The 71,754-nt window shown below is 45.4% G+C and overlaps 4 protein-coding genes across 11 annotated transcripts; 1 reads left to right on the top strand and 3 right to left on the bottom strand.

Annotated features, from left to right (window-relative positions):
- Positions 1–29,054: 29,054 nt before the first annotated feature.
- LOC123497826 (uncharacterized) lies at positions 29,055–31,958 on the bottom strand. The gene is made up of 2 exons (XM_045234706.1): positions 31,630–31,958; positions 29,055–29,536 (listed from the first exon to the last, which is right to left on the bottom strand). The coding sequence occupies exons 1-2, from the start codon at positions 31,810–31,812 to the stop codon at positions 29,276–29,278; spliced, it is 444 nt and encodes a 147-aa protein (XP_045090641.1). The 5' UTR covers positions 31,813–31,958; the 3' UTR covers positions 29,055–29,275.
- A 4,452-nt stretch (positions 31,959–36,410) lies between these two features.
- On the bottom strand, positions 36,411–39,314 carry LOC141042298 (uncharacterized). The gene is made up of 2 exons (XM_073510115.1): positions 38,986–39,314; positions 36,411–36,892 (listed from the first exon to the last, which is right to left on the bottom strand). Exons 1-2 carry the CDS (start codon positions 39,166–39,168, stop codon positions 36,632–36,634), a joined length of 444 nt encoding a protein of 147 aa, XP_073366216.1. The 5' UTR covers positions 39,169–39,314; the 3' UTR covers positions 36,411–36,631.
- Positions 39,315–43,766: 4,452 nt separating this feature from the next.
- Positions 43,767–46,670, bottom strand: LOC109763976 (uncharacterized). The gene is made up of 2 exons (XM_020322854.3): positions 46,342–46,670; positions 43,767–44,248 (listed from the first exon to the last, which is right to left on the bottom strand). Exons 1-2 carry the CDS (start codon positions 46,522–46,524, stop codon positions 43,988–43,990), a joined length of 444 nt encoding a protein of 147 aa, XP_020178443.1. The 5' UTR covers positions 46,525–46,670; the 3' UTR covers positions 43,767–43,987.
- A 17,540-nt stretch (positions 46,671–64,210) lies between these two features.
- Positions 64,211–70,145, top strand: LOC109763974 (uncharacterized). 8 transcript variants are annotated; one of them, XM_020322848.4, is made up of 9 exons: positions 64,211–64,515; positions 66,033–66,103; positions 66,509–66,673; positions 66,797–66,902; positions 67,275–67,457; positions 67,962–68,127; positions 68,840–69,132; positions 69,533–69,640; positions 69,767–70,145. In XM_020322848.4, the coding sequence occupies exons 2-9, from the start codon at positions 66,089–66,091 to the stop codon at positions 69,820–69,822; spliced, it is 1,092 nt and encodes a 363-aa protein (XP_020178437.1). In that variant the 5' UTR covers positions 64,211–64,515; positions 66,033–66,088; the 3' UTR covers positions 69,823–70,145. The 8 variants fall into 8 exon arrangements, with proteins under 8 accessions (XP_020178437.1, XP_045090640.1, XP_045090639.1 ...); XM_045234704.2 differs by having other exon boundaries at positions 64,256–64,515; positions 69,533–69,622; XM_073510111.1 differs by having other exon boundaries at positions 64,300–64,515; positions 66,472–66,673.
- Positions 70,146–71,754: the final 1,609 nt, after the last annotated feature.

The following is a 71,754-nucleotide window of genomic DNA, read 5'->3' as shown; positions in this document are numbered from 1 at the left end:
TTATCACACCCTATCATCACGTGGTGTCTCGGCACGACGAACTGTAGCAATGGTGCATACTCAGGGAGAACACTTATACCTTGAAATTTAGTGAGAGATCATCTTATAATGCTACCGTCGAACTAAGCAAAATAAGATGCATAAAGGATAAACATCACATGCAATCAATATAAGTGATATGATATGGCCATCATCATCTTGTGCCTTTGATCTCCACGACGCCGTGATGATGGTGTTGAGGAAGTTACCGACGCAGGGCTTCGCCTAAGCACTACAACGATATGACCGAGGTGGAAATCTGTGGAGGGGGGCACCGCACACGACTAAACAATCAACTTGTGTGTCTATGGGGTGCCCCCTCCCCCGTATATAAAGGAGGGGAGGGCCAGCCCTCTCTATGGCGCGCCCAAGGGGGGGAGTCCTACTCCCAGTAGGAGTAGGTTTCCCCCCTTCCCTAGTTGGAGTAGGAGAAGAAGGAAGAGGGAGAGGGAGAGAAGAAAAGGGGGGCCGGCCCCCCTCCCAATTCGGATTGGGCTTGGGGGGGCGCCCCCACCTTGGCCGCCTCCTCCTCTCTTCCACCATGGCCCATTAAGGCCCATTAACTCCCCGGGGGGTTCCGGTAACCTCCCGGTACTCCGGAAAATGCCCAAACTCATCCGAAACCTTTCCGGTGTCCAAACATAGCCTTCCAATATATCGATCTTTATGTCTCGACTATTTCGAGACTCCTCGTCATGTTCGTGATCACATCCGGGACTCCGAACAACCTTCGGTACATCAAAACACATAAACTCATAATACCGATCGTCATCGAACGTTAAGCGTGCGGACCCTACGGGTTCGAGAACTATGTAGACATGACCGAGACTCACTTCCGGTCAATAACCAATAGCGGAACCTGGATGCTCATATTGGTTCCTACATATTCTACGAAGATCTTTATCGGTCAAACCGCATAACAACATACGTTGTTCCCTTTGTCATCGGTATGTTACTTGCCCGAGATTCGATCGTGGTATCTCAATACCTAGTTCAATCTCATTACCGGCAAGTCTCTTTACTCGTTCTGTAATGCATCATCCCACAACTAACTAATTAGTCACAATTCTTGCAAGGCTTATAGTGATGTGCATTACCGAGAGGGCCCAGAGATACCTCTCCGAAACACGGAGTGACAAATCCTAATCTCGATCTATGCCAACCCAACAAACACCATCGGAGACACCTGTAGAGCATCTTTATAATCACCTAGTTACGTTGTGACGTTTGATAGAACACTAAGTGTTCCTCCGGTATTCGGGAGTTGCATAATCTCATAGTGTCGGTGTACAAAAAGAGGGGTGCATTTTTGTACCCCTATACCTGTGCACGGGCAGTCGGAGCCGCGCCTACGGTCACGCCAAGCAGAGCAGGGGAGGTGAGCCAAGGTAAGACCGAAGCTCAAGATAATCAGAGCAATGCCAAGGCCAAGACCACAAAGAGCAGAGGGACAAAGCAGGTTCCCCCGGCAAGACCCTTGCCAGGGAAGCCTCAGCAGCCCCGGCAAGATCCTTGCCGGGACAGCTCGCCCCACACCAACAGAGCGAGCCACCCTTGAGCCCACGGTCCCCAACGCCATCATCCACGTGGGGCCAGGGCTCGGCAAGGCACCTCTGTGGTGGCAAGCAGATCTTTGCGAAGACATATTCAAGATCATATGAGGATTAGAAGACGACAACCCTCGGCAAAATCCTTACCGAGGAAAGCCACCAGACCCGTGGCAAGGTCCTTGACGGGGACGACAGCGCGCCCGGCAAGACCCTTGCCGGGCCACCCTGCAAGGCCCTCTCCAAGGACGCCAGCAGGGCCACCGCCAGGCCCACGCCAACCAAGCTTCCACCGCCGTTCACATCCAGCTGCCAGCCCAACCAGCTGGGCGGGCACCTGCGTGGCAACATGCAGCTCCTAGGCCAATTCATCGAGCGCCTGCGTGGTGGCATGCAGATCTTCATGAAGGCTCCGCCACCGCGCCACCTCAGCTGCCTGCCTGCCTACATGGCGTCGCACGCCTCACTGGCCAGGGCGCGTGTCAAAGCGAGGAGGAGCAGCGACGGACGGGACGGGCCTCGCCCCCGTCCCTGATAAAGCAGAGGGACACCTAAGCTACGCATTAAATGCGTCTTGTCCTGTAATACGAGCGATAAGCTCAGGGCACTGTACGCCTTTCCACCTCCTATGTGCCACTGTGGCAGCCCCTTTCGACTATAAAAGGAGGCCCATGGCATACTGGAGAAGGATTCGGCTCTTTCGAACCACGCACTGACCACAGCTAGTTCGAGAGCTCAAGAACTGTATGAAATACACCCACCAAAGCAGGACTAGAGTTTTACGCATCCTCGCGGCCCGAACCTGGGTAAACGATCCTTGTGCTGGCTACTAACCCTGCTCCTCTTGCAACCCCGCGCCCCGGCAACCGTAGTAGGGATTCTTGTGATCCCATAGGTGTCGTTCCACACCGACATCTTTGGCGCGCCAGGTAGGGGGCGCGGTTGTGAGAATCTGGTCTAGTAGTTAGCCTAGCAGTTCTTCGTCGCCATGGCTCCTGAGAAGAAGGCGGCCGGAGGAACGACGCCGGCGCGGCAACAGAAAAGCTAAGTCATTCAGAGCTTTGAGTTATTTGCTCCTATACATAAGGTTATCGTCCTCGGAGATCTCGCCTATGTATGAGATACCTGCACGCAAAGGGGCCCTCCCACAATTGGCAACGCCCTTGCTATGTTTCGAGTCCGCTCAATAGCTCAAAGCGGCCGCGTCGAGAGTGGCGGGGTAGCCTTCCGCACTTGGCAATGCTCCCGACTCTGACTCGAGTCAAGCTCGACAGTTCGGGCGGCCGCGCTAAGGGCGGCAAGGTGGTTCGCCCGGCAGCAAGCACACCCGGCAGGCCAATGGGGATCCGTCTCCAAGACGCCGCCTTGGGTTTACGCGCCGGCGAGCCTACCTAGTAACGTAGGGTGGACATACAAAGGAAAATCGAACAGGAAAATAACATGCATGATACTAAAAGTGATGCAGAGTTATATTACATCGAATTGTTGATGCGGTTCTAACTAGAGATAGCGATTGTCTTGGTTGTGAAACTGCAGCGGCGATAAAGAACGGGGTGCCTAATCCCGGCGCTGGCCCTCCACCCTCTGAATTTCGCCGACTCGGCTGATGATGGGCTTGATGCGCTCCCTGAGCGGCGCGAGGTCAGTACCCTCCGACAAGCTCTCCAGCGCGGCGTCGAAGTCGAGGTCGGGGTACCAGTGCGCCATCTTGGTGAGAACCTTGGTCATGGCACCCTCGCAAAGCCTCCGGGACTCATCGGCCAGTGAGGCCGCCCGATTGGCGTGGAGCCGCTCCAGAGCGCCGACGACCTTCTCAAAGAACATGGTCAGGCTGCAATTGGCGCTCACGCTCCGCTTCGGGACATACCTCACGTCCGGCATCCCCATGATGGCCAGCTGCGCGGCGGCCTGGTTGGCGACGGTGGTGAGGCGATCGAGCCAGCGGTTCTCGCCCTCCACGTGATCTGCGAAGTTGAGGCCCTCGTTCTTCCGCAACAGCTTCTCGGCCTCCAGCTCCTTGGCCAGGGTCCCCTCTCGGGCTTTGGCCTCCGACAGCACCTTCTCGAGACCCTCCAGCTTCAGCTTGAGGTCTTTGATGGAGTTGTTGGCCTCGGAGAGCTCCCCATCCTTGCTGACGACCGCACCATGTGCCTCTGTCAGGGCACTGTTAAGCGTGTCCTTCTCCTGGGACAGCTTCAGGGCCTGCTCCTTCAGCCCGTCGCGCTCTGCCTCCAGCTCCTCCACCTTGCCAGCGTGAACCTAGGCCTGGGCATTGAGTGCCTCTTCGTGCCTCTGCTCCAGCTCACTGGTCCGCTGCAAGACAAGCTTCTCCACCTCTGCATCCTTGCCGCGAAGCATGGCGGCAAGCTTCTCCTCACATGCATCGAGGTCCTCCTCCTGGGAGTTCAGCGCAGCCTCGTGCTGGGTCCGGGCGGCTTCGGCGGCCGCGGCCAAGTTCCTCGTCATCTCTTGAGCTTTCTTGACATCGGCGAGCTTCATGGTGAGCTCCATGTCGCACTTGGCCAGCTCGCCCTGGGCAGCCTTGAGCTCCTTGTGGGCCTTGCGGAACTAGACCTACGTCTCGGGAACGCGCTTTTGGAGGTCTGCCTCCGCCTTCTCCACCACCGCCGTCCTGGACTTAGCCTTGTCCAGGCGGGCGCGGTGGAGCGGCTGGAGCTTCCAGAAGCTGGCGCCCATGGTGTGGAGGAGCCGCTCTTCCTGCGAACCGTCGCCACCAACGATCGGCTCGTCAACGACTTCAAGCCCGGCAGCGGCAAGCACTTCGTCGTCGAACACCTCTCCCTCAACGGGTGTCCTGGTGCTCGACGCGCCTGGAAGGTGGACGAACAAGTCGTCGCTCACCCTCAAGTACTTGCCGGAGCCGGAAGCAGCAGAAGAGGAAGGCTGGTCATCAGCCACCTCCTCCTCCTCCTCGGCAGCGGCCCCGCCGGCCTCTTCGGCAGGCCCCTTGCCGGTCTCCTCAGCGGCAGCCTTGCCGGCCTCCCCGACAGGCCCCTTGACGGCGTCCTCGGCAGCACCCTTGGCGGCCTCCTCGGCGGCGATCTTCTCGGCGTCCGCCTCGGCAGCCATGGCGACGTCCTCGATGACGGTGTCCATGTCCTCTGGGTTCACCGAGGAGGAATCTGGATGCCAAAGAAGGGGGTGAGGCAAGGCCAGGACCAAGAGTCGGAAAGAAAAAGAAGCAGGGACGAACGGCAAACGACTTACCTGTGCCAGTACCCGGCTGGGAAACGGAAATCCCCTCCCCGCCAACATTTGGCGTCGAGGCAAAGCCGCCGGCGCCCAAGTTCTCCTCCTCCTCCTCCATGTGCGTGGGCTCGGTGCCTGGCGCCCTTGCCGGGGACGCCCCTCGGGGCGGCGTGGTCGATGGGGGCGGCGTGTTGGGAGTAGCCCTCTGTGGCTCCTCCTGCTGCTGCTCTCCTCCTGCATACCTGGCAAGGTCAGCACCAAAGTGTCGTGCCCCTGACACATGTCGACGGGGGAAGAGTGATGAACTTACGCCGGGGGCTATGCCGGGGGCTGCTGTCCGGGCTGCTCAACACCACCAGTGGCGCCCTCGAAGTACCAACTGGGGGCTGGCCACCCGCCGAGACCTTGGCCCTCTTCACTCTCTGGGCCAGCGTCTCCACGTCCATGCAAAGATGATGACAAGTCAAGACGAGCAACACAGATTGAGGAGGCAGAGATAACGAAAAGGAACCAGATACTTACTCGTCGTCCGCCTCCTCCTCTGCTGTTTTCCTCTTCCTCCTCGGGCTGAGGGATCCATAATCGAAAGTAACCTCCGTATCAACATTCGCCGGAGGAGGAGAAGGAGGTGGTGTCTGGACACGCGTGGACGAAGAAGGGGCGGCTGTCTTCTTCTTCACCGCGGCCTTCACCGGCTTCTTTGCCGCTGCGGCCCTCGTGTGGCGCCCGGACCTCTCCAAGGTCAGCTGTGGTCGCGCAGCCCTACTGGGCCGGACCGGCTCGCCGGAACTGGCCCGCCGCAGGACTCGCCCTCTCCCCATAGCCAGCGTCGGGCCTACAGTCTCGGCCTCCTCCTCCGATGACGACTCGCCGGTCACATCTTCAACCAGAGGAGCCTCGGTGCCGGCGCTGCTGGCTCCCCCGGCGGCCGCCGCCCATCGGGCGAGCTCCTCCTCCTCCGCGGCCATCGAGGCCTTGTCCTCCACACCGCCGGCGCTGCCGGCCTCCTTGGCAAGCTGTGCCTCCCTTGCCCTGGTGGCGATGTAGTCCAGCTCTGCCTGGGTGGTGTCCTGGACAAGCAGCCGCTCGGCGTCGGCGTTGACGTACCCCTCGTGCAAAGTGTCAAAGAACTGTTGCACCTCGGCGTCCTCCGGCTCCTTCCAGCTCGGGTCAAGGCATGCGCGTTGCAGTCCAGCATCATGGCAATGATGTCGGACCGGCGCGAGTTATTGCACAATGGGACCACCCCCGTCGGCAGCTTGAACAGAGGCCCCTTGAGGACCTTGCCGGCCTTCGCGGCGGCCCTCGCGACCTTGCCGGTCCGCTTGACCTCGCCGTCGCGGCCCACGTCAAGCTGGAAGAGCCGCTGGCAGAAATGGGCGTGCCCCATCACTGTGAAATTGTGGTCGAGGCCGGGACGAAGCCGCATGATGTCGGCGGGGTTCGTGAAGAGCCAGGCTGGCCTCCCCTTGTTATGCAGTGGAGCGATCCGGCGGCGGATGAAGTCCGCCCCGATCATCTCAAGGGTGAGGCCGGCCTCGGTGAGCCGGAGGATCCTGGTGGTGGCGACCGTGAGCTTCTCATCGTCAGCATCGACGTTGCTCCAGTCGCTTCTGCGGACCAGCGGCGCCCGACGAACTTCGCAGAACGCCGGCGGGTCCTTCTCCTTGATCCAGCACCACCAGCCCCGCCATTCTTCCCACCTCTCCTTCATTGTGCCCTCCTGATACGCTCCCTTGGATCTTGAGACCCAGGCGATGCAACCGGAGATGGCGCCCCCTGGTTGGATCCGAGGGGAGAAGTAATGGCGGAAGAGTGCCGTGTTGGGGTGCACCCCAGCGAAGCCCTCGCGGAGATGCGCGAAAAGGGCCATGCACGCCACCGCATTCGGAGTAAAATCCAGGAGGCGGAAGGCAAAGGTATGCATGACGTCGCTGAAGAAATCAGAGAAGGGAGGACAGAGCCCGCAGGGAAAATAATCGACAAAGAAGGGGTACCGATTTGGGGCAGCCTCGGCGCAGTCGGCGGGGATGACACGCGTGGCTGGATGCCCCGAATTCTCCCCCCCCCCCCCCCCGTCTTCACTCCCCACAGGGGCCTGAAGGAGTCCCGAAGCTCGAACACGTCAACTGTCGAGGGGAAGAAGGCGGACTGCGTCCGCTGCACCGCCAGCGCACTCTCCGGCGGCTCCGCGGCTCCGGCGTCCTTGGCCACTCCCTTGCCCTTGGTGGATTTTGGTGCCATGGTGACTGGGGGAGGAGGGCAGGACAAAGGGCGGCGGAAGCGCAACGGCGGCGAGCAGGAACGAAGCTTGGAGAAGAAGAGGAAGGCAGGCGGAGGTTTCCGAGATTGGGGTTGCGCGAAGGGTAAAAGGAACAGTGCGCCCGCGGTTATCCCTTTTTATGGGGAAGCCGCGGGTCGCGCAGCCCATTTACTGCGATGTGACGCATGCGTGCAGGAACCGCCCCACGCATGCCGCCCACGTCACGCACACCCCTCCACGCCGCGCCGCGCGCGCGGGTCGTGGTAAGCGCCGCACGCGAAAAGTTTTACTGCGGTAAAAACCGCCCCGCCTGCCTGCGCACCATTTTGGGCCTAGCCCAACAACGTGTCGCGCTTATGTGTGTCCCAGGCCCGGGGGCTCCTGTCAGTGTACAAAAAGAGGGGTGCGTTTTTGTACCCCTATACCAGTGCACGGGCAGTCGGAGCCGCGCCTACGGTCACGCCAAGCAGAGCAGGGGAGGTGAGCCAAGGTAAGACCGAAGCTCAAGATATTCAGAGCAAAGCCAAGGCCAAGACCACAAAGAGCAGAGGGACGAAGTAGGTTCCCTCGGCAAGACCCTTGCTGGGGCAGCCTCAGCAGCCCCGGCAAGATCCTTGCCGGGACAGCTCGCCCCACACCAATAGAGCGAGCCACCCTTGAGCCCACGGTCCCCAACGCCATCATCCACGTGGGGCCGGGGCTCAGGAAGGCACCTCTGTGGTGGCAAGCAGATCTTTGCGAAGACATATTCAAGATCAGATGAGGATTACAAGACGACAACCCTCGGCAAGAACCTTACCGAGGAAAGCCACCAGACCCCCGGCAAGGTCCTTGCCGGGGACGACAGCGCGCCACGGCAAGACCCTTGTCGGGCCACCCGACAAGACCCTTGCCGAGCCACCCGGCAAGGCCCTCTCCAAGGACGCCAGCAGGGCCACCGCCAGGCCCACGCCAACCAAGCTTCCACCGCCGTTCACATGCAGCTGCCAGCCCAACCAGCTGGGCGGGCACCTGCGTGGCAACATGCAGCTCCCAGGCCAATTCATCGAGCGCCTGTGTGGCGGCATGCAGATCTTTGTGAAGGCTCCGCCACCGCGCCACCTCAGCTGCCTGCCTGCCTACATGGCGCCGCACGCCTCACTGGCCAGGGCGCGTGTCAAAGCAAGGAGGAGTGGCGACGGACGGGACGGGCCTCGCCCCAGTCCCCAATAAAGCAGAGGGACACCTAAGCTACGCATTAAATGCGTCTTGTCCTGTAATACGAGCGATAAGCTCAGGGCACTGTATGCCTTTCCACCTCCTGTGTGCCACTGTGGCAGCCCATTTCAACTATAAAAGGAGGCCCATGGCATACTGGAGAAGGATTCGGCTCTTTCGAACCACGCACTGACCACAGCTAGTACGAGAGCTCAAGAACTCTCTGAAATACACCCACCAAAGCAGGACTAGGGTTTTACGCATCCTCGCGGCCCGAACCTGGGTAAACGATCCTTGTGCTGGCTACTAACCCTGCTCCTCTCGCAACCCCGCGCCCCGGCAACCGTAGTAGGGATTCTTGTGATCCCATAGGTGTCGTTCCACACCGACACATAATCATAGGAACATGTATAAGTCATGAAGAAAGCAATAGCAATAAACTAAATGATCATAGTCCTAAGCTAACGGATGGGTCAAGTCAATCACATCATTCTCTAATGATGTGATCCCGTTGATCAAATGACAACACATGTCTATGGCTAGGAAACTTAACCATCTTTGATTAACGAGCTAGTCAAAGTAGAGGCATACTAGTGCCACTCTGTTTGTCTATGTATTCACACATGTATTAAGTTTCCGGCTAATACAATTCTAGCATGAATAATAAACATTTATCATGATATAAGGAAATAAAAATAACAACTTTATTATTGCCTCTAGGGCATATTTCCTTCATCTCCATGAATAGATCATTGCGTGTGCGTAGAATTTTTTTTCCATGCAACGTTTCCCTACAGTATTATAGTGGCATACGCCGGGTCAAGAGGGATGTTAGTAGCTAAGTATGTACAGAAACTAAAGCCAATGCCTTTAAGTGTAATAAGCCCGGATATGTGCAATACTCCAGGGCCTTCTACTCTCCTCTTCAGAGGTACGTGACTTATTTGCTTCACGTATTTCAATTTATATGACTACAATGTCTTTCGATGATCTCCCAGACAAGTCACACCACGTGGAGGCGTCTGAACACTCACTAGTGCAGAAATGTTTACACACAATCTTTAGTAGTGGCACGCCACCACGTCACAAGTATTATTAAATGTGGGCCAATTTCACACGCCATCAATATTGTCTTACTGGTGGCGTGTCTCCTAAATGCTACGTCACCAGTATGTGGGGCCTAGCAGTTTGGCCAGCCGCAAGTTAACGGTGGCGTGTGATTTTTTTACCACGCGACTGACATTGAGCCGGCCAGTGGAGTGTTACTTTTCACCACACTACCAGTATCTTTTGTGATGTCCGCTTTTTGGGCCTCACATGGTAGTGCCATGCCTATAAGTGGATTACCACCAGTAAGTCATGCCACTGATAGCATCGCTCGAACAATCCAGCTCACAATTATATAAACATGCTTCTCTCACACCTATAGCTATAACTACCTCCCTCCAAATCCTCTCTCTAGATCACACTCTGATCCCCACATGTACATGACCTACATATGTACGACCGGCCTCTCTTTCCTGATCTATCCACGACTAGCTCAATCATCTTCGTCTCTCTATGAGAGAACTAGCTTCTTGTTAATTATGTGATGGATGCATGTGATTGGTATACACATATGTGTGTTGCGGTGTCGGCTATGCCAGAATTTCTGTTTCGTCAAATTTCTGGCACTCAATATGTCCATTTTTTAACAAAGATCGTGCTGAAATTTTCTATGATCCTTGTTGTTTATATATAATTATTTTTCTCATACCCTTGTAGGAAGCTCGATCGATTGAACGATTCCATGGATCAAACTATAAATGATTTATCAAGGTGACGGTGGAAGATATGATTTAGAAGGGTAAAACAGAGATAGTATGTCTGTGTAAGAAGTGCCAAACATGAAGTTTTGATCGATGCTTTTACTCCGTATGTGAAGATGCCCTTGCTCAAACATGATTTCTTGTCTGGTTATACACCATGGACTAGGCACGGTGAGGACGAGGGTGATGTTTCCGACGTCGAAGGGGTGGTAGATGAAGAAGCGGGTAACTATTTCGATAAAGAACCAAAAGGAGGGAGCGACCAAGAGCCAGTCGAACATGAAGAAGATCATCAGGATGACATGAAGGAGAGTTCGCTCAATGATTCTATGTAATCGACCCGACAAAGTCGAACGGTGTTGTCGTTGACCCATCAGAAGACTTCGACAAATTTGGTGGAGACCTAAAGGAAGAAGATGAGTACTACAAGGAAGAAGAGTACACTACCAGAAGGAGCAGAACTATGTTGTCTGAGACCAAAATTATCCTTGAGAAGAAAACGATGTCGCCGTACTTGATTTATGTATCTCTTTATTTCTTGTCTTAGGATATATGTTGTTCACCCCAGTAGTATATTATGACTTGTTACACCATTGGCGCAAAGCCCAACTAGAGACCGGAAGCAAAGCAACTTGCAAACAACATATTTTCCATATGATTCACCAAGGAGTGAAAAACAAGTGCAACCGAGAGCTTAGGTGAACTATCATTCTACAAGTGCATATGGATTTTCCTCTGAATTGCATATTCAAGAACCATATCAGTTATAGCATGGAATATAAACTCTTAACTATAAACATGTAAACAAGTAATACAAATATTATTTCCTCTAGGGCATATTTCCAACATATAGATCTATAGGATGCGAGAGAGAGGGAGTATTTGATTTTGCTGGTTTTTATCCTTGATACTTCGTTAGATTCTTGTTGGATGTAAACTTTATCTCGTGTTTTTGACCGTCCTAAGCTTGTTTACCTTATCATGATACTTATCATTTGCTTATGCATTTTATCATGGTCATTCACATGTGTGCTTGGTTATGTGTGCAATTTTAAACCCTATTCACATTCTTTTGTGCACTCCACCAAGATGTATGTGACATGGAAGAGTTACCTCACAAACCTAATCGATTGTTCATTTGCATTCCAACACCAATTCAAATAATTCACCAATTTAGGGGGAGCTCTTGCTTATCACATGATTCTCAAAGCGACGATGTTATTCATGATTATATCTTATGTTGAAGCCTTGATCTATATGTTGTCATCAATTACCAAAAAGGAGATTGAAAGTGCATGTATTCACTGAGTGGTTTTGGCAATTCATCACAACATATATATCATTGAACTAATGCCTACTCAAAGAACATTTCAAGAAATTTCAATTTAGGTATAACAATTGGGATGTGAAAAGTGGACCCCTCAAAATGCTAAGGACAGGTGTTGGCCAAGCCTCAAGATTCTCCATTTACTAGTAAGGTCCATGTGCTACACTATGGAGCCACATGAAATAAGTTTTAATATATGGAACCAACAATAGTACTTAGTCAAGAGTCTTTGTATTAATAACATCACCAACACAACCGGATTTACGTGGAACCAAACATCCAGCATTATCTAACACATGTGAACAAAGTATTTGCAGTTCTACACGCACAAACAACATGACATGCTCTAAAGTTGTTGCATCTCCTTGTCAGACAGAAATCATATAATGGGCTTTGGAGTTAAGTGATGAAATAAATATGTGACCTAATTAGTTTAAATACATACATGCAAACTTCCTTAACTTAAGCCAGGTATGTAACGGGGATCTGCTTTTGTTATAGTAACATACATTCAAAAGCACCTAAAATGAAGTGAGTAACACTCAATAATACATGGTGCAAAATTAAATCTTAGTGGTATCTCAAAGAGAAAGGGATATCATCCACACTTTCATTTCATAATGTATCTTAATTCTAGTACAAAACACATACCTCAAGCTCTCAAGCATCTTAAATAATTACTCCCTCTATAAACAAATATAAGTCCTCTTAGATCACTAGACTATTAATCCTGCATTATTTCTAGAAAAATGTTAGCATAACACAATCTCAATACTATGACTATCTGCGTGTGTAGTCCCAAAAGTTACAGATATATCAAGGTTTATCTTTTAGATGCATCAAGTTCACCATATAATATCATGTTGGATTGAAAGAAGATACATGGATGGCCTGTAAAAAATGTTTCAGGAAATAACCCATTGCAGATGGCATGTTTTTCTGAGAGCCATTCGTAATCAAATGCTCAACTTGTTGGACACAATACTAATTTTACTTCCACGTCATGAAACAACTTCTCTTTACTGGCAAAATAACTTCATCCAAGTGATGCATTGCTCCATCAATTGCTCGAACTACAAGATAACTGGCATCATTCTCTTATGTATATAATATAAATGCATAGTGAAACATATTAAACAACCAACCACAATGGAGAGAAACATGCACATTGTTCTATAGAGACCATTCATGTGAGGAAATAGTGTTAAGTGAATCTGCACCCGTATATGAAATATTTTATAATGCAAATCCATAGACGAAATCATATTAGAAAACTGTAGCTAATGCAAAGAACTATTATCATGACGCACATGAGGCTTATGTATACTCATGAGAAAAAGCATTCTCATTCTTGTAGGCTATAGCTTCATCCTGTGCTAGGCACCTACATCACTGAAGGTGCTCATGAACAAATAATTTGCAATACATCAATGGAGACATAAAAATGCACTAAAAAGTAGACTTAAAATGTAAAATAAAATTCGAAAAGCTATTGGCAAAATTGGTAGTCATGTGATCATACTATGTTGTTAACTAAGAACATTATAACAATTTTGTAATATCTGATTTCTGAATGTTATACAATAACATGCATAGATTTTTTTTGCAGGACAACGCTGCCAAAAATTTCAATGAAGTCGATCAATATATGGAAGCACAATGACACAACACAATCCTCTCTTTTGTAAACTTCCCTTAATAGATTTGTATTTCTATTGAACTTCTAAAAAATCAGTATGTGCATCACCCCCTTTCTATTTCGCTGCGAAAAACTGCAGTAGCTTCCACTGTTGTATATAGAATCATTGCTCCAATCCCCAATCGCTCTCTCCCGAATCCACCTTCAACCTCCCCCCCCCCCCCCACACAGCAAAAATGGTACACGATGGGAGGAAAAGTGGGGGGCTTAGCAAAAACTTACAGCCGCAATCCCAGTTGACACGACATCCTCTCCTTATAGCAAGCTACTCACATGTCCCCTCTTCCCAGTGATGCCCTATCACTCTCACACGCCATTAGTTGCCCCCACTTCTCCTCCCCTCGTCTTCAACCAACCACCTTGCAATGAATCTTCCTCGCTGCGACGACCTCCACCATCACGCCATCCTCCTCGCTCTCCGGTGGTGGCTCATGACCCTCCCAATGACCAGGCACTCCCTCGCCTCTGACTCCCCTCTCTGCTTCATGCCTTCACTGAAGAGAAGAGGAGAGTTTCTCGTTTTCGTCCTTACCTGAGTGGTGTTGAAGGAAGCTTTCGAGGAATAGAAGTGAAGACGATGGGCGCAGGCATATGGCTGAGGGTGCAGATTAGAAGCGGGGGAGGCGAGCGTAGTCGGTGGGTGGTGGGCATTGGGAGGTGAGAAGGGAGATGTCTATGGGATGCAACGTCCATGGGGGAGATGAGGATTCAAATTTCCAACGCCCGCGGATATCAATTGGTGAGGAGAGGGGCCCAGAGAATGATGGTTGGGGAATAGCGGCGGCGCACAAGATGGGCTAACAAAACCAAGCGCATTACGGGACGGGGCAGGAACAAGGCATTTTTTATTTCAGTGTAACTACAGTAGGTACCATGATACGTCTCCAACGTATCTATATTTTTTGATTGTTCCATGCTATATTATATTCTGTTTTGGATGTTTAAGGGCTTTATTATACACTTTTATATTATTTTTGGGACTAACCTATTAACCGGAGGCCCAGCCCAAATTGCTGTTTTTTTGCCTATTTCAGAGTTTCGCAGAAAAAGAATATCAAACGGAGTCCACATAACCCCTATCATTATACCTTATTCCACCATAGTGCTATATCCATGGCTTGCTCTCATGTATTGCGTAAAAGTTGAAAAGGCTGAAGCGCGTTAAAAAGTATGAACCAATTGCTTGGCTAAAACCGGGGTTGTACATGATATGAATATTTTGTGTGGGGAAGATGGAGCATAGCCAGACTATATGATTTTGTAGGGATAACTTGCTTTGGCTATGTTATTTTGATAAGACATAATTGCTTGGTTAGCATGCTTGAAGTATTATTGTTTTTATGTCAACATCAAACTTTTATCTTGAATCATATCAAATCTGAACATTCGTGCCATAATAAGAAGAATTACATTGAAATTATGCTAAGTAGCATTCCACATCAAAAATTCTGTTTTTATCGTTTACCTACTCGAGGACGAGCAGGAATTAAGCTTGGGGATGCTTGATACGTCTCCAACGTATCTATAATTTTTGATTGTTCCATGCTATATTATATTCTGTTTTGGATGTTTAAGGGCTTTATTATACACTTTTATATTATTTTTGGGACTAACCTATTAACCGACGGCCCAGCCCAAATTGTTGTTTTTTGCCTATTTCAGAGTTTCGCAGAAAAAGAATATCAAACGGAGTCCAAACGGAATGAAACCTTCGGGACCGTGATTTTTGGAACGAACGTGATCCAGAGGACTTGGACCCTACGTCAAGAAAGCAACCAGGAGGGCACGAGGTATGGGGGCGCGCCTACCCCCCTGGGCGTGCCCACCCCCCTGGGCGTGCCCTCCACCCTCATGGGGCCCACGTTGCTCCACCGACGTACTTCTTCCTCCTATATATACCTACGTACCCCCAAACCAACAGAAGCATCCACGAAAACCTAATTCCACGGCCGCAACCTTCTGTACCCGTGAGATCCCATCTTGGGGCCTTTTTCGGCGTCCTGCCGGAGGGGGCATTGATCACGGAGGGCTTCTACATCAAAACCATAGCTCCTCCGATGATGTGTGAGTAGTTTACCTCAGACCTTCGGGTCCATAGTTATTAGCTAGATGGCTTCTTCTCTCTCTTTGGATCTCAATACAAAGTTCTCCACGATTCTCGTGGAGATCTATTCGATGTAATCTTCTTTTGCGGTGTGTTTGTTGAGACCGATGAATTGTGGGTTTATGATCAAGTTTATCTATGAACAATATTTGAATCTTCTCTGAATTCTTTTATGTATGATTGGTTATCTTTGCAAGTCTCTTCGAATTATCAGTTTGGTTTGTCCTACTAGATTGATCTTTCTTGCAATGGGAGAAGTGCTTAGCTTTGGGTTCAATCTTGCGGTGTCCTTTCCCAGTGACAGCAGGGGCAGCAAGGCACGTATTGTATTGTTGCCATCGAGGATAACAAGATGGGGTTTATATCATATTGCATGAGTTTATCCCTCTACATCATGTCATCTTACTTAAAGCGTTACTCTGTTCTTATGAACTTAATACTCTAGATACATGCTGGATAGCGGTCGATGTGTGGAGTAATAGTAGTAGATGCAGGCAAGAGTCGGTCTACTTGTCACGGACGTGATGCCTATATACATGATCATACCTAGATATTCTCATAACTATGCTCAATTCTATCAATTGCTCAACAGTAATTTGTTCACCCACCATAATACTTATGCTCTTGAGAGAAGCCACTAGTGAAACCTATGGCCCCTGGGTCTATTTTCCATCATATTAATCTTCCAACACTTAGCTATTTTTATTGCCTTTTATTTTACTTTGCATCTTTATTATAAAAATACCAAAAATATTATCTTATCATATCTATCAGATCTCACTTTCGTAAGTGACCGTGAAGGGATTGACAACCCCTTTATTGCGTTGGTTGTGAGGTTTTTATTTGTTTGTGTAGGTGCGAGGGACTTGGGCGTGGCCTCCTACTAGATTGATACCTTGGTTCTCAAAAACTGAGGGAAATACTTACGCTACTTTGCTGCATCACCCTTTCCTCTTCAAGGGAAAACCAACGCAGTGCTCAAGAGGTAGCATACCACAAGTAATAGAAGGAGGGTGGGTGAACTCACAACCAACTCAAAATTTTATAAGTAGAAATGATATTTAAGTGGTACAAGATCACACTGAGTCCATAGAAAATCCAATACTATTCAAAAGGGATGTGGTTATGGATTCACTGCTCAAGTGCTTAAAGATATTGCTCCAAAAACCTTAGTCAAACTCTCACATTTCACTATGTACAAAATCCTAAAGTTCATCTCGGTCCCACCAAAACATCATACCCGGACACACCGAGATACACATGACATAGTCGTTGCCTAAACCCTAGAACCTTATCACTCCGAATTGACCCTTCGGTCCCACCGAAGAGCACCGGCCAACCTTTTGTTGCCAACTGGAATTCAATCAATATTTTTGAGTGGTTTCAGTAAGTGACATCAAAGTGTGGGAAGTTCTTAAGTCAGCATGACTCGGTCCCATCAATTGGTTTCATCCGATCTCACCAAAAATCCTAAAGTTCAAACCTTTTGTACTAGTCGGTCTCACCGAGTGGTTTCACCTAGTCCCACCGAGTAGTGCATAAAGGTGTGTATCGTTTGGATTTTGGTGTTGCCTATATATAACCCCACCCATTCCACCAACTCTCAGAGGGCAACCAGAGTGAAGCATATAATTCCCATATCCATTTTTCTGAGAGAGAGCTCCAAATTCTTGTGTTGAGATCAAAGGGATTCCACTCCAACCATAGAACTTTGATCTCTAGCCACCTTAATTGCTTTCCACCTAAATCCCTCTCCTAACGCATAGCCAAAATCTGTTAGAGAGTATTCGAGTATTGAAGAGACTATCTTTTATAGTACAAGAGCAATGAGTCCATCATCAACAACATCTATTACCTTTTGGAGGGTGGTGCCCCCTAAATTGGTTAGGTGTGCTTGGGAGCCTCCAAATAGTGTGGAGTGAACCAAGAAGTTTGTAAGGGCAAGGAGATCGCCTACTTCATGAAGATCTACCCCGAGTGAGACTAATCCTTCGTGGACATAAGCCATGGTGGAATAGGTAAGGTTACTTCTTCGTGGACCCTTCGTGTGTAGAGCCCTTTGTGGACTGTCACAATCGTTATCCTAGGGATTGAAGTCTCCATCAATGTGGACGTACGATAGCACCACTTATAGGAACCACAGGTCAAAATCTTCCGTGTCACCATAGCGTTTGCATATCTCCAAACCCTCCCTCTGCTTACTATCACTTGCAAAGTCTTTACCTTCTGTTGCCCCACTATTAGACTTGCATGTGTAGGGTGTTTGTAGACTTGCTTGAATTGCTAAAATCTGCCAAGAACTAAAACAGGAAAATGTTAAGTTTTAATTTGGCAAGTAGTCTAATCACGCCCCCCCCCCACGCGCGTTGTAGACCTACTTAGGATCCTACAGGGACAACAATGACATATGTACGGTTCAGGCGAAGCCACCCCCGGAAAAGAAGAAAGAAATTAAAAAAAACCAGTAAGTAACAATGTGGTGGAAATGGAAAAATAGACAACATCTTTTGTCAAAGGATGCATTAAGGTTGCAGACACAGGAAAACCTATGTTACCTTACTCTTTTCGTAGCACCTCTTATTATGGGCAATATTGGTTCTCAATCAATGTGATACTGTATACTTTCTATGTTAAGATTGGTGATGAAATCTATTTTAATGAACTCCAAACCACCGACATGGACATTAGACTTGCAAATGGTGCTTTTCGAAAACCTTATGGTTTTTTGCCTGATGTTTATGTTGTCCCTTTTAGAAAACCTTATAGTATTTTGCCTGTTGTTTATGTTGTCCTCGGTACTTTCACTTACCCTATTGATTTTGTTGTCATAGGAAGTTCCCGATGATGATTTTTGTCCAATTATCTTTGAAAGGCCTTTCTTGAACACTGCAGTGGCTAAAATTGATTGCAAGAGAGGGGTGGTCTCTCTTCATTTTGGAATAGAAGTAAAAGAATTTCACTTCTTTAGGTTTAAGAATCATCATCAATCACGTGAGTACGATAACGGTGAGGATAAAACAATAGAACAACCCGCTGCCATTTACTTCGGGACACCATAAGATGAGCTCGAAAGAAGTCTCACCGCATATAAACTAAGCCCCAAAGATCGAGAGTGGCAATGGAGCGGACGAGCTCGCTTGCTCCTGGATTCTGGACCAATGGCACAAGGTCACTTGGTGGCAATAACTACGAGCGGTGTAAATACTAGTTGATGTATGGCAGCGGAAAGGTGCAGATACGTGTGTGAGCCACTATGTACGTTTTGACGGAGTAAGCCGATGCCGTGACGGATGTCGTGACCGCAACAGCTAAGTAACGATGACGTGCCATTAATACAGGACGCCTGCACTCCCTGCACGACATGTGATTGTGCCTGGTAAAAACTGTTTTTTTTTTGCGGGTTGCCATGCTACAAACTCTATGCAATTTGCTTACAATTATTTTCAATGGATGTAAAACTAGCATGGTCCAGAAACGCGATTTGCCATCGCTCGAAATTTTGAATTTACAAAATGAATGTAAACTTGCTGCGGTCAAGAAACAAGTAAATTCCCATGGCTCTGAAAATAAATTTGTCGTAGCTCTGAACATAAATCATTCATGGCAAATTAATGCAATTGGCCATGGTAAAAATGTTGTTGTGCTACAAACTCTGCTTTTTCAGTTTTTTGTGCGTCTAAAATTGCACAAGAATTTTTGTCATGCCCCAAAACTAGCCCTGGTCCAGAACTTCAATTTACCATGTCTCAGATGTTGAATTTGCAAATTGATGCAAAACTTGCCATGGACCAGGAAATAGTAAATTGACATGGCTGTGAAAATCAATTTGCCATGGTTAACAAAGTTGTCGTGATATAAACTAGGAGCGAACTTTGTTAAAAAAAACTAGTCGAGCGAACACTCTAGTATTATTATTAATTTTTCTTTTCTTTTCTAGTGTTCCTTACATTTTATTTTTTATTTTTTACTCTTTTGAGTAAAATACACGTGCTAAAAATATAAAATATTCACGTACATCAAAGAAATTTGTGGGTATACAAAAATTTCGCGTGTATTTGAAAAATATTATTATATGTGTGTTAATAATATTCACCGTGGTAATTAAAAAATCATCGCATATTTTTTACAAATTCATAATGTATTTTAAAACATATTTGTCATGCACTAAAATTTATTCATAGTGTAATTCAAATGTATACATTGTGTAATATAAAAATATTCATCATGCGTTAACACTTTTTATAGTTACATCAACATTTTTTTAAAAATCTGTGAAAAATGTTAATTGGAAAATTTAAAAAATGGTCCTTTTGTATTTAAAAAATCATTGTGTTTTTCAGTATTGTTCATAGTATGTTCGACATGTTTTTGAAAAAAAAGTATGTTCAAAACATTTTCACCATGTATTTACAAAATGTCATTGTGTATCTTAGCAAACGTCAGCACATTCATAAATTATTCACCATATATTTACGAAAATATCTTACATGTCTTTGAAAAATGTTCAACGCGTGTTTAAAAAAAATACTCATGTATATTTGAAAAAAATTCATCGTGCATTTGACAAATGTTCATCGATTCCATGAGCAGGAGAGCTCGTCCGCTCCTATGTATTTCCGTGCCATCCATGTTGTAAAAGGCTATGTCCCAGCTAAGGGCATCTCAAACGACGACCCTCAAACCTCCCACAATCGTTCGGACCGCGCTGTCCAGACTACGGAAGCCATCCAACGCGGGCCTTCGGTCAGCGATGCTGTCCGAACGCGTTTTCTCCTGCAAACTGGAGACAAACGTGGGGGGGGGGGGGGGGAGGAGGCCCAGCTAAGGGCATCTCCAACGCCGACCCTCAAACCTCCCACAACCGTCCGGCCCACGCTGTCCAGACCGCGAAAGTCATCCAACGCGGGCCTGTATCGGTCAGTGGCGCTGTCCGGACGCGTTTTCGCCCGCAAACTGGAGACAATCGTGGGGGTTCGGGGGGGGGGGGGGGTTGCGAGAGTCCGGACCAATCCCACGCCCGCTTCTGACCGCCCTATCCCACCAAAAACCCGTCACCCGCCCGTCCCGCGCTTTCCTTCCGATAAACGCACCGCTTACCGCGCCACATTCATGCCGGCCCAGAGCACGCGGAGGCCGGCATTAATGTCGTGATGTGGTCGGAGGGAGGGAGGGCGGTGCTGACCGACGCGACCTCTCGGCAGCAGCCGCTTCAATGCGGACACAGGTTTCCGAGGAACCAACTCCGGCCATTGCGCCGCATTGAAGTGGCTGACCGGCACTTCACATGGCCCTGCCGTAGTGCCGCCACCTTCCGCCGGCCCAAGCTCGACGACGACGACTCTGATGCCGAGTCGAGCCGCGATGACGGAGGAGGAGGAGCCGGCCAGCCCGGCATGGCCTACGAGGTCATCGTGAAGTATAGGACAATTTAGGGTTTTATTTTTGGTTTTTAATTCACGGACGAAATATCGTCCGGTTTTATGTACAAATTATTCTAGTTTCAATGAAATTCACCATGTTTATATCAAAATTCATTCGATTTGATCAAATTTTGTCCGGTTGGTTCAAGTTGTCGCAAAAATATATGCGGCTACGGTTGGATGGCTGCATCCCGCATCTGTGTTCGTAGACTGGTCCCCTCCTGTCCACGGACGGATGCAGGAGAAAATTTGCCGGTTGCCATTGAAGATGCCCTAACTGCCCCATGCATTTGTTTGTCCAACAGCACATATGGTTGGTGTTCGACCGGGAGGCGAGCGACAACTACAAAAATATGCAAGCAAAAATAGTAAGTTTCTTAACCATAAATTGTTGTTGAAGTGTATGTTCAAACCTACTGTCATAGGTTGCATCATACTTTTTTCGATTGTACCATACTCAGTAACGCAGCTTACGATGACGAAACTCAAGTTCAATCTCGTTTTACAGCACTGGCAGTGTTAGAATTAGTTTTTTTTATAAGATTGCCAGAGTTAGAATCAAATGGATCGGCCGTGAGGGGAGAGGCAGAGTTAAATGCAGTTGGTGGCCCGACCCCAGCCCGTCTTTGACCGGATCCCATGTCCAAACGCCGTCGATGGACCTTACACGTCCGTCTGCATGCAACATATCGACATCAGCTCTTCCGTTCAACGTACACATTAAATGTTCGGGGTACACATTAATGGAGCAAGAGAACGTCCCGCATCCCAGAAAGAGTGGACGCTTCACGATAACGTGAGCAGGCGAGGACAAGCACGCCGGTGAATTTTCGCCAAAGATCCTAGTAAGATGGAAATAGATCAACATCTAAAGCAAGAGTCCACAATTGGCGAGAAATTTGAGGTGCCTAAAAAGAAGGGAGATGGACTCCCTCCTCCGGAACTCAAGCCTTTACCAAAAGAAATGAGGTACGAGAATTTAGATGAACACAATACTGCAGGGTCTGGGTACTACAGGCGTGCGTTGCGTGGTAGAGATGATCCAACGGTTGCGGTCCTTTGCATCAGACGGCATGCAAGGCGACTGATCCCGGGCGGCGGATCAGTCGGATGGCGCCTAGCATCCGCCTATACTACTTCTGTACCATTTTTTTAGGGTAACTAGGGTATTTATTCAAGGATCAAAACATCCGGAATACAAGCAATCTCTGGCAAAACCCCAAGCCACACATGGCGACCCACCGCGAGAGACGCAGCTCCCTTAGCAAGCGAGTGGGCCTTGAAATTATTAACTCTACTCTCAAAACGAAAACTAACAGAAGCAAAGTTTGTCCTACTGATTTCAATTTCTCTTAAGATGGGAGCATAAGATGGTGATCCTGCCTTGTTTATATTAGATATTACTTCAACACAGTCTGAGGCAATCACTAGCTCCTGTAAGTTCAGATCCTGTGCGAGGGCTAGCGCCTCGCTGCATGCTTGTGCCTCCAAGCTTGCCGGATCAGTCAGGCCATCAAAAACCACCGCCGACACGCCCAAAAATTTCCCATGTTTATCTCGACAGACAACTCCAGCTGCTCCTTTCTCCCCCAAGGTTGAAAGGCCCCCATCATAATTAAGTTTTGCTGCCTCACCTGAAGGTGGTAACCAAACTTTTGCCTGATGTCCATCCACGCGTCCAGCATGAGTCTGTGGTGTGCGCTTATCAGCGATCTCGAGGTCTTTCAGAAATCTCTTGATAAAACACATAGTTGAGAGCGGGCTCTGGAATTCATTCTCATGGATTGCCTTTCTCTGGGCCCACCATATTGCCCACATGGTTACCAAAACACGAGCTAGATCATCCTGGTTCGTTGTTTCAAAGAGCCAGAACAACCATAGCTTCGCATCTTCGGTTTGGTTTGATATCACATGCCCCACCAGCTCGTCGTCTTCCAACGCCCATACACACCGTGCCATTCGGTAGTTGAGGAGTGAATGACGCCAAGTGTCCTCCTCCGACCCACATAAAGAGCAGGCAGGAGTGTCGGCCATTTTTCTTTCATGACGAACAAGTCCCGTTGGGATAGACGTGTGTGCCAAACGCCAGACAAAGACTCTTATTTTTGATGGGATCTTCACCTTCCACAATTGTGTCCAAGAGTTCTTGTCCGCTGCAATATTTGAATGACCCGGCCGATGCTCTAGCCAATCCTCCCTCTTGAGTTTTTATGGCACAAATCATCCTATAAGCTGATCTCACAGAGAATATCCCACGTTTATCATAGTGCCACGCCCAGAAGTCCTCTTGCATCCTCGTGCTAAGGGGTATATTCAGGATAATCTCCACATCAGCCGCAATAATATGTTCAGTAAGAGCATGTTTGTTCCAAGTTCGTGTGGCAGGATCAATAAGCTCCGAGACCAGCGCCGGGGGGGTTTGCCGAACGGGCACAGATCGGTCTCAGTTTATAATCCCTCGGGATCTAGTTTTCCTGGCAAACACTTGTGCTTGTGCCTGATCCAATCCTCTTTATTAGACCCAGCTCTAGGATGTCCCTGCCCTCCATAAGAGACCGCCATACCTGGGAGGGGGCTGATCCCAGAGTGGCATGTAGTAGACCAGTGTTTGGAAAATATCGAGCTTTCAAAACTCGAGCACTAAGGGACTCCGGGTGTTGCAGTAACCTCCAAGCTTGACGGACAAGTAACGCTATGTTGAATAACTCAATATCTCGAAAGCCCAGGCCCCCCATAAACTTCGGTTTTGACATAGTTTTCCAAGACACCCATGTTGTCTTTCTCTGACCATTCTTACTTCCCCACCAAAATTTCCGAATCAGACTGTTTAGGTGCTCACATAAACCACGAGGTAACTTGAAACATGCCATCAAGTATGTCGGAATGGCTTGGGCCGCGGACTTGATAAGGACCTCTTTTCCTCCAGCAGACAAACACTTCTCCATCCACCCCTGCACTCGTTTCCATATTCTATCCTTCAAAAATTTGAAAGAGCCTTCTTTCGCTCTCCCCACATCTGAGGGCAGCCCCAGATATTTCTCTGTTAAAGACTCATTATGCACCTCAAGGATATTTTTTATCGTACCTTTTGTGGCGTCTGATACACCCTTGCTGGAAAAAATTGAGCTTTTTTCCACATTAATCCTCTGCCCCGATGCATTATAGTAAGCTATGAGCAACTCGTTAACACGTGTAGCAGCGACATCATTAGCCTCAAAAAAGAGTAAACTATCATCTGCAAACAAGAGATGATTGACCCGCGGAGCATTGGGAGCAACCGCCAAACCTTGGATGCCATCTTGAGACTTCAGCAGACATGAAAGCCCTTCCGCAGCTAGCAAGAATAAGTACGGCGATATGGGATCACCCTGCCGCAAATCGCGAGAAGGTCTAAAAGCATCCAGACTACCACCATTAAACTAGACAGAGAAGGAGACTGAAGTCACACACCTCATGACCGTGTCCGTGAATCTGGGGCTGAATCCCATCTTTGTCATCACTTCTTGTAGGTAGGGCCACTCCAAACGATCATATGCCTTCATCATATCTAGCTTGAGCGCGCAAAACCTATTCCCTTTCACCTTTCTAGTTTTCATGTAGTGCAAACATTCATAAGCCATGATAAAATTGTCCGTAATGAGACGTCCAGGGACAAATGCAAACTGCTCTTCAGAGATGATCTCAGGGAGAATAGATTTCAGCCGGTTTGGTAGAACCTTCGAAGCGATCTTGTAGATCACATTACAAAGGCTTATAGGCCGAAACTGTCCTAAAACTTTTGGACTGGATATCTTGGGAAACAAAACGATGAACGTATTATTTATCTCCTCCGGGGAATCAACTCCATCAAGCACTCGGATGATCATCCTTGTAACCTCATCAGCACACAAATCCCAATGTTTCTGGAAAAATGCGCGGGAAATCCGTCTGGCCCTGGGGCCTTAGTTGGAAACATCTAAAAAGAGCTTGTTTTACCTCCTCGTTACTGTAGCTTTTATTGAGACGCGCATTCATGTTATCATCCACTCTTACAGGTATATGTGACAGGACCTCCTTCATCCCAATAGTTCCTTCAGAAGCATACAAATTTTTATAGAAGTTCGTCGCCATACCAGCCAACTCACTAGGATCCGTACACGCCGTGCCATCATTCCGGTTCAATTGCACTATCCTGTTTTTTGCCCTGCGAGCACTGGCTTTTCTTTGAAAGAATTTCGTGTTGCTGTCTCCCTCAGCCAACCACGTAATGCGTGAATGTTGTTTTGCCATAATCTCCTCTCTATACGCTAGCTCGATCATGCGCTCTTCAAGCTTTCTCTCGTTCTGACTTGGGCAAGTTCGCAACGGGTCTGCCCGGAGTGTAGCTAGCTTACTCCGCAGCGAGCGCATCTCCTGTCTAACCGAGCCAAAGGTGCTCTGGTGCCACCGTGACATAGAAGCCGCTACAGAATGTAGCTTATGAGCCAACTCTCCCATTGTCAATGCTGGACCGTCACCCGTCCACGCCTCTGCAACTGTATCTTTAAAGCGTGCATCAGTATCCCATGCACATTCATAACGAAAGGGCTTCCTCCCAATTGTTCATTGACAGCCTGTTTCCATCTCAGTCTTTAGCAGGATCGGACTGTGATCACTTTTTGCTGCTGTCAAGTGCTCCACAGTAGCAAAGGGGAATAAGTTAGACCAGCTCGGTGTCGCCAAAGCACGGTCTAGCCGGACCCTACAGAATTGTCCTCATGTCACTCGCTTCTCAAAAGTCCAGTCGAGACCCTTATAACCTAGGTCCGATAGCCCGCACACATCTACTGCCTCTCTGAAACCTGCTATTTGTGCGCTGTCTCGAGGACTGGGCCCCATCTGTTCCTCCTGGCATAAAATCTCGTTGAAATCACCTATGCAAAGCCAGGGTAAGGTGCTCTCCCCCCTCAGCCTCCTCATAGTATCCCAAGTGTTATACCGCAAGCTTCTGTTGGCCTCCCCGTAGAAGCACGTGAGACGCCATTGATCCATACCTGGGCTCGAAATCCAAGCATCAATGTGATACTGCGAAAAATTCTTTATTGATAAGTTAACATCATTCTTCCAAAAAATACATAAACCTCCACTCCGCCCACTACTAGCTACTGCAAAACTACTATGAAAACCTAATGAAGCCGCCAAACCTTCCACTCGATTTTTTGCAATTTGCGTCTCCACAATACAAAGAACCGACGGCGCACTATCCTCCACGAGAGCGTGGAGCTCATAAACTGTCGCGGGGTCGCCTATCCCACGGCACTTCCAGCATAAAGTCCTCATCAGGCTCGGCGGCCCTCCTCAAGGGAGGCCGCCTTTTCCATCTGCATTGTTTCATCTCCTTCCTCTCCCTCCTGTCTCCTCTTCTTGACAATATGCACCTTCTCTGGCGTGGAAACTGTAGTGTTGTTAGAGCCCGATGTTGTTGCCCCTTCTATTAGCAGAACGGTCCCTGAATCCTTTCCCGCAAGGTGAGAAAGTTGTTGCCCTCGAATATTTATAGAGCCATCCGCAACAACTAATCTCTTCCGAGCACCTTTATCTCCTTCATCCGCCTGAGCTACACCATGATCATCCAGGTCCATATGTTGTGAACCAACACTGTCTGCATCTGCAGGCACTCCCCCTCCTCTACCACCCATCTGTCCCCTTCCTCCTCTACCCCTCTCTCCTCTCCCTGATTCACCTCCTCTTCCTCTTCCGATACCCCCTCCTCGGCCCCTGCCACCGTACGGTTGGGCCGCAGGCAACTCTGGCTCCCACAGCAACCAATCACCCCATTCAAAGGAATCTAGGTTGTGAACCCCGTCTCCGCACTCATCAGCAAGATGGCCCATCCGCCCACAGGCAAAGCAAAAATCAGGGAGTTTCTCGTAGAAAACACTATACTTCTTATGCTCCTTCAAAGTTATAGGAACAAATCGAACCAGCGGCTCGTTGACATCCACAAAAACCCTAGCTCGTAGGGTGCTTGCCGGGTTAATCCTTCCCTCGTTCACTATGACCGTGAAAGGGGGCTCGCCTACCTTGGCCGCAACTTTCTTAGCCAGCTCTCTCTTTTGTGTGAGACCGTCCGGCAGCCCCTTGATGCGAGCCCAAACCGGAACCCTGTTTAACCGATATTCATTCACATTAGAGAAACCATCGTATTCCTGAACCACAACTGGTGCCCTCCGGAACAGCCATGGCCCTCCTTCCATTATCTTCCTCCAATCCCCCAAGCAATGGCACTGAACAAGAAAGAGATTTGGCCCCTTGATGTTAAAGGTGACCCCCTGCGCCGCAGACCAGGCGTTGCGCATCTGTGACAGGAGCGCCGCGTGGCTGAAAGGCTTGGTCGTATGAACCCGAAAGAGAGCAAGCCAGCGCACGTCCTTAACCAGATCTTCCACCTCCACTGAAAAATCGAGATCCTCCTCCTCTTTCCCATGCAGCCTCATCCCAGCAAATTGATCCTCTAGATCAGGGCCAGAGCCGGGGTAGTCGCCAAACTCATCTTCCGCTCCAACAGGGATGTTTCCCCTCGCCTGCGATCTTTGGCTCTACCCTTCCGCCTCCCTGGTGTACAGATTATCCCTCCTCACCCCCGATCCCTCCGGTGCCTCCGATCTGTTCTTCTCCGTCTCCCCTAACCCTAGTTCCGCCGCCAACTCATCCCCCTTCCCCCCGAGCTCCTGTCGCTTTGGATCCGCCATGCATGCTAGCGCGCGTGACGGGATAAGGTAGATCTCACCGGCGGCCGGTGATGTCCGGCGATCGGCGAGAATTTACATGGACTCTAGCGAGATCGCCAGAGGAGAGGTGGAACCCTAGAAGCTAGGGGAAACTTCTAGTTCTCCTGGCCCTGCCGCATTAATGTCGTGATGTGGCCGGAGGGAGGGAGGGCGGTGCTGACCGACGCGACCTCTCGGCAGCCGCCGCTTCAATGTGGACACAGGTTTCCGAGGAACCAACTCCAGCCGTTGCGCCGCATTGAAGTGGCTGACTGGCCCTTCACATGGCCCTGCCGCACTGCCGCCACCTTCTGCCGGCCCAAGCTCGACGACGACGACTCTGATGCCGAGTCGAGCCGCGATGACGGAGGAGGAGCCGCCGGCCAGCCCGGCATGGCCTATGAGGTCATCGTGAAGTATAGGACAATTTAGGGTTTTATTTTTGGTTTTTAATTCACGGACGAAATATCGTCCGGTTTTATGTATAAATTATTCTAGTTTCAATGAAATTCGCCATGTTTATATCAAAATTCATTCGATTTGATCAAATTTTGTCCGGTTGGTTCAAGTTGTCGCAAAAATATATGCGGCTACGGTTGGATGGCTGCATCCCGCATATGTGTTCGTAGACTGGTCCCCTCCTGTCCACGGACGGATACGGGAGAAAATTTGCTGGTTGCCATTGAAGATGCCCTAACTGCCCCATGCATTTGTTTGTCCAACAGCACATATGATTGGTGTTCGACCAGGAGGCGAGCGACAACTACAAAAATATGCCAGCAAAAATAGTAAGTTTCTTAACCATAAATTGTTGCTGAAGTGTATGTTCAAACCTACTGTCATAGGTTGCATCATACTTTTTTCAATTGTACCATACTCGGTAACGCAGCTTACGATGACGAAACTCAAGTTCAATCTCGTTTTACAGCACTGGCAGTGTTAGAATTAGTTTTTTTTATAAGATTGCCAGAGTTAGAATCAAATGGATCGACCGTGAGGGGAGAGGCAGAGTTAAATGCAGTTGGTGGCCCGACCCCAGCCCGTCTTTGACCGAATCCCATGTCCAAACGCCGTTGATGGACCTTACACGTCCGTCTGCATGCAACATATCGACATCAGCTCTTCCATTCAACGTACACATTAAATGATCGGGGTACACATTAATGGAGCAAGAGGACGTCCCGCATCCCAGAAAGAGTGGACGCTTCACGATAACGTGAGCAGGCGAGGACGAGCACGCCAGTGAATTTTCGCCGAAGATCCTAGTAAGATGGAATTAGATCAACATCTAAAGCAAGAGTGCACAATTGGCGAGAAATTTGAGGTTCCTAAAAAGAAGGGAGATGGACTCCCTCCTCCGGAACTCAAGCCTTTACCAAAAGAAATAAGGTACGAGATTTTAGATGAACACAATACTGCAGGGTCTGGGTACTACAGGCGTGCGTTGCGTGGTAGAGATGATCCAACGGTTGTGGTCCTTTGCATCAGACGGCATGCAAGGCGACTGATCCCGTGCCGCGGATCAGTCGGATGGCGCCTAGCATCCGCCTATACTACTTCTGTACCAGGGTGTGCTTTTGGGAGTTTACCGCTCTGTACATACTATGCTGATGAATAAATAGCAATCAATCCAGTGCTGTTGTACAACTCAGGAGTATGCAGCGTTTTCCATATTTTTGCTATACTCTTTCACAACGGACTGACAAAGCAAATAAGTACCACATCATAAACCTAGTGATGATAATGTACCAATTAGATCATGGGTTCCTTATTGGGAGCTTACATGGTTAAAACATGCAAAGTCAGATTTCAAGTGCGCTAGGTTCTTTCGAAAAACAGCAAAGTCCAATGGTTCTAATTTTTGCTCTACTTTATAGTCAACAATATTGGGAAGACAACACATAGAGTTTGTGAGAGATCTTGAGACACCAATCTACTCTTCCTCGACATCGTACTCGTCATCGTCGTCGTCGTCATATTCATCAACATCCTCGTCATCTTGAGTAGTAGTACTTTTACGCCGGAAACTGTCCATCTCGTACCTCCCGTCATCCTCGTTGATGAACTCCAGACCATACACCGCATCTCTGTGCTTCACCACCAACCAGCGAAGCAGACGGTCCTCCTTGTTTAGATAGTGCAGTTCTTGAGTAAAGGAAGGTGGAACCATCATAGTCATTTGCAAAAGTTGACCCTGAAAACGCAACAGCAACTTCAGCAAATCAGGAAAGCAGGAGACCACACCCACAATACTAGTGGCAAGGTAAGATGGCAACGACCAACAGTTGGAATATAACATTACTTAACCAGGAGTGCATTAAGAACAATTCTCAAATACACTGAGATGCATTCTGTGTGCCTCCCAGCTGCTTTCGTCAACTCTTTTCTAGGGGTGCTGTACTTTACTTTTCTCAGTGTTTGATCAAAGGTTTTATCAAAGAGTAGCGGGGAAAAAGGAATATTTACACTTGCATTCTCAGGGTGCTTTTCTAACTGTTTGATTGAAGGTTTTATCAAGAGTTGTGAAGAAAACATTTTTACACCCACACTGCTACTGGGTCCATCACAATTCGGTACTGGTGGAAAGCTACAACCTTAGTCAGACTGATATAACAGTCACTGTGTGGTCGAATATGACGAGTTATTTCAAAACAAAGACGGAACTACAGACTTCAAAAGAAGACGACGTGATAATACGAATATACTGGAGACGTGTGTTCACAATTTGTCAAACTTACATTTACTAAACACACACCAATCAACCAACCACTGTCAATTATTCAGTAACTCGCAAGCTAATCTCCCATAAGAAGTGGCGAGGAAATCGTAGAAGGTAATTTTAAGAAGTGTGGTTGCATCAGAAGATACACTTAAAACAAATACATGGTGTGTAAGGGAGAAAGGATAGCCTGTAGACGAAAGAAAAATCATAACCTCAATAACAGTCACTTGGAAGACTGTAGCGAAAGGAACTCGGGAAAGGCATAATAGCTCTAAAGTTTTGTTCAAGAAATTAACAATATATTGTTTTGTTACACTCAGCAATAGTCTCTGTGACATTGATCAGCCCTTCCCTGCTTAGATGCTTGTGGTTAACATGTAGCCGGGTCTCAACCCGAAGATGGACAAAGCAGCCTCCTCGTGATCTAGAATTTTAGGGGTTGAGGCCTCTTTACATGTTCCAGGTGAGCATCCTGTCTGAGACAGGCTGACCACACTGCAAAGATTGTAACGATGGCAGGTGTGCTCAAGCAATGGGAAGAGTGAAATTTGTTCTCGATGTAGAATAAAGCCCTTGAGCGTGGTATTCGGCTGCACGACAAAATCAAGGATCTCCAAGGATATGGAGTAGAAAAAAAGAATAGGTGCTGAAACCTTCTTCTATACAAAGAGTGCTCTCATGGTCAGGCTCAGAAACATCAATATGATAAGTAAGCTCAAACTTGCCGAGAATAACCTTGAAGAAGCAACATCACTTCCAGTGATTTGGGGTCCAGGAAAACAGGGACGTGAGTGCTTATGTTGGCGATCTGAATCGCCGAAGAAATAAACACCACTGCATGGGACAAAGAACCATGTGTGGTAGTGGAGGTGGGAGAAGCAGAGGCATCAGCTAAGCTGAAGCTTATAGCTTATGGAGGCAGTGGTATGTAAGCAAGCCTGGTTGGTGAGCCCCCCGGACCTGTGGTTGGTGGCCAACGTGTAGCAGCCAGAAGGATCGTAGAAAGGGGTGAGCAGAAGGGCAATGCTACCATTTCATGACTCACATGAATCACTTACCGACTGAGCATTTTCCCCAAGAACACTTCTAAACCCCAGAACGTGAAAGATCCAAGCGCTACACCCTTATATTGAGTACTGAGAGCAAACAGATCACGGCATGCAGCATATCTGTGCGAGACACCCAACCAGTGCAATCCTGAGTTCCTGAGTCATGTAATAACACTAACTACGATCAATAGAATGATCTGAACCTACACAATTTACCCGCTAGAGCATTCTATCGAGCATGCAGAGGCCAATGCCCACAAACATTCTGACAGCCGACGGCCAACCCTATTTGGGCATTTCGTCGAGCACGTCAAAGGCACCACACACACACCGTCAAGAACCAGAACGCCAAAAGGCCGAAACACTCATACCAACTTAGACATTTCGTCCTACACGCATCGATCTAGCCAGACGAATCAGATCGTCACCAGTCCGCTCTGTTACAAGGCACATCGCAGGGAGGATGCGAGGCTACGGTTGAGGAGTACAGATAAAGGGCGGCGGAGCGGGGCGGACCTGGAAGTGGCGGCCGTCGAGCTTCCTGATGCCGTAGCCGAGGTGCACTTTGCCGAAGGATTTGAGCTCGGTGACGACGCCGTTGCGCTGGTAGGCGCGCGCCGCCACCCGCGCCACGAGCTCCGCGATGGCCTCCTTGGTCACCAGCGGCTTCACCATGAGCATGCAGTCGTACAGCGGCATCTTGCCCGGAGCTCCTCTTCCCCTCTCCCTCGGCGAACCTGTACCTCGCGCTCGCTGGCTCTTCTCCCACCACGCCGCCGCCGCGCCGCCGCTCTGTTCGACAATCTCGGGGACCCGGACTTGGGGAAGGCAGGCGGTTGTTTGGGCTTTTCTACCTCTGGCCTACAAGTGTCAACTCGAGCGCCTATACTGGACCGGAAAGTGCAGACAGGTGCAGTGGCATAGACAAACGGCCCAGCGCGGAACCAAAATGGACCGAGAGCGCCTATACGGCGCTTCAGGGGAGACCGAGATGGGCCACCCCAGGAGAGGGAGGCCACAGCCTCCTTTTTTCCGTTTTATCTTCCGTTTTCTGTTTTATTTTTTGTTTTACTTTTGTACTTTTGTTTATACTTTAAAATATTCAATATTATATATACTATCATATAGTATTATATATACTACTTATCATTATAAATATGTTTATATATTATATATAACATATTTCAAAGTCAGTTACATGAAAAAATTGCAAGTTAGCCCATGGTTTTTATTATATTTGTGAAATACATATATATTTGTACGTAAAATAGAACATATTCAAAATATGATGCATACTACCTAAAAAGTACTATATATACTACCTAAACATTCTTATATACCACATACTACGCGTACATACTCATCGATTTGATAGATACTACATACAATATACAAAACTCAAGTGGTGGTAACTACCATCGGTGGTAGATAATATAATATATAAAAATTATCAAATGAGTATTTGAAAAATGTTGAATAAATATTTAAAAAATGTTAATCGAGAATTTGGAAAACTGTTGACCGTGCATAGAAAAATTGTTGATCATGTAATAAAAATGATGAAAATTCTTTATCATGTATATAAAAATTTTAATATAGCATTTGAAAAAAATATGTTCAAAAACTATTTGAAAAACGTTAATCAAGCATTTGAGAAATGTTAAATGTGTATACGAAAAATGTTGACCATGTATTAAAAATTAATATTGCACTTGCAAAATATTAATCAAGCATTTAAAAATATTAATCTTATATGTCAAAAATGATGAAAATGTGTAAAGATAAAATGTTGACCAAGTATTAAAGAAATGCTAATCTTCTAGTATTTGAAAATGTTAAACAAGAATATGAAAATGTTAATCAAGCATTTGAATTTTTTTAAAATGTATAGAAAAAATGTTGACCATGTATTCAAAAAAATTTAAACTTGTCTTCAAAAAATATTAAATATGTATAGAGAAAGTGCTGACCATGTATTCAAAAAATGTTATTGTATTTGAAAAATGTTAAATTTGTATAGAAAAAAATGTTGACGATGTATTAAAATAATATTAAATTTGTATTTAGGAATTATTAAATGTATATAGAAAAATGTTGAGCTTGTATTAAAAAATGTTAAACTTGTATCTTAAAATTGTTAATCAAGCATATGAAAATGTGAAATTAGTATAAGAAAAAAGTTGACCATGTATTCAAATAAATGTTAAATTGCTATTAGGGTAATGTTAATCAAGCATTTGAAAATTGTATAAATGTGTATACAAAATGTTGAACATGTATTCAAAAAAGTTAATCTTGTATTAGAAAAAATGTTAAATGTGTTTTAGAAAAATGTATTAGATATATATCAAAAATGTGAATAGAATAACAATGAAAGCCAGAGAGAAAACAAAATAAATGAAAAACGAGAAAAGAAGCAAACAAAACCCAAGGGAAAAAGAAAATAAAAAATAGCAAAAACCGAGAAAGAAAGAAAGAAAATAATAAAGAGAAAGAAACAGAGAAAAACATGCAGAAAAAATGAAAGCAGCGATATTTTGATTCATCCTTTTCTTCGAAGGATTTCATAATTGAACGTTGAACCCATTTCATATGATGGGAGTTGCCGGGATGGCATGCTATGGGTAATGCAAGGGAAGGAGTTTCAGTTTGACATGAAAGTCATGGAGGTAGGTTCGTATGAGGGGGAGATTGGATTTTGTTGGGTTTTCTCTCCTATTTTTTCTGTCAAATTTTTTTCTCCTATTTTTCTATTTTTATTTTAAAAATAGGAAGGCAATAGAAAACGGCTTGTTTCCTTTAACTAGTATGTGTCCTAGTAAGAAAATGCAAACATGTTAGGTGACACAGTGGCTAATGCGGTATGTGCGAACTAGTTGGTCCCGGGATCGATCCTTGGCTGCGCCCTTTTCTCTTCATTTAACTATGCTATATAGAGGGCCAGCCCGATCATTGTTCATACTTCAGCGAGAGTACGTACAATTTCTTACAGATAAAACATTGTATATCCCAACAATGTTCCCTCATTTTTAAAAAATTCATGAATTTGAAAAAAATGCGCATTCGAAAATAATGATCATGAGTTTGAAAGTTTTTTGTGAACTTAAAAAATGGTTCATAATTTTGAAAATAGTTCGTGAACAAAAGAAAAACTTAAAGAAGTTAAAAAACGTTCTTTAATTTAAAAATTGTTTGTGAATTTGAAAAAATGTTTAGGACTTTAGAACACATATTTTAAAAAAGTTCAATAACCAGATCTTCCACCTCCACTGAAAAATCGAGATCCTCCTCCTCTTTCCCATGCAGCCTCATCCCAGCAAATTGATCCTCTAGATCAGGGCCAGAGCCGGGGTAGTCGCCAAACTCATCTTCCGCTCCAACAGGGATGTTTCCCCTCGCCTGCGATCTTTGGCTCTACCCTTCCGCCTCCCTGGTGTACAGATTATCCCTCCTCACCCCCGATCCCTCCGGTGCCTCCGATCTGTTCTTCTCCGTCTCCCCTAACCCTAGTTCCGCCGCCAACTCATCCCCCTTCCCCCCGAGCTCCTGTCGCTTTGGATCCGCCATGCATGCTAGCGCGCGTGACGGGATAAGGTAGATCTCACCGGCGGCCGGTGATGTCCGGCGATCGGCGAGAATTTACATGGACTCTAGCGAGATCGCCAGAGGAGAGGTGGAACCCTAGAAGCTAGGGGAAACTTCTAGTTCTCCTGGCCCTGCCGCATTAATGTCGTGATGTGGCCGGAGGGAGGGAGGGCGGTGCTGACCGACGCGACCTCTCGGCAGCCGCCGCTTCAATGTGGACACAGGTTTCCGAGGAACCAACTCCAGCCGTTGCGCCGCATTGAAGTGGCTGACTGGCCCTTCACATGGCCCTGCCGCACTGCCGCCACCTTCCGCCGGCCCAAGCTCGACGACGACGACTCTGATGCCGAGTCGAGCCGCGATGACGGAGGAGGAGCCGCCGGCCAGCCCGGCATGGCCTATGAGGTCATCGTGAAGTATAGGACAATTTAGGGTTTTATTTTTGGTTTTTAATTCACGGACGAAATATCGTCCGGTTTTATGTATAAATTATTCTAGTTTCAATGAAATTCGCCATGTTTATATCAAAATTCATTCGATTTGATCAAATTTTGTCCGGTTGGTTCAAGTTGTCGCAAAAATATATGCGGCTACGGTTGGATGGCTGCATCCCGCATATGTGTTCGTAGACTGGTCCCCTCCTGTCCACGGACGGATACGGGAGAAAATTTGCTGGTTGCCATTGAAGATGCCCTAACTGCCCCATGCATTTGTTTGTCCAACAGCACATATGATTGGTGTTCGACCAGGAGGCGAGCGACAACTACAAAAATATGCCAGCAAAAATAGTAAGTTTCTTAACCATAAATTGTTGCTGAAGTGTATGTTCAAACCTACTGTCATAGGTTGCATCATACTTTTTTCAATTGTACCATACTCGGTAACGCAGCTTACGATGACGAAACTCAAGTTCAATCTCGTTTTACAGCACTGGCAGTGTTAGAATTAGTTTTTTTTATAAGATTGCCAGAGTTAGAATCAAATGGATCGACCGTGAGGGGAGAGGCAGAGTTAAATGCAGTTGGTGGCCCGACCCCAGCCCGTCTTTGACCGAATCCCATGTCCAAACGCCGTTGATGGACCTTACACGTCCGTCTGCATGCAACATATCGACATCAGCTCTTCCGTTCAACGTACACATTAAATGATCGGGGTACACATTAATGGAGCAAGAGGACGTCCCGCATCCCAGAAAGAGTGGACGCTTCACGATAACGTGAGCAGGCGAGGACGAGCACGCCAGTGAATTTTCGCCGAAGATCCTAGTAAGATGGAATTAGATCAACATCTAAAGCAAGAGTGCACAATTGGCGAGAAATTTGAGGTTCCTAAAAAGAAGGGAGATGGACTCCCTCCTCCGGAACTCAAGCCTTTACCAAAAGAAATAAGGTACGAGATTTTAGATGAACACAATACTGCAGGGTCTGGGTACTACAGGCGTGCGTTGCGTGGTAGAGATGATCCAACGGTTGTGGTCCTTTGCATCAGACGGCATGCAAGGCGACTGATCCCGTGCCGCGGATCAGTCGGATGGCGCCTAGCATCCGCCTATACTACTTCTGTACCAGGGTGTGCTTTTGGGAGTTTACCGCTCTGTACATACTATGCTGATGAATAAATAGCAATCAATCCAGTGCTGTTGTACAACTCAGGAGTATGCAGCGTTTTCCATATTTTTGCTATACTCTTTCACAACGGACTGACAAAGCAAATAAGTACCACATCATAAACCTAGTGATGATAATGTACCAATTAGATCATGGGTTCCTTATTGGGAGCTTACATGGTTAAAACATGCAAAGTCAGATTTCAAGTGCGCTAGGTTCTTTCGAAAAACAGCAAAGTCCAATGGTTCTAATTTTTGCTCTACTTTATAGTCAACAATATTGGGAAGACAACACATAGAGTTTGTGAGAGATCTTGAGACACCAATCTACTCTTCCTCGACATCGTACTCGTCATCGTCGTCGTCGTCATATTCATCAACATCCTCGTCATCTTGAGTAGTAGTACTTTTACGCCGGAAACTGTCCATCTCGTACCTCCCGTCATCCTCGTTGATGAACTCCAGACCATACACCGCATCTCTGTGCTTCACCACCAACCAGCGAAGCAGACGGTCCTCCTTGTTTAGATAGTGCAGTTCTTGAGTAAAGGAAGGTGGAACCATCATAGTCATTTGCAAAAGTTGACCCTGAAAACGCAACAGCAACTTCAGCAAATCAGGAAAGCAGGAGACCACACCCACAATACTAGTGGCAAGGTAAGATGGCAACGACCAACAGTTGGAATATAACATTACTTAACCAGGAGTGCATTAAGAACAATTCTCAAATACACTGAGATGCATTCTGTGTGCCTCCCAGCTGCTTTCGTCAACTCTTTTCTAGGGGTGCTGTACTTTACTTTTCTCAGTGTTTGATCAAAGGTTTTATCAAAGAGTAGCGGGGAAAAAGGAATATTTACACTTGCATTCTCAGGGTGCTTTTCTAACTGTTTGATTGAAGGTTTTATCAAGAGTTGTGAAGAAAACATTTTTACACCCACACTGCTACTGGGTCCATCACAATTCGGTACTGGTGGAAAGCTACAACCTTAGTCAGACTGATATAACAGTCACTGTGTGGTCGAATATGACGAGTTATTTCAAAACAAAGACGGAACTACAGACTTCAAAAGAAGACGACGTGATAATACGAATATACTGGAGACGTGTGTTCACAATTTGTCAAACTTACATTTACTAAACACACACCAATCAACCAACCACTGTCAATTATTCAGTAACTCGCAAGCTAATCTCCCATAAGAAGTGGCGAGGAAATCGTAGAAGGTAATTTTAAGAAGTGTGGTTGCATCAGAAGATACACTTAAAACAAATACATGGTGTGTAAGGGAGAAAGGATAGCCTGTAGACGAAAGAAAAATCATAACCTCAATAACAGTCACTTGGAAGACTGTAGCGAAAGGAACTCGGGAAAGGCATAATAGCTCTAAAGTTTTGTTCAAGAAATTAACAATATATTGTTTTGTTACACTCAGCAATAGTCTCTGTGACATTGATCAGCCCTTCCCTGCTTAGATGCTTGTGGTTAACATGTAGCCGGGTCTCAACCCGAAGATGGACAAAGCAGCCTCCTCGTGATCTAGAATTTTAGGGGTTGAGGCCTCTTTACATGTTCCAGGTGAGCATCCTGTCTGAGACAGGCTGACCACACTGCAAAGATTGTAACGATGGCAGGTGTGCTCAAGCAATGGGAAGAGTGAAATTTGTTCTCGATGTAGAATAAAGCCCTTGAGCGTGGTATTCGGCTGCACGACAAAATCAAGGATCTCCAAGGATATGGAGTAGAAAAAAAGAATAGGTGCTGAAACCTTCTTCTATACAAAGAGTGCTCTCATGGTCAGGCTCAGAAACATCAATATGATAAGTAAGCTCAAACTTGCCGAGAATAACCTTGAAGAAGCAACATCACTTCCAGTGATTTGGGGTCCAGGAAAACAGGGACGTGAGTGCTTATGTTGGCGATCTGAATCGCCGAAGAAATAAACACCACTGCATGGGACAAAGAACCATGTGTGGTAGTGGAGGTGGGAGAAGCAGAGGCATCAGCTAAGCTGAAGCTTATAGCTTATGGAGGCAGTGGTATGTAAGCAAGCCTGGTTGGTGAGCCCCCCGGACCTGTGGTTGGTGGCCAACGTGTAGCAGCCAGAAGGATCGTAGAAAGGGGTGAGCAGAAGGGCAATGCTACCATTTCATGACTCACATGAATCACTTACCGACTGAGCATTTTCCCCAAGAACACTTCTAAACCCCAGAACGTGAAAGATCCAAGCGCTACACCCTTATATTGAGTACTGAGAGCAAACAGATCACGGCATGCAGCATATCTGTGCGAGACACCCAACCAGTGCAATCCTGAGTTCCTGAGTCATGTAATAACACTAACTACGATCAATAGAATGATCTGAACCTACACAATTTACCCGCTAGAGCATTCTATCGAGCATGCAGAGGCCAATGCCCACAAACATTCTGACAGCCGACGGCCAACCCTATTTGGGCATTTCGTCGAGCACGTCAAAGGCACCACACACACACCGTCAAGAACCAGAACGCCAAAAGGCCGAAACACTCATACCAACTTAGACATTTCGTCCTACACGCATCGATCTAGCCAGACGAATCAGATCGTCACCAGTCCGCTCTGTTACAAGGCACATCGCAGGGAGGATGCGAGGCTACGGTTGAGGAGTACAGATAAAGGGCGGCGGAGCGGGGCGGACCTGGAAGTGGCGGCCGTCGAGCTTCCTGATGCCGTAGCCGAGGTGCACTTTGCCGAAGGATTTGAGCTCGGTGACGACGCCGTTGCGCTGGTAGGCGCGCGCCGCCACCCGCGCCACGAGCTCCGCGATGGCCTCCTTGGTCACCAGCGGCTTCACCATGAGCATGCAGTCGTACAGCGGCATCTTGCCCGGAGCTCCTCTTCCCCTCTCCCTCGGCGAACCTGTACCTCGCGCTCGCTGGCTCTTCTCCCACCACGCCGCCGCCGCGCCGCCGCTCTGTTCGACAATCTCGGGGACCCGGACTTGGGGAAGGCAGGCGGTTGTTTGGGCTTTTCTACCTCTGGCCTACAAGTGTCAACTCGAGCGCCTATACTGGACCGGAAAGTGCAGACAGGTGCAGTGGCATAGACAAACGGCCCAGCGCGGAACCAAAATGGACCGAGAGCGCCTATACGGCGCTTCAGGGGAGACCGAGATGGGCCACCCCAGGAGAGGGAGGCCACAGCCTCCTTTTTTCCGTTTTATCTTCCGTTTTCTGTTTTATTTTTTGTTTTACTTTTGTACTTTTGTTTATACTTTAAAATATTCAATATTATATATACTATCATATAGTATTATATATACTACTTATCATTATAAATATGTTTATATATTATATATAACATATTTCAAAGTCAGTTACATGAAAAAATTGCAAGTTAGCCCATGGTTTTTATTATATTTGTGAAATACATATATATTTGTACGTAAAATAGAACATATTCAAAATATGATGCATACTACCTAAAAAGTACTATATATACTACCTAAACATTCTTATATACCACATACTACGCGTACATACTCATCGATTTGATAGATACTACATACAATATACAAAACTCAAGTGGTGGTAACTACCATCGGTGGTAGATAATATAATATATAAAAATTATCAAATGAGTATTTGAAAAATGTTGAATAAATATTTAAAAAATGTTAATCGAGAATTTGGAAAACTGTTGACCGTGCATAGAAAAATTGTTGATCATGTAATAAAAATGATGAAAATTCTTTATCATGTATATAAAAATTTTAATATAGCATTTGAAAAAAATATGTTCAAAAACTATTTGAAAAACGTTAATCAAGCATTTGAGAAATGTTAAATGTGTATACGAAAAATGTTGACCATGTATTAAAAATTAATATTGCACTTGCAAAATATTAATCAAGCATTTAAAAATATTAATCTTATATGTCAAAAATGATGAAAATGTGTAAAGATAAAATGTTGACCAAGTATTAAAGAAATGCTAATCTTCTAGTATTTGAAAATGTTAAACAAGAATATGAAAATGTTAATCAAGCATTTGAATTTTTTTAAAATGTATAGAAAAAATGTTGACCATGTATTCAAAAAAATTTAAACTTGTCTTCAAAAAATATTAAATATGTATAGAGAAAGTGCTGACCATGTATTCAAAAAATGTTATTGTATTTGAAAAATGTTAAATTTGTATAGAAAAAAATGTTGACGATGTATTAAAATAATATTAAATTTGTATTTAGGAATTATTAAATGTATATAGAAAAATGTTGAGCTTGTATTAAAAAATGTTAAACTTGTATCTTAAAATTGTTAATCAAGCATATGAAAATGTGAAATTAGTATAAGAAAAAAGTTGACCATGTATTCAAATAAATGTTAAATTGCTATTAGGGTAATGTTAATCAAGCATTTGAAAATTGTATAAATGTGTATACAAAATGTTGAACATGTATTCAAAAAAGTTAATCTTGTATTAGAAAAAATGTTAAATGTGTTTTAGAAAAATGTATTAGATATATATCAAAAATGTGAATAGAATAACAATGAAAGCCAGAGAGAAAACAAAATAAATGAAAAACGAGAAAAGAAGCAAACAAAACCCAAGGGAAAAAGAAAATAAAAAATAGCAAAAACCGAGAAAGAAAGAAAGAAAATAATAAAGAGAAAGAAACAGAGAAAAACATGCAGAAAAAATGAAAGCAGCGATATTTTGATTCATCCTTTTCTTCGAAGGATTTCATAATTGAACGTTGAACCCATTTCATATGATGGGAGTTGCCGGGATGGCATGCTATGGGTAATGCAAGGGAAGGAGTTTCAGTTTGACATGAAAGTCATGGAGGTAGGTTCGTATGAGGGGGAGATTGGATTTTGTTGGGTTTTCTCTCCTATTTTTTCTGTCAAATTTTTTTCTCCTATTTTTCTATTTTTATTTTAAAAATAGGAAGGCAATAGAAAACGGCTTGTTTCCTTTAACTAGTATGTGTCCTAGTAAGAAAATGCAAACATGTTAGGTGACACAGTGGCTAATGCGGTATGTGCGAACTAGTTGGTCCCGGGATCGATCCTTGGCTGCGCCCTTTTCTCTTCATTTAACTATGCTATATAGAGGGCCAGCCCGATCATTGTTCATACTTCAGCGAGAGTACGTACAATTTCTTACAGATAAAACATTGTATATCCCAACAATGTTCCCTCATTTTTAAAAAATTCATGAATTTGAAAAAAATGCGCATTCGAAAATAATGATCATGAGTTTGAAAGTTTTTTGTGAACTTAAAAAATGGTTCATAATTTTGAAAATAGTTCGTGAACAAAAGAAAAACTTAAAGAAGTTAAAAAACGTTCTTTAATTTAAAAATTGTTTGTGAATTTGAAAAAATGTTTAGGACTTTAGAACACATATTTTAAAAAAGTTCAATAACCAGATCTTCCACCTCCACTGAAAAATCGAGATCCTCCTCCTCTTTCCCATGCAGCCTCATCCCAGCAAATTGATCCTCTAGATCAGGGCCAGAGCCGGGGTAGTCGCCAAACTCATCTTCCGCTCCAACAGGGATGTTTCCCCTCGCCTGCGATCTTTGGCTCTACCCTTCCGCCTCCCTGGTGTACAGATTATCCCTCCTCACCCCCGATCCCTCCGGTGCCTCCGATCTGTTCTTCTCCGTCTCCCCTAACCCTAGTTCCGCCGCCAACTCATCCCCCTTCCCCCCGAGCTCCTGTCGCTTTGGATCCGCCATGCATGCTAGCGCGCGTGACGGGATAAGGTAGATCTCACCGGCGGCCGGTGATGTCCGGCGATCGGCGAGAATTTACATGGACTCTAGCGAGATCGCCAGAGGAGAGGTGGAACCCTAGAAGCTAGGGGAAACTTCTAGTTCTCCTGGCCCTGCCGCATTAATGTCGTGATGTGGCCGGAGGGAGGGAGGGCGGTGCTGACCGACGCGACCTCTCGGCAGCCGCCGCTTCAATGTGGACACAGGTTTCCGAGGAACCAACTCCAGCCGTTGCGCCGCATTGAAGTGGCTGACTGGCCCTTCACATGGCCCTGCCGCACTGCCGCCACCTTCCGCCGGCCCAAGCTCGACGACGACGACTCTGATGCCGAGTCGAGCCGCGATGACGGAGGAGGAGCCGCCGGCCAGCCCGGCATGGCCTATGAGGTCATCGTGAAGTATAGGACAATTTAGGGTTTTATTTTTGGTTTTTAATTCACGGACGAAATATCGTCCGGTTTTATGTATAAATTATTCTAGTTTCAATGAAATTCGCCATGTTTATATCAAAATTCATTCGATTTGATCAAATTTTGTCCGGTTGGTTCAAGTTGTCGCAAAAATATATGCGGCTACGGTTGGATGGCTGCATCCCGCATATGTGTTCGTAGACTGGTCCCCTCCTGTCCACGGACGGATACGGGAGAAAATTTGCTGGTTGCCATTGAAGATGCCCTAACTGCCCCATGCATTTGTTTGTCCAACAGCACATATGATTGGTGTTCGACCAGGAGGCGAGCGACAACTACAAAAATATGCCAGCAAAAATAGTAAGTTTCTTAACCATAAATTGTTGCTGAAGTGTATGTTCAAACCTACTGTCATAGGTTGCATCATACTTTTTTCAATTGTACCATACTCGGTAACGCAGCTTACGATGACGAAACTCAAGTTCAATCTCGTTTTACAGCACTGGCAGTGTTAGAATTAGTTTTTTTTATAAGATTGCCAGAGTTAGAATCAAATGGATCGACCGTGAGGGGAGAGGCAGAGTTAAATGCAGTTGGTGGCCCGACCCCAGCCCGTCTTTGACCGAATCCCATGTCCAAACGCCGTTGATGGACCTTACACGTCCGTCTGCATGCAACATATCGACATCAGCTCTTCCGTTCAACGTACACATTAAATGATCGGGGTACACATTAATGGAGCAAGAGGACGTCCCGCATCCCAGAAAGAGTGGACGCTTCACGATAACGTGAGCAGGCGAGGACGAGCACGCCAGTGAATTTTCGCCGAAGATCCTAGTAAGATGGAATTAGATCAACATCTAAAGCAAGAGTGCACAATTGGCGAGAAATTTGAGGTTCCTAAAAAGAAGGGAGATGGACTCCCTCCTCCGGAACTCAAGCCTTTACCAAAAGAAATAAGGTACGAGATTTTAGATGAACACAATACTGCAGGGTCTGGGTACTACAGGCGTGCGTTGCGTGGTAGAGATGATCCAACGGTTGTGGTCCTTTGCATCAGACGGCATGCAAGGCGACTGATCCCGTGCCGCGGATCAGTCGGATGGCGCCTAGCATCCGCCTATACTACTTCTGTACCAGGGTGTGCTTTTGGGAGTTTACCGCTCTGTACATACTATGCTGATGAATAAATAGCAATCAATCCAGTGCTGTTGTACAACTCAGGAGTATGCAGCGTTTTCCATATTTTTGCTATACTCTTTCACAACGGACTGACAAAGCAAATAAGTACCACATCATAAACCTAGTGATGATAATGTACCAATTAGATCATGGGTTCCTTATTGGGAGCTTACATGGTTAAAACATGCAAAGTCAGATTTCAAGTGCGCTAGGTTCTTTCGAAAAACAGCAAAGTCCAATGGTTCTAATTTTTGCTCTACTTTATAGTCAACAATATTGGGAAGACAACACATAGAGTTTGTGAGAGATCTTGAGACACCAATCTACTCTTCCTCGACATCGTACTCGTCATCGTCGTCGTCGTCATATTCATCAACATCCTCGTCATCTTGAGTAGTAGTACTTTTACGCCGGAAACTGTCCATCTCGTACCTCCCGTCATCCTCGTTGATGAACTCCAGACCATACACCGCATCTCTGTGCTTCACCACCAACCAGCGAAGCAGACGGTCCTCCTTGTTTAGATAGTGCAGTTCTTGAGTAAAGGAAGGTGGAACCATCATAGTCATTTGCAAAAGTTGACCCTGAAAACGCAACAGCAACTTCAGCAAATCAGGAAAGCAGGAGACCACACCCACAATACTAGTGGCAAGGTAAGATGGCAACGACCAACAGTTGGAATATAACATTACTTAACCAGGAGTGCATTAAGAACAATTCTCAAATACACTGAGATGCATTCTGTGTGCCTCCCAGCTGCTTTCGTCAACTCTTTTCTAGGGGTGCTGTACTTTACTTTTCTCAGTGTTTGATCAAAGGTTTTATCAAAGAGTAGCGGGGAAAAAGGAATATTTACACTTGCATTCTCAGGGTGCTTTTCTAACTGTTTGATTGAAGGTTTTATCAAGAGTTGTGAAGAAAACATTTTTACACCCACACTGCTACTGGGTCCATCACAATTCGGTACTGGTGGAAAGCTACAACCTTAGTCAGACTGATATAACAGTCACTGTGTGGTCGAATATGACGAGTTATTTCAAAACAAAGACGGAACTACAGACTTCAAAAGAAGACGACGTGATAATACGAATATACTGGAGACGTGTGTTCACAATTTGTCAAACTTACATTTACTAAACACACACCAATCAACCAACCACTGTCAATTATTCAGTAACTCGCAAGCTAATCTCCCATAAGAAGTGGCGAGGAAATCGTAGAAGGTAATTTTAAGAAGTGTGGTTGCATCAGAAGATACACTTAAAACAAATACATGGTGTGTAAGGGAGAAAGGATAGCCTGTAGACGAAAGAAAAATCATAACCTCAATAACAGTCACTTGGAAGACTGTAGCGAAAGGAACTCGGGAAAGGCATAATAGCTCTAAAGTTTTGTTCAAGAAATTAACAATATATTGTTTTGTTACACTCAGCAATAGTCTCTGTGACATTGATCAGCCCTTCCCTGCTTAGATGCTTGTGGTTAACATGTAGCCGGGTCTCAACCCGAAGATGGACAAAGCAGCCTCCTCGTGATCTAGAATTTTAGGGGTTGAGGCCTCTTTACATGTTCCAGGTGAGCATCCTGTCTGAGACAGGCTGACCACACTGCAAAGATTGTAACGATGGCAGGTGTGCTCAAGCAATGGGAAGAGTGAAATTTGTTCTCGATGTAGAATAAAGCCCTTGAGCGTGGTATTCGGCTGCACGACAAAATCAAGGATCTCCAAGGATATGGAGTAGAAAAAAAGAATAGGTGCTGAAACCTTCTTCTATACAAAGAGTGCTCTCATGGTCAGGCTCAGAAACATCAATATGATAAGTAAGCTCAAACTTGCCGAGAATAACCTTGAAGAAGCAACATCACTTCCAGTGATTTGGGGTCCAGGAAAACAGGGACGTGAGTGCTTATGTTGGCGATCTGAATCGCCGAAGAAATAAACACCACTGCATGGGACAAAGAACCATGTGTGGTAGTGGAGGTGGGAGAAGCAGAGGCATCAGCTAAGCTGAAGCTTATAGCTTATGGAGGCAGTGGTATGTAAGCAAGCCTGGTTGGTGAGCCCCCCGGACCTGTGGTTGGTGGCCAACGTGTAGCAGCCAGAAGGATCGTAGAAAGGGGTGAGCAGAAGGGCAATGCTACCATTTCATGACTCACATGAATCACTTACCGACTGAGCATTTTCCCCAAGAACACTTCTAAACCCCAGAACGTGAAAGATCCAAGCGCTACACCCTTATATTGAGTACTGAGAGCAAACAGATCACGGCATGCAGCATATCTGTGCGAGACACCCAACCAGTGCAATCCTGAGTTCCTGAGTCATGTAATAACACTAACTACGATCAATAGAATGATCTGAACCTACACAATTTACCCGCTAGAGCATTCTATCGAGCATGCAGAGGCCAATGCCCACAAACATTCTGACAGCCGACGGCCAACCCTATTTGGGCATTTCGTCGAGCACGTCAAAGGCACCACACACACACCGTCAAGAACCAGAACGCCAAAAGGCCGAAACACTCATACCAACTTAGACATTTCGTCCTACACGCATCGATCTAGCCAGACGAATCAGATCGTCACCAGTCCGCTCTGTTACAAGGCACATCGCAGGGAGGATGCGAGGCTACGGTTGAGGAGTACAGATAAAGGGCGGCGGAGCGGGGCGGACCTGGAAGTGGCGGCCGTCGAGCTTCCTGATGCCGTAGCCGAGGTGCACTTTGCCGAAGGATTTGAGCTCGGTGACGACGCCGTTGCGCTGGTAGGCGCGCGCCGCCACCCGCGCCACGAGCTCCGCGATGGCCTCCTTGGTCACCAGCGGCTTCACCATGAGCATGCAGTCGTACAGCGGCATCTTGCCCGGAGCTCCTCTTCCCCTCTCCCTCGGCGAACCTGTACCTCGCGCTCGCTGGCTCTTCTCCCACCACGCCGCCGCCGCGCCGCCGCTCTGTTCGACAATCTCGGGGACCCGGACTTGGGGAAGGCAGGCGGTTGTTTGGGCTTTTCTACCTCTGGCCTACAAGTGTCAACTCGAGCGCCTATACTGGACCGGAAAGTGCAGACAGGTGCAGTGGCATAGACAAACGGCCCAGCGCGGAACCAAAATGGACCGAGAGCGCCTATACGGCGCTTCAGGGGAGACCGAGATGGGCCACCCCAGGAGAGGGAGGCCACAGCCTCCTTTTTTCCGTTTTATCTTCCGTTTTCTGTTTTATTTTTTGTTTTACTTTTGTACTTTTGTTTATACTTTAAAATATTCAATATTATATATACTATCATATAGTATTATATATACTACTTATCATTATAAATATGTTTATATATTATATATAACATATTTCAAAGTCAGTTACATGAAAAAATTGCAAGTTAGCCCATGGTTTTTATTATATTTGTGAAATACATATATATTTGTACGTAAAATAGAACATATTCAAAATATGATGCATACTACCTAAAAAGTACTATATATACTACCTAAACATTCTTATATACCACATACTACGCGTACATACTCATCGATTTGATAGATACTACATACAATATACAAAACTCAAGTGGTGGTAACTACCATCGGTGGTAGATAATATAATATATAAAAATTATCAAATGAGTATTTGAAAAATGTTGAATAAATATTTAAAAAATGTTAATCGAGAATTTGGAAAACTGTTGACCGTGCATAGAAAAATTGTTGATCATGTAATAAAAATGATGAAAATTCTTTATCATGTATATAAAAATTTTAATATAGCATTTGAAAAAAATATGTTCAAAAACTATTTGAAAAACGTTAATCAAGCATTTGAGAAATGTTAAATGTGTATACGAAAAATGTTGACCATGTATTAAAAATTAATATTGCACTTGCAAAATATTAATCAAGCATTTAAAAATATTAATCTTATATGTCAAAAATGATGAAAATGTGTAAAGATAAAATGTTGACCAAGTATTAAAGAAATGCTAATCTTCTAGTATTTGAAAATGTTAAACAAGAATATGAAAATGTTAATCAAGCATTTGAATTTTTTTAAAATGTATAGAAAAAATGTTGACCATGTATTCAAAAAAATTTAAACTTGTCTTCAAAAAATATTAAATATGTATAGAGAAAGTGCTGACCATGTATTCAAAAAATGTTATTGTATTTGAAAAATGTTAAATTTGTATAGAAAAAAATGTTGACGATGTATTAAAATAATATTAAATTTGTATTTAGGAATTATTAAATGTATATAGAAAAATGTTGAGCTTGTATTAAAAAATGTTAAACTTGTATCTTAAAATTGTTAATCAAGCATATGAAAATGTGAAATTAGTATAAGAAAAAAGTTGACCATGTATTCAAATAAATGTTAAATTGCTATTAGGGTAATGTTAATCAAGCATTTGAAAATTGTATAAATGTGTATACAAAATGTTGAACATGTATTCAAAAAAGTTAATCTTGTATTAGAAAAAATGTTAAATGTGTTTTAGAAAAATGTATTAGATATATATCAAAAATGTGAATAGAATAACAATGAAAGCCAGAGAGAAAACAAAATAAATGAAAAACGAGAAAAGAAGCAAACAAAACCCAAGGGAAAAAGAAAATAAAAAATAGCAAAAACCGAGAAAGAAAGAAAGAAAATAATAAAGAGAAAGAAACAGAGAAAAACATGCAGAAAAAATGAAAGCAGCGATATTTTGATTCATCCTTTTCTTCGAAGGATTTCATAATTGAACGTTGAACCCATTTCATATGATGGGAGTTGCCGGGATGGCATGCTATGGGTAATGCAAGGGAAGGAGTTTCAGTTTGACATGAAAGTCATGGAGGTAGGTTCGTATGAGGGGGAGATTGGATTTTGTTGGGTTTTCTCTCCTATTTTTTCTGTCAAATTTTTTTCTCCTATTTTTCTATTTTTATTTTAAAAATAGGAAGGCAATAGAAAACGGCTTGTTTCCTTTAACTAGTATGTGTCCTAGTAAGAAAATGCAAACATGTTAGGTGACACAGTGGCTAATGCGGTATGTGCGAACTAGTTGGTCCCGGGATCGATCCTTGGCTGCGCCCTTTTCTCTTCATTTAACTATGCTATATAGAGGGCCAGCCCGATCATTGTTCATACTTCAGCGAGAGTACGTACAATTTCTTACAGATAAAACATTGTATATCCCAACAATGTTCCCTCATTTTTAAAAAATTCATGAATTTGAAAAAAATGCGCATTCGAAAATAATGATCATGAGTTTGAAAGTTTTTTGTGAACTTAAAAAATGGTTCATAATTTTGAAAATAGTTCGTGAACAAAAGAAAAACTTAAAGAAGTTAAAAAACGTTCTTTAATTTAAAAATTGTTTGTGAATTTGAAAAAATGTTTAGGACTTTAGAACACATATTTTAAAAAAGTTCAAAAATTTACAAAAAACATGAATTCGAAAATAATGTTCATGAATTTGCAAATAATTTGTGAACTTCAAAAATAGTTCATGAATTTGGAAACCGTTCGTGAATAGAAGAAATTGTTAAAGAAGATAAAAAATGTTCATAAATTTGAAATCTTGTTGTGAATTTAAAAAATAGTTTGTGAATTTGATAAATATTCATGAATTTCAAAAAAAGAATTCTGGAATTGACAAACATTAATGAATTTGAAAGAAAGTCCACAAATTCACAAAAAAAATCATGCATAAATTTGAAAATAGTTCGTGAATTAAAGAAAAGGTTAAAGAATTTAAAAAATGTTCTCTAATTTAAAAATTATTTGTGAATTTGAAAAAATGTTCAAGACATTGCAAACCATTATTTTTAAAAAGTTCAAAATTTTAAAAAAACATGAATTCGAAAATAATGTTCATGAATTTGCAAATTTTTTGTGAACTTCAAAATTAGTTCATGAATTTGAAAATCGTTCGTGAACTAAAGAAGTTAAAAATGTTCATAAATTTGAAATTTTGTTGTGAATTTAAAAAATTGATTGTGAATTTGATACATGTTCATGAATTTCAAAAAAATATTATGGAATTTACAAACAGTAATGAATTTGAAAGAAAGTCCACAAATTCACAAGAAAATCATGGATTTACAAAAATCAAAAAAATTGAATATTTCTGAATTTAAAATATTCATGAATTTGGAGTGTTCGTGGATATGAAAAAAGTTCATAAATTTCACATGTTTGGAAAGGCTCACAAGTTTGAAACAAAAAAATGAATTTTAAAAATATTCACATTTTTAGATAATAACAATAAATATAAATAAAAACAACAAAGGAAAAAAGCTGAAGAAAAAAGAAGGAAAGATAAACTAAATAGGATCATCTAGATGCTTCCTAAAACAGGCGCAAGGACCTACACAGTGCAGTCTAGTTGGCTAGTCCATTACGCTTAGTGGGGAGTGCGTCATGCACCTTTAGGGGCCGTTTGGATTGCGCCTGTGGTCGCCTTGCCAATAGATGGCACGCCAAAATTTTGCCGGAGGAAACTGTCGCCGGTGCCTTGCCAAATAATTGGGTGCGTAATAAAAGGGAAGGCTTGGCGGGGCCGGGGCAAGCCAAATAATTGGATCCCAACCAAACTCACGCCATGCTCTGGTTAACGACCAATTTTCTGGTCGGGCGCGTGAGGGTTGTGATCCAAACAGGATCTTACCGCCTTATTTGGTGCCTTAAGCGCCAAATAGGGTTTGGCAAACGGGCATACCAAATGTCTGCGGACACGTTCGGACGTGTCCGCCGACAAAGATGGGGTGAACGTCATCTAATCGTAGTCATCAAATGTTTGCCTCTCTCCGACCTCCTTCATTTAATATGCATATCTAGATCAATATCAATTTAAGCATATGCGATCACACCTAAAAAGCATCGAATGTTCAATAAGTTTTACATCCAATCGATCCAAGAGTTGCTAGCTTGGCGGTCCATATTAAATACCTCTTTCTTTGACTCCCAGGCTGATTTAAAAAAACTGTAGGGACCTGATTACTTACTAAAAATATATGTAGGGACCCGATTGCTTAATATTCAGAGGGGTTGCTCTATAAAAAGACTAGCACGTGGGACCCACCTATCATAACAGTCAAAGCTAACGGTGTTGATTTTATGCCTTGACAGACCTGACGAGTGGACCCGATATATCATAATCATGATTAAAATTAACCAACACAATCATCAGTGCAACATGGTAGTTTTTTTAAACAGGCAACCAATTTTGTGATAGACTTTTGGACAGTTCTTAAAAAATGGTAGTTATTTTGGAGCCCTAACCCGAATTGTGGTAGTTTTATCGGAAGTACCTTTGTACACCCAGGAGCAAATGCTCCTAGTATGAACAGTAAAATAAAAAATAAAAAAATATTCAAAAAAATCTGAAATTATTTTATGACATACTTTCACAAATGTTTGTTGTGCACGCAAAATTTCATCGCGAAATCACATTGGTGGAAGGCGTGCCAAAAAAACAAAATCTGGGCTCCAAAATGCTTTTGTAAGTAACATTTTCAAAGCATCGATTTTGTTTTTTTACCACACCTTCCACCAATGTGATTTTGCGATGAAATTTTGTAGGCACAACAAACATTTGTGAAAGTATGGCGCAAAAAAATTCAGAATTTTTTGAATTATTTTTGAATTTATTTGATTTTACTGTTCACACCAGGAGCATTTGCTCCTGGGTGTAGAAACTCCACGTCCTAGTTTTATGCTATTTACTCGCTTCATCATATTGTTTGGCGGCGGGCAGCGTGTTCCACGGATGCGGCCTTGCTGGCGACCACCACCATCAGTTCCTCCGGCTTGGCGGGATGACGTTTATCTTCGCCGGGGCCTCGTACGGTTGCTACTTCATGGCGGCGGACGACCGAACAATGGGGTTTGACAGAGATCAAGGCGGAGGTAGTGGCGAAGGGCGCCTCTCACGCAAAAACAGTGATGGGAGTGTCCTAATGTGGGGGCTCCAAAAAATGACTTTTTATGGGTCGCGTGTTTCGGAGTCCAACGTGGCACGCGTCCGGATGCCCATAAGCCTTCCTTATGTTTAGTGCCAGTTTGTGTTATTTTGGACATTCGAATCGATCCAGACACTTGGGACGATATCTGCATTAGACTTGTTATTAAAGAGTATGTCTGTCCAGCGAGCATAAGGTCCCAAATATGCACATGTTCGTAGTCCAAAAAAACGTTGGAGAAATGTTCGATTTTCACTAAAAGACTAAAATATATATGCATGCTCGTGTTATGAACATTCTTCTGCTATGACAAGGGAGAAGATAAAAGTATTCCGGTGCGTAGTTTTCCTCATGTTTCTACCTTGAGGTCATTATTAAGGGAATCTCCAACATTGACCATGCAAATTTTAAAAAACTGGACGAGCTCCATTCAAACTTAGATAAATTTTTTACGAAAAGTCGGATGATTTTTATCTAAGCCGACTCTGAGACGGATAGGGTACCGCGTTGGATGGCATAACAAGTTCAGACTATGTGGTCCAGACAGATGCGGGTGGCTTGAGGTTAGCATTAGAGATGCCCTAAGCATGAAACAACATCTTAGCTGAGTGCTCGGTTTATTGCCACAATTGTAACACACTATGTAATTTCCAGACCCTGTGAATTGCATCCCTCGCATGCCAATATCTGAGCCTTTGCTTGTCAACTGGCTTTGGACATCTTTGTGAGTATTTTTTCCAACTCAAAAAAAAAAGAGACTTTGGACTTCCTTGTGATGCTACTACCATGGGTGTAGGTGTAGGCGTGCCCCTCGAAAGAAAAAACATGGGTGTAGGCGTGTGGGGTCAGTGCTGTTTCTTGCACCACAACGGGCCAAGCGGGCGCCCCTCGAATCCCTATCGGCAGAGATCGCGACGAGCACGTATATATTTCCCGGGACCCCACGGCCCGGGTCCGTCCATTCCCTGGATGAATGACTCCCGTGGCGGCCACGCTCGCCCGCCGCGTACGCGCCACGGAGCCACGCGAGGCTGCTGCTCCCGTGGGGCAGTACGACGATATCCTCCTGTCACGGTCCTCAATCTCCCCTTTGTTTTTGCGTCGCAAATTGGCCGGGGAAAGAGACGCCCACGGAACCTCCCGGCCCTGTTTCACCGCATCCGATTGATCGGACGTCTCTGTCCGGCGAAGAAGAGGAAGAAGATGCCCGTCGATCCTGCTGGCTGAGGCAAACCGTGGGCCGGCGACGGCGCCAGCTCGCGTCGCGTTCGCGCGGTGTGTCGCCGGAACGGCAGGGAAAATCGCCCCGCGAATCACCGCCGGATACCCGCGGTGCGAGCCTGACACGGACGGGTGGGGTCGCCCAACAGTGAAGGCAGAGAGAGATGGTCCATCAGCCTCAACGTCGCTTTGCTCTTCGCAATTGGCCTGATCGATCTTCACGAGTTCTCTTGAATGCATCGTCCGAATTTATTGCCCCGGCGACGTTTAACCCCGTCACGTGTTGGTACGCGAGGAAACGCCGCGTACTCCGCGCGCGGTGACTGTGCACCACGTCCGCGTGCGTGCATGGGGTGGTGGTGGCCCGCTTCAACGGCGCCACGTCCGCAAGGCAAGATCATGTACGTACGTACGTATGTACAGTGATGACGGCCGGCGCATATGTTGCACGATGATCCATGACGCATGTCACGCATCTGCTGGTACATATAAGTCGAGACAATGAGACAATAAGAGAAAGGTTGAAACATTGGAGAAAAAAAATTGTGTATGTTGCACCCCTACACAACGTGGACCTCAACCCGAGGTGTACTCTTTTGCTAGGGTCTCGGTGTTCGCTTGTCCTTGTTTCATGGACGAAGATTGCGTGACAATCCATTCTGAACACAACGTGGAGCTCACACTGAGGTGTATGATAAACACTCTTTATAAATAGTACTTCCTCTATCTTAAAATATAAGAACGTTTTTATGTTAAAAACGTTCTTATATTATGGGACGGAGGGAGTATTTGGTACTCCCTTCGTCTGGAATTTTTTGTCATAGAAATGAATAAAAATGGATGTATCTAGAACTAAAATGCGGCTAGATACATCCATTTTTATGATAAGTATTTTCGGATGAAGGGAGTACAAATCAACATGGTTGTAGTACCACATGACAGTGAAGATGCCAACATGATTGTGCACCTTTTTCTCCCAATAATTCTAGACTAGTAGATGGGAGAGGTCATGTGACTGCTGTGTACCAGGAGGACCACGCCACGCACCGGATGATGAGTGACGCTGCGTGGACGCCTACGGTTCTGGATTTTGTTGCACCAGTATAGACAAGCTACCCGGTGTTTCTAGTCTGGGTATGAAAATATCATACTACCCTGAATTTCTGGCTGAGCTCTTTGCTACGTACAGTACAAGCTTAAATCCATTTTTGGCCCATCTCTGCAACGCACAAGTACTGGCCCAGGCCCTGAATGAATCAAATCCATTTCTGGCCACGCATACTGAAAGCAGGAGCTCTCCTCTCGTGCTAGCTAACACATGCGTCTGTTCTTCAGCTTAAGATTTGGGTGGAGGTGGACCCAACGTGGCCCTTGCTGCGTTTTGCAAATCCATGAATGGCCGGATACATGTCAACAGGTGCAATGATTTGTCGAGCCTTTGCATCATCTTTCTATCGTGCGAGAGTTTGCAATGTCAGTGAAAAACGAAAGAGGACGTTAGTTTGACAGAACGTATACTACAATTTCTCTTGTAGAGCTCTCTCTATTATCAGTAAAACCATCGACCAGAAATCCCGCACCTTTAGCGTTGGGCCAAGTCAGAATGATATGACAGGAGAGCAATGCAAAACAAACACCTCTCATAAAACCACATGTCAAGTGGGCCGTCATTCTCAGCCCTTGTTCAGTAGCCCGGAGGCACATTAGAGATTGCGGGGTTATCCGGAATCGCCATTAGTCTCCTCGAAAACGACCGAGCGGACAACATAATCCAGGCACACGGTGGAGCTGCAGTGCGCGGGCGTCGTGGCCATTGCCGCCATCAGTCGCGCTTGCAGGAGCTTCCCCGAGATTTTTAGCGGCAGCGGCAGACGGCCGGGCGACGTAGTTTTCAGGGAGAGATAGAGAGGTGTCCTCCGGGTCGATGATTGCAGCAACAATATTTCTTGTGACACCTATTAACTCGTTCATTCAATGACACTCGTCGTCGTCGTAGCACCAAACCATCTGTGTACTCGTGCATATCCCCATGCTAGCTAGCTAGCGACCCATGGCCATGGAGGTCCATGCTGATGCTGGCTTGGTCTGGATGGAGACGGATCATGGGACTAATTGGCACATCTTTCTACTTCTTCCACTGGCAACTTGGCAAGTGGAAATGGCCTGCTAGTGGAGTCTATCCAACACTGTAATGTGCAAAGGGTTTGCCGCGCTCACGTGCACGGGATGCCGGCATTTCCATTTATTGGTGAATACATAGACAAACAGAGTGTCACTAGTATGCCTCTACTTGACTAGCTCGTTAATCAAAGATGGTTATGTTTCCTAGCCATAGACATGAGTTGTCATTTGATTAACGGGATCACATCATTAGAAGAATGATGTGATTGACTTGACCCATTCCGTTAGCTTAGCACTTGATCGTTTAGTATGTTGCTATTGCTTTCTTCATGACTTATACATGTTCCTATGACTATGAGATTATGCAACTCCCGTTTACCGGAGGAACACTTTGTGTGCTACCAAACGTCACAACGTAACTGGGTGATTATAAAGATGCTCTACAGGTGTCTCCGAAGGTACTTGTTGGGTTGGCTTATTTCAGGATTAGGATTTGTCACTCCGATTGTCGGAGAGGTATCTCTGGGCCCTCTCGGTAATGCACATCACTTAAGCCTTGCAAGCATTGCAACTAATGAGTTAGTTGTGGGATGATGTATTACGGAACGAGTAAAGAGACTTGCCGGTAACGAGATTGAACTAGGTATTGAGATACCGACGATCGAATCTCGGGCAAGTAACATACCGATGACAAAGGGAACAACGTATGTTGTTATGCGGTCTGACCGATAAAGATCTTCGTAGAATATGTGGGAGCCAATATGAGCATCCAGGTTCCGCTATTGGTTATTGACCGGAGACGTGTCTCGGTCATGTCTACATAGTTCTCGAACCCGTAGGGTCCGCACGCTTAACGTTTCGATGACAGTTATATTATGAGTTTATATGTTTTGATGTACCGAAGGTTGTTCGGAGTCCCGGATGTGATCACAGACATGACGAGGAGTCTCGAAATGGTCGAGACATGAAGATTGATATATTGGATGACTATATTCGGACACAGGAATGGTTCCGGGGGTTATCGGATATATACCGGAGTACCGGGGGGTTACCGGAACCCCCCGGAGGCTATTGGGCTTCATGGGCCCAATTGGTGGAAGAGGAGAGGAGGCCAAGGGGCAGCCGCGTGCCCCTCCCCCCCCCCAAGTCCGAATTGGACAAGGAGGGGGGGCGCCCCCCCTTTTTCCTTTCCCCCTCTCTCCTTCCCTCTCCTCTCCTAGTCCAACAAGGAAGGGAGGGAGTCCTACTCCCGGTGGGAGTAGGACTCCTCCTGGCGCACCTCCTCCCTGGCCGACCGCACCTCCCCCCTTGCTCCTTTATATACGGGGGCAGGGGGCACCCCAAGGACACAACAGTTGATTTGATCTTTTAGCCGTGTGCGGTGCCCCCCTCCACCATAGTCCACCTCGATAATACTGTAGCGGTGCTTAGGCGAAGCCCTGCGTCGGTAGAACATCATCATCGTCACCACGCCGTCGTGCTGATGAAACTCTCCCTCAACACTCGGCTGGATCGGAGTTCGAGGGACGTCATCGGGCTGAACGTGTGCTAAACTCGGAGGTGCCGTGCGTTTGGTACTTGATCGGTGGGATCGCGAAGACGTACGACTACATCAACTGCGTTGTGCTAACGCTTCCGCTTTCGGTCTACGAGGGTATGTGGACAACACTCTCCCCTCTCGTTGCTATGCATCACCATGATCTTGCGTGTGCGTAGGATTTTTTTTGAAATTACTACGTTCCCCAACAGTTTCATTAAGTAGATATACCCATATCTACTCAAATCATCTGTGAAGGTGAGAAAATAACGATACCCGCCGCGAGCCTCAACATTCATTGGACCACATACATCAGTATGTTTGATCTCCAACAAATCAGTTGCTCGCGCCATAGTTCCGGAGAACGGCGTTTTAGTCATCTTGCCCATGAGGTATGGTTCACAAGTACCAAGTGATTCATAATCGAGTGATTCCAAAAGTCCATCAGTATGGAGTTTCTTCATGCGCTTTACACCAATATGATCCAAACGGCAGTGCCACAAATAAGTTGCACTATCATTATCAACTCTGCATCTTTTGGCTTCAACATTATGAATATGTGTATCACTACTATCGAGATTCAGCAAAAACATACCACTTTTCAAGGGTGCATGACCATAAAAGATATTACTCATATAAATAGAACAACCATTATTCTCAGATTTAAATGAATAACCGTCTCGTATCAAACAAGATCCAGATATAATGTTCATGCTCAACGTTGGCACCAAATAACAATTATTCAGGTCTAAAACTAATCCCGAAGGTAGATGTAGAGGTAGCGTGCCGACGGCGATCACATCGACTTTGGAACCATTTCCCACGCACATCGTCACCTCGTCCTTAGCCAGTCTTCGCTTAATCCGTAGTCCCTGTTTCGAGTTGCAAATATTAGCAACAGAACCAGTATCAAATACCCAGGTGCTACTGCGAGCTCTAGTAAGGTACACATCAATAACATGTATATCACATATACCTTTGTTCACCTTGCCATCCTTCTTATCCGCCAAATACTTGGGGCAGTTCCGCTTCCAGTGACCAGTCTGCTTGCAGTAGAAGCACTCAGTCTCAGGCTTAGGTCCAGACTTGGGTTTCTTCTCTTGAGCAGCAACTTGTTTGTTGTTCTTCTTGAAGTTCCCCTTCTTCTTTCCTTTGCCCTTTTTCTTGAAACTGGTGGTCTTGTTGACCATCAACACTTGATGCTCCTTTTTGATTTCTACCTCCGCAGCCTTCATCATTGCGAAGAGCTCGAGAATTGTCTTATCCATCCCTTGCATAATATAGTTCATCACGAAGCTCTTGTAGCTTGGTGGCAGTGATTGAAGAATTCTGTCAATGACACTATCATCCGGAAGATTAACTCCCAGTTGAATCAAGTGATTGTTATACCCAGACATTTTGAGTATATGTTCACTGACAGAACTATTCTCCTCCATCTTGCAGCTGTAGAACTTATTGGAGACTTCATATCTCTCAATCCGGGCATTTGCTTGAAATATTAACTTCAACTCCTGGAACATCTCATATGCTCCATGACGTTCAAAACGTCGTTGAAGTCCCGGTTCTAAGCCGTAAAGCATGGCACACTGAACTATTGAGTAGTCATCAGCTTTGCTCTGCCAGACGTTCTTAACGTCGTCAGTTGCATCTGCAACAGGCCTGGCACCCAGCGGTGCTTCCAGGACGTACTTCTTTTGTGCAGCAATGAGGATAATCCTCAAGTTACGGACCCAGTCCGTGTAATTGCTACCATCATCTTTCAACTTTGCTTTCTCAAGGAATGCATTAAAATTCAACGGAACAACAGCATGGGCCATCTATCTACAATCAACATAGACAAGCAAAATACTATCAGGTACTAAGTTCATGATAAATTTAAGTTCAATTAATCATATTACTTAAGAACTCCCACTTAGATGGACATCCCCCTAATCATCTAAGTGATCACGTGATCCAAATCAACTAAACCATGTCCGATCATCACGTGAGATGGAGTAGTTTTCAATGGTGAACATCACTATGTTGATCATATCTACTATATGATTCACGCTCGACCTTTCGGTCTCCGTGTTCCGAGGCCATATCTGCATATGCTAGGCTCGTCAAGTTTAACCCGAATATTCTGCGTGTGCAAAACTGGCTTGCACCCGTTGTAGATAAACGTAGAGCTTACCACACCCGATCATCACGTGGTGTCTTGGCACGACGAACTTTGGCAACGGTGCATACTCAGGGAGAACACTTTTATCTTGAAATTTAGTGAGAGGTCATCTTATAATGCTACCGTCAATCAAAGCAAAATAAGATGCATAAAGGATAAACATCACATGCAATCAATATAAGTGATATGATATGGCCATCATCATCTTGTGCTTGTGATCTCCATCTCCGAAGCACCGTCATGATCACCATCGTCACCGGCGCGACACCTTGATCTCCATCGTAGCATCGTTGTCGTCTTGCCAACTATTGCTTCTACGACTATCGCTACCGCTTAGTGATAAAGTAAAGCATTACAGGGCGATTGCATTGCATACAATAAAGCGACAACCATATGGCTCCTGCCAGTTGCCGATAACTCGGTTACAAAACATGATCATCTCATACAATAAAATATAGCATCATGCCTTGACCATATCACATCACAACATGCCCTGCAAAAACAAGTTAGACGTCCTCTACTTTGTTGTTGCAAGTTTTACGTGGCTGCTACGGGCTGAGCAAGAACCGTTCTTACCTACGCATCAAAACCACAACGATAGTTCGTCAAGTTAGTGCTGTTTTAACCTTCTCAAGGACCGAGCGTAGCCACACTCGGTTCAACTAAAGTTGGAGAAACTGACACCCGCCAGCCACCTGTGTGCAAAGCACGTCGGTAGAACCAGTCTCGCGTAAGCGTACGCGTAATGTCGGTCCGGGCCGCTTCATCCAACAATACCGCCGAACCAAAGTATGACATGCTGGTAAGTAGTATGACTTGTATCGCCCACAACTCACTTGTGTTCTACTCGTGCATATAACATCTACGCATAAAACCAGGCTCAGATGCCACTGTCGGGGAACGTAGTAATTTCAAAAAATTTCCTATGCACACACAGGATCACGGTGATGCATAGCAACGAGAGGGGAGAGTGTGTCCACGCACCCTCGTAGACCGAAAGAGGAAGCGTTAGCACAACGCGGTTGATGTAGTCATACGTCTTCACGATCCGACTGATCCGAGTACCGAACGTACGGCACCTCCGAGTTCATCACATGTTCAGCTCGATGACGTCCCTCGAACTCCGATCCAGCCGAGCTTTGAGGGAGAGTTCCATTAGCACGACGGCGTGGTGACGGTGATGATGATGCTACCGATGCAGGGCTTCGCCTAAGCACCGCCACGATATTATCGAGGTGGAATATGGTGGAGGGGGGCACCGCACACGGCTAAGAGATCAAGAGATCAATTGTTGTGTCTCCAAGGGGTGCGCCCCTCCCCGTATATAAAGGAGTGGAGGAGGGGGAGGGGGCCGGCCACCCTAGGCGCGCCCCATGAGGAGTCCTACTCCCACCGGGAGTAGGACTCCCCCCTTCCAAGTGGGAGTAGGAGAGGAGAGGGAAGGAGAGAGAGGGGGAAAGGAAAGGGGGGCGCCACCCCCCTCCTTGTCCAATTCGGACTAGGGAGGGAAGGGGGCGCGCGGCTGCCCTTGGCCGCCCCTCCTCTTCTCCACTAGGGCCCAATAGGCCCATTAGTCTCCCCGGGGGGTTCCGGTAACCACCCGGTACTCTGGTATGTGTCCGAAACTCCCCTAAACCATTCCGGTGTCCGAACATAGTCGTCCAATATATCAATCTTTATGTCTCGACCATTTTGAGACTCCTCGTCATGTCCGTGATCATATCCGGGACTCCGAACTACCTTCGGTACATCAAAACACAAAACTCATAATACCGATCGTCATCTAACTTTAAGCGTGCGGACCCTACGGGTTCGAGAACTATGTAGACATGACCGAGACACGTCTCCGGTCAATAACCAATAGCGGAACCTGGATGCTCATATTGGCTCCTACATATTCTACGAAGATCTTTATCGGTCAAACCGCATAACAACATACGTTGTTCCTTTTGTCATCGGTATGTTACTTGCCCGAGATTCGATCGTCGGTATCTCAATACCTAGTTCAATCTCATTACGGGCAAGTCTCTTTACTCGTTCCGTAATACAACATCTCGCAACTAACTCATTAGTCACAATGCTTGCAAGGCTTATAGTGATGTGCATTACCGAGAGGGCCCAGAGATACCTCTCCGACAATCGGAGTGACAAATCCTAATCCTGAAATAAGCCAACCCAACAAGTACCTTCGGAGACACCTGTAGAGCACCTTTATAATCACCCAGTTACGTTGTGACGTTTGGTAGCACACAAAGTGTTCCTCCGGTAAACGGGAGTTGCATAATCTCATAGTCATAGGAACATGTATAAGTCATGAAGAAAGCAATAACAACATACTAAACGATCAAGTGCTAAGCTAACGGAATGGGTCAAGTCAATCACATTATTCTCCTAATAATGTGATCCTGTTAATCAAATGACAACTCATGTCCATGGCTAGGAAACTTAACCATCTTCGATTAACGAGCTAGTCAAGTAGAGGCATACTAGTGACACTATGTTTGTCTATGTATTCACACATGTATTATTTTTCCGGTTAATACAATTCTAGCATGAATAATAAACATTTATCATGATATGAGGAAATAAATAATAACTTTATTATTGCCTCTAGGGCATATTTCCTTCACGTTTAAGAACAACGTCACTGGAGATAGAGAAATAAATGAAGCGGTGGGAGACAACTATAAGATGCCTCCTCACCTTCGGACAAGACCACACCCCTGAAGGCCGAATGGATCTGTTTCCTCCTTCAACATATTTTGGAGTAGGTACTCCCATCTCTCCTCTTTTCCTTGAAATCTTCCTATCCATCCTTCTCCATGTAACCTTGTCGCCCATCTCTCATAGGTAGAGGCAGGGGAACTCAAGACCCAGGGTTCTCTCCAAGTAATTTTAATATTTGTTTTCTGATTACTTTTCTTTGAATTGAAATATGTGATTTATATAACAAAATCAGGTGTACTCGGTGAATGGTGTTTTGATCTTTTGGGATTGATAATTTTATCTTTTTAGAGAGGGTAAGGGTGCGTGTGGGGAATGAGCTCAAAATTGAGTGCTTTGAACCTTGTAAATTTCATCTCTATTAACTTTACTCTCTCTCTCTATTATATCTATCTATCTATATGTATCTCTCTCTCTCGATGTCAACATAGGGTTGAAATGCCTCGACCTCCTCCCAGCTTGCACACAAACCACCTTCCCAAAAGCCTACCATGTCAACAAAGGGTTGAAATGCCTCAACCTCCTCCCAGCTTGCACCCAAATCACCTTCCAAAAAGCCTACCGTGTCATCTTCCTTCCATGGCCCAACACAAACATTCCATCTTCTGCTACGTGTCCACATGGGCCGTGCGAAAGCTTTGAATCTCACCCTCTCCACCCATATTCTACTCCTATCAATTGTCATCTCGTGTTAGCATCTCCCCCCCACCCCCACATTTTTCCAGGAAAAACCGGCAGTCATGGATGTAGCAAAGCTATGTTGAGTAGGGGCTGCGACATCTCTCATGTATCGAAGCTAAGGTTGGTTGCTCGGGCCTATTTTCTTCCGCGAGGATATGTTGTTTGATCCGATCGTTCATGCCATTTTTCTTGCTTTTTTTGCAAAACATTTGGTTTATCAATTTGTGAATTGCGATAATAAATACCTCCTTCACTCTATTAGGCCCTAGAGAAACAGTGTGACCACTTGAGGACATGATCCTCATGCTAGAGAGTGCTTTGGGCTCACGTAGATTGAGCCGACGTGACAGAGAGGAGAGATAATGCTGACACGGATAAAGATAAAAGTATTGTCGAAGTCAATTGAATATAGATGGAAGGGTCATTTAGGTATTTTCGTGAATTCTAGTGTACTACAATTGTGTGTTTGTAATCTCAAAAGGAAACAATGTGTTTGTTCACTTGTCGGGGGTATTTTTAAAATGGGCAGTGATATGCGCAGGCACGCCGGTCCAAATTAGGGCCGGTCGGCCTGCAGCCTTCTGATCCAGCATGCAGGAGCCGTTCGATCCCCCTCCTCCCATGTCATCATCCTCCCCCCCCGCTTCTTGGTTTAGATCCGCCGGCGCGACATGTCCCTGCCCCGGCCACCGCGTGCGTGTGCTCCGGCGAGACGCGGAAGCCCCCGCGTCCTCTCCCTCGCCGTCGCCGCTTGTCGCAGCACCCAGCCGCTCGTCGCCGCACCCTTTCTTGGACCCCGGGCGTCGGTTTTTTTCTCTGGCGAGGTAGCAAAAGAAATCATCGGGTCCAGCTTTCCGAACAACGGTTCCAGCTTTTCTGCTCGTAGCGTCGCCGGCCACAGCTTCAGGATCACCGCTTGCATCATATATGACCGTGAGTCGTAGCTTTTCTGTTGCCAATTGTAGCATATTCTTCTGCGGGATGCATCTTCCCTGGTCACCGGTAGTAGTCGTTTGCCTCACCGGCCAAAAAATTCATCGTCGCTGATGCAGCAAAATTGGGCATTGGTTGTAGCTTTTTCGCGGGTGGTTGCATCTCTGGCGCATGAGGTTGTAGCTTCCACACCCCACTGTCGTCGTCGCAGCCCCGATGCTCAAGGTCGCCGTCCGCAGCTTCACCTTCGCCGCTTGCAGCAAAATGGTCAACGAGTTGTAGCTTTTTCATTTGCCGGTTGTAGTTTTTCTCTTCTGTGGGATGCATCTTCACGGTCGCATGTAGCAAAACACGACGCCGGTTATAGCTGGATGGGAAGCCAGTTGAAGCAATTTGTGATGCCGGTTGTAGCTCGCGGCTCCGGTGATGTCCCCTTCCCTCCCATCCCCATGTCAGGTGCACCCCCGTCGTCGCAGCTTCTCGTGCCTTGGGTGTGCCTTGCCGTTGCAGTTATGCGGCTCGTCCATCGGAGTAGGGGAAACTGCTGGAGCTGGAGATGGTGCGCTGGGAGAATAGCCGGAGTTGCAGATAAGAGGTGGCCGTGCACGTGGGGAAATCGCCGGCCGTGCGGTGGATGACGACCTCACCGGCGAGATTGGGCTCGCGAAACAAGAGCGCGTGGTAGCGGGCGACCGGCCGAAGCTTCGGCCCCCGCCGTCTTCAAACGTTTTCCTTTTTAGGCCTTCTTTGGTTCATAGGGTAGGAAAATCGTAGGAATAGAAAAGTCAAGGAAATGAGATGACATGTATCTCAAATCCTATGACTAGGAATATGAAAGGAGATGCCCTTTGATTCACATCATAGGATTTTTTCCATTGAGTCTAGGCTAATGTTTATTTTCCTATGAAATGTGAAGGATAGGAAGAATTTCTCCATAGAAATAGGATTCCATTCCTACAAACCAAAGAGCTCTAAAGGAATTTTTCCTATAGAAATCCTATCCTATGAAATTCTACAAGATTCCTCTAAACCAAAGGAGGCCTTAAATCCACACCAAACGAGCTAATACAGGCATACACGCACTAAACAGTACTCCCTTTGTAACCAAATCTTGGTTACGGAGAGAGTATTAATTTGGTTACAGAGGGAGTATTAATTTGGTTAGGGTTTAAATCCAAAATTTACTGAGAGGTCAGGGTTTTCAACATAGACTGTGTGTGATGGCAGACGGCGGGGCCTTCTCTTGGCCAATTCGATAGCACACCTTTGTAATACTGGTGTCTCCTATATAAACCGACCAAAATCGTGGATTTGCCCCGTTTCCAACGTTCATCCTTCCTTCCCGTCGCCTTCTCTCCTCACAGATTTCTCCCCCCAAATTCGCCCCCTTCTCAGCCCCATTTTCCAGCAGCCGGTGCTCCCTCCTTCGTCGCGATTTGGTCTCCCGGCGGCGACGAGAGCACGGCGACGCAGCAAAGCCAGCCTCACTGGTTGCCGGCACTGGACCGGCGCGGATTGATTTCTTCTTTCCTTGGTAAGAGCCCTAAGCCTGGCCGGATGGATTGATTTCTTCTTTCCTCGGTAAGCACTCAGTTCGTCTCGTTATTTGCCGTGGCAACTAGCAACCAAAATCCGAACCATTCTTTCTTTCCATTCAGTTTTAGTTGCCGATTTGTTTGCTGACTGGTACCCTATCAGTCTAATCCGTCCGCCCATGGCTCGATTTGTACCGCGCGAGGTCGATCTGAGCAGCCCCTACGGGATTTACCCAGGAGCTGCGCAGCTGGTTTCCCAAATGATTGTGTGTTTCCTGAATTTCCATGCCGCACGTTGAGTTGAGTCCGCCCCTGCGTGGTATCAAGATTGCTGAACGATTCCTTTTGTACCCGAGCCGTACTGCAAGTGTATATCAGTGAATTGGGACAAGTGATTGGGGGATGTTCATTTTCGTACACTCACTTTCTTGTTTTCCCAACCATTCCAAGTTCTTTGCTTTGCTTTTAAAACTAGTGCTCCAGTTTCAGACAGTTGGGCTGATATGTTAAATCTGATGTTAAGTGAGTACCTATTGTCAGCAATTTAGTATTTGGCATGCTGTTCTTCTTCCAAGATTCTTAGATGGCCAATCTCACAAATCCTGTTCAATTTCTGACAATAAGATTGCACTTTCATATCTGTTTGGTACACCAGAGTTAAGAAGTTAAGTTCAGTGATGTCTTTCAGCGTATGAAATGGCACTTCTTGGGGATGCTACTGCTTCCTGTTCCATGCCATTAAGTAATATCAAACCTCTTTTTTAACGACAATTGATATTATCAGTAATTTAAAACCTACGAAGGGGAGCCTCGGCGCAGCGGTAAAGCTGTTGCCTTGTGACCATGAGGTCACGGGTTCGAGTCCTGGAAACAGCCTCTTGCAGAAATGTAGGGAAAGGCTACGCACAATAGACCCAAAGTGGTCGGACACTTCCCCGGACGGACACTTCCCCGGACCCTGCGCAAGCGGGAGCTACGTACACCGGGATGCCCTTTTAGTAGTTTAAAACCTACATTACACATTTCCTTATTCTTTCAAAAGAAAGCAAAGAAAGCACGCAATATTTTTGTAGATGCTTGTGCAAATTCATTTTTGATGAAACCTGCAACAAGTTCTTATTTAAGCACCATCTAATTTCTACCTTTCCCGATTGATGTCATCATCAATTTGATTGAAGTGCCAGTATCGTTTCATCTTATGAATGCCACAATGCCATACTTGCAGTAGAATAGTGTTTTCTTATACCTTAAAAGGACCCTCATACTTCGTTCTCTCTATCATGTCACTGCACTTTTTTTCTTCCTTTTTTGCATCATTTGACCAAAAGTTTGAAGCTCATTAGCCTCCTAGTCTAGAATGAAATGAATTGGAAAGCTGATATGGCAGTTTCCAGCAAGGCTATTTTAAGGTGCACTGCAATAGTTTGATGTTTATTTTCGAGTTTCTATTCTTGTTAAACGTGACAACATTTCTCAATGCATTCTAGCATAACCATTGGTATAATTTTCCTATCAGGATAAGCATTGATCCTGGATTTAGCTATTTCTTATGTCATAAGCAGATAAGCTGCAATGAAGGATTCTCAGGTGAATTTGCTTGCTATTATCAGTTGTCACTGAAAATCCCGTTCGTAATTATCTTTACCTTTGAGCGTAAAATTAGTTCTGGTTGGTCTAACCAGATGGTGAAAGTGGATAGAATATTTATTCACCAGACTAGAGAGTGAGATGACTATACATTATGAATTGCACATGAACCAGAGTTTTGCTACAGCTTTTCTTGGTAACTGCTAACAAAATACTTCTATAGTAATGTGGTGAATATAGGATTAAACGTTAACACATAATATTTGTGAGAGAATTGTTCCTCAATGCCAAGACATCCTTTTCTTCTTATTATTACCACTCATAATTGACTGTTACTGTTTTCAGTGTTTTTCTTTTTCTTTTAGCAGGTGATTGATTTATGTTACTTATGGACATTTCCTACAGGATATTCAGAGCACCACAGAGTTGCAGATGTCACCCCAGGGTACTAATGAAGTGCAAAGTAACCAACTAAACACAATGGCCACTGATGCACCTGCAGGAGATCCCGGTTCTGTGGCAGTCGCTAACAATGATAATAGAAAAGTCTCCCGTGAAGACATTGAACTTGTAAGACGTTTAGCTGTTCTGTATTCTTTAGCTTCTTGGATGCTAATTTATTACCAGATTACATCCCTCTGCAGTGGGGGTTCCACACTCTTGTAATTAATGAAACTTGACATCATGTTGCAGGTCCAAAATTTGATAGAGCGCTGTCTGCAGCTGTACATGACCAAAGGAGAGGTTGTTAGGACACTTTCTACTCGTGCTAGAATAGAACCTGGCTTCACTACTTTAGGTGATGTTGCAAATTCAGTTGCTGATGATATTCTTGTTTCGAGTTCTTTTTTCTACATACTAGTTTATTTGTGTGTTAGCTTCTTGTAATTCGGGCTCCAATCAGTAATATGGTACTATTTCTTACAGTATGAAAGTTACATCTTGCTCAAGAGGCATGCACAAATCCTGCCCATCATATTGATGAACAAATTTGCTCAATAAAATGAAGTTGTAGCCTTGTACTTACCTGTTTGGCCTATTCATCGATACTTACATGGATGGTAATTGCTCAGGACAAACACAAAATGTGAACTTCAAGCATCTAGACATTCATCCATTGGAGTTCTAAAGTCTTTCTGCTCATTTTCGTTTATACTTTTTGTATTTTCAGTATGGCAGAAACTTGAAGAAGAGAACTCTGAATTCTTTCGGGCTTACTATATAAGATTGAAATTGAAAAGACAGATTGTCTTGTTCAACCATTTATTGCAGCACCAGTATAACTTGATGAAATATCCAGCACCTCCGAATGTTCCGCTGGCTCCCATGCAAAATGGAATGCATCCTTTGCCAGGTAATGCCCTGTTTAACACATCTAGCTTCAAAAGAGGCTAAACAAGTGCATTGTAGTTTGGGATTTCCAGTATGCTATCTTCTCTACATAGCTATTATGTTTACTACAGTTTGCCTTCAGAAGGAAATGTGCACATTTTCTATCAGGAAATTTCCTTCCCTTTCCTGTAATTTTACTGAGAAAAAAATTACAAGTCCACACCTTATATCAAAATATCTTATCATAAGTAACCACACTTTTTCTCTGCTTTCTTGGGTCCATATTATCCTCATTTACCGCATCAGTGTTGGCTTGGTGTGGAAAGACTCTAAATGATATAATTATAGGATTAAAGATCTTACAGTGATGTTTTTGTTTCTGCACTAGTACCGAGTTTCATGGTGCAGCTTTAGCATGATCTGGCTAAGTTTCAGGTTTTAGCTGTAATCATTGACTGGTTTAGACATTTAAAAATGTATAATACAATTACCATTGCTATTGAACTCAAGCCCAGATCTGGTGCAGTTAACAATCTACCGATGGGGTATCCAGTACTTCAGCAACCTCTGATGCCTGCTCCCGGCCAGCCTCACATTGATCCGATGGTTTGTGGTCTATCCAGTGGTCATGTAGTGAATGGGATCCCTGCACCAGGTGGTTATCATCCAATGCGCATGAACTCTGGAAATGAGTAAGCATTACCTTTATCGGTTTAACCATGTTCTTTTCTCCCTTTATGCTTGATATTTGCATTGTGGGATTTATTGGTTTAATCATGTTCTTGAGAATATTTTGTCTGGCAAATCATATTTTATCTTTGTATGCATATCAAAACATTGAAACATTTTATCTTGGGTGTTGCTTCTGTCTATATAGTTGGAGCATATCCGCATATACACATACTGGGGTAAGGCATATACAGTTCTTTGTGCCGCACTAGTCAAACTGCTAGGGAATAAATGCTTACTCAAGTGGTCGATTCTTCAGTAATGTCACAACATGCTATTCACTAATTTATCCACTTTAATTATGATGCTTATTTATCATCTTTCCGCTAAAAAGTGAAAGGTACTTGCACCAGAAAAATCGCCTGTTCATTCTTCAGTAATGTCACAACATGCTATTCACTAATTTATCCACTTTAATTATGATGCTTATTTATCATCTTTCCGCTAAAAAGTGAAAGGTACTTGCACCAAGAAAAATCACCTGATGTCATCTGATGTTTCTGCAACGTTGTTCATTTTTTTAACCGATGTCCGAAAGCTGTTATTTCTACAAATACAAATATAGGAATTAGTATTGCAGGTTGCAGCCTTCTGACTTATTGTCTTGCAGAAAGTCTTTTGCTCTTGCTATTCATGTTCATGGCTAATATTATATTTTTCTGATGTTGCCTGAAGCATGGTTGTGGACAACGGTGCACCTGAAGTTGCACATGCTGGTGCTATGTCATCTGATATGGCTGTGAGTCCCTCATCAGCAGCATCAAGCCATGCTCCTTTCACTCCATCTGAGATACCAGGGATGGCCATGGATACATCAGTCCTGGATTCAGCATTTGGATCTGAGATAGGGAACACAGGACCTCTGCAATTAGGGGCAGATGGGTCGTCAAGGGAATCCATCCGATCCTTGGGGCAGCTCTGGAATTTCAGCCTCTCTGATCTTACAGCAGATTTGACAAGTTTAGGAGGTAATCTTCTGGCTTTGGTAGCATGACTTTAATTGATAGTATTTCTTTTGATAAGCAGCTCTTTGGAAACAGTAAACTATGATCTACTCCCTCCGTTCCTAAATATAAGTCTTTTTAGAGATTCCAATACGAATGTATATAGACATATTTTAGAAGGTAGATTCACTCATTTTGCTCCGTATGTAGTCTGCATTGGAATCTCTAGAAAAACTTATATTTAGGAACGGAGGGAGTACTCAGCATGAAAAGGTGAACATAGCCTACATTTGTTAGCTAGTTCTGTGGGCTGATTGCTGTCAAGTAATACAATATCTGTACTGCCAGATTTATTTTCTGCGTCCTACTTGCCTGTCATTCTAAAATTTTGATCACACTGTTGGTATTCCATGTTCATGTTCAGACTTGGAGGCTCTTGAGAATTATGCGGGTACCCCTTTCCTGCCCTCAGACTCGGATCTCTTACTTGATTCCCCAGACCATGATGACATAGGTAACCATGATGACATAGGTAATTTTGCTTGTGCTGTAATTTATCTCGGCTATGAATTGCGAATTAATCATCATATATATACCTGACTTGATGATTTAGTTTGAGACCGGCTTACTCATTTGTGGTATGTGGTATTATCTCCAGTTGAGTACTTTGCGGACGCCATCAACGGGTCTCAATCGGACGAAGAGAAGCCATAGAAGAACAGACTCAGAATAGTCCCATTGAGATTTAGTCCTGGCTAGAGTGTCATCTCATGTAGTGTAATCTCGCAGCCCGTGCATACCGGCGCAATATCAGACTGGGTGTTCGCCCAGAGGTGCGGTAATTGCGCGTCACTAAGGAATTTTGTAGTGACCAATGCTAGTTCTTCGGAATAATCAGCCTCAGGCAGCCTTCACCGGATAAAGTTGCTGTCTACAAGTCTGAAAAGTTTAGAAAAAAAAATTGTGTCGAACCTCAGGAACAAATCAAACCCTTTGTAATTGCTGAACAAGTGGACAGTTCATCTGGTATTGCGCCATTTCGTGTCTTCCAGGTTGCATGTACAGCCAATTCAAGGTCTCCTGTACGGGCCTGTTTCTATTTTTTCTTTCTCTCTGAGAGTACGCCGATGGCGTGCCATGTATGTGTTCGAGAATGCATCAAATTAAAGAGTTCACTAGAGGCTTTTCTCAGGCCACGCACGACGTGTGTTGAGCAAAGGGTTCCAGATAACACACACTGGAACGTACCGCTGAGTCTCCTCGACAGAGATAGCGATCGGTCTAAGAAGCTTGAGAGAAGTGCTGGTGCAGATTTCCGGAGACCCGAGCGTTCCTTTGTTTCCAAAGGCTCCAGCATATGCTAGCATCACCACCGAACTGAATCGTTTCCGGTGTTGGCTTGGGAAGCAGAAATCTGGGCGGTTACAAGCAGTTTGGCGCCTCGACAGCGAGGTTCAGTCAGTCTCAGTGAGGGAGCTGAGGCAAGCATGCAGCACCAAACCTGACGCCAAGGCCCGTCGCGAGTAATCTAATCCCCGAGTAAACAGTAAACATGGCAAATACGGTATACATCTTATACCGATATCTAAGCATGTGAGAGGCGGATGAAGGCGGGGACGGATCGGAAGTAGTCGCGTCGAGTCACTCCACTGGCTCAGGCTCATGACTAATTAACCATTCCTGACCGGCAAAAAATAAGCTTCGGCTTGGCTCATTCCCCCGCAACACGCGGCGCGCGCGCGAGGTGAGGCGGGCGGCGGAGGAGGAACGCGCGTGTATAATTCCTATTCCCAAACTCCCAATAGCAAGTGGTAGAGCAGCCCTTATAAAAATGTTTCACTCTTCCTACAGTAGTATGGTACTAAACTTCCCGCCACTTACCGTGCACATTCATGGGCCTTAGAGGTTAACCAGGGATCATTGCCTTATGTGGGTCTAAGCCCATTCATAATTCATCAAACTGCACAGCCCGGGACGGAGAGCGGTCGCGGGCCATGGACAGACACGGCATCGTGGAACTGGGGATTAGGTTCATCATCTCTTCACACTTCTGACCCGGTGATTCAGTGCGTGCCTTGCGTAGCTACCCTGTCTCCTTGGAAGAGCTCGGGGTGAAGAAAATCGTGCACGCCATGGCACGTCATGGTGCTCTGCACTGCACCCCCTCTTTACTCCCAAGTTCCCGGGGGCGGCACTTGTCGCTTTGGTCTGGGGACAAGTCAACAGTCAACTAGAAAACTCGTCCTGCCGTGGTCCGTAGAGAATGCCACGTCGACCTGCCCGATCTCGGCTGCACATGCTTAATTATTCCCAGTCAGCATTGACGTGACATGGCCATGGCGTGTCTCAACGAACATGATCTGTGCCTGTCTCTCTGTTTATGTCTTCGAACTGATTCAAGAAAAAGATGAAGTCGTGTACGTTCGGTCACTTGTAAAGCTCCTACTTCTTATTTAATGGATGAGGCAAATCTTATGCCTCCATTGTGAAAAAAGAAAAAGAAAAAGAAAAAGATGAAGTAGACGAGCAGCTTTCAGTGCAGGAACTAGGCACGACCACGCCCCCAGAACATCTACGGAACGGAAACTAACAAGAAGAAACGACAGCCAACACAAGTCTAGGCCCTCCACCATTGACCAACATCGC

Source organism: Aegilops tauschii, chromosome 3 (assembly GCF_002575655.3).
Source record: "Aegilops tauschii subsp. strangulata cultivar AL8/78 chromosome 3, Aet v6.0, whole genome shotgun sequence".
Classification (NCBI taxonomy): Eukaryota; Viridiplantae; Streptophyta; class Magnoliopsida; order Poales; family Poaceae; genus Aegilops; species Aegilops tauschii.
Note: the sequence above shows the minus strand (reverse complement) of the source record. Positions and strands in the feature narration are given on the sequence as shown.

Coding starts and splice junctions, on each gene's coding strand:
- LOC123497826 (XM_045234706.1), bottom strand. CDS start 31,812: ATGCCGCTGTACGACTGCATGCTCATGGTGAAGCCGCTGGTGACCAAG. Junction 29,537..31,629: donor TCGACGGCCGCCACTTCCAG/GTCCGCCCCGCT, acceptor TTGCGTTTTCAG/GGTCAACTTTTGCAAATGAC.
- LOC141042298 (XM_073510115.1), bottom strand. CDS start 39,168: ATGCCGCTGTACGACTGCATGCTCATGGTGAAGCCGCTGGTGACCAAG. Junction 36,893..38,985: donor TCGACGGCCGCCACTTCCAG/GTCCGCCCCGCT, acceptor TTGCGTTTTCAG/GGTCAACTTTTGCAAATGAC.
- LOC109763976 (XM_020322854.3), bottom strand. CDS start 46,524: ATGCCGCTGTACGACTGCATGCTCATGGTGAAGCCGCTGGTGACCAAG. Junction 44,249..46,341: donor TCGACGGCCGCCACTTCCAG/GTCCGCCCCGCT, acceptor TTGCGTTTTCAG/GGTCAACTTTTGCAAATGAC.
- LOC109763974 (XM_020322848.4), top strand. Junction 67,458..67,961: donor TGGAATGCATCCTTTGCCAG/GTAATGCCCTGT, acceptor GATCTGGTGCAG/TTAACAATCTACCGATGGGG. Junction 69,133..69,532: donor AGATTTGACAAGTTTAGGAG/GTAATCTTCTGG, acceptor GTTCATGTTCAG/ACTTGGAGGCTCTTGAGAAT.